The sequence below is a fragment of the Crocodylus siamensis genome, chromosome 2, assembly GCF_052110815.1.
Source record: "Crocodylus siamensis isolate JL-2025a chromosome 2, ASM5211081v1, whole genome shotgun sequence".
NCBI lineage: Eukaryota > Metazoa > Chordata > Crocodylia > Crocodylidae > Crocodylus > Crocodylus siamensis.
The window spans coordinates 36,079,746-36,151,834 of NC_143396.1; the positions used below are offsets into that span (position 1 = coordinate 36,079,746).

Below are 72,089 nucleotides of genomic sequence, written 5' to 3' on the forward strand. Positions count from 1 at the left end.
CCGTTAAACACAGAAGGATATACATAACTGAGTTATTAAATCACTGGGACTTAAGCATATTCTAAAGTTCTACACATGCATACAGGCTTTGAAAAACAGAAGTGAACCTAAGCAAAAACTCTTCTTTTTTTTTTTGATAAATCAGCCCTTTATGCACTGCAGAGCCAATAAAATCTATAAGGAGGAGAAATAAGCACGATGACATTTTTGGCATTATGCATATTGAATTTAAGCATAGAATCTGTTTTTATTCATTAACATTCATTTAACTTTGTGCCAACAGTCTGACTCTGGGAAATAAGGCTTCCCTATTAAATGGCTGCTAAGGGAACAAAGAATATTACAACATATTAGCATAGTTATAAAAAGAAAGTGAAGTTCAAAGAAAAATTACAGTGCTCTAGCTCATATAGTGTACATCAGTAAAACCAATTAATATATGATGGATCAGAGGGATATCAAATGCTCTTTGTTAACGCGAATGCTACAGCAAAATGAGCGCCTGTATAAGGACCTAGATAGATAAATACATACAACTGCTAACTACAGTCCAGTTGATCCACAAAGCCACATAAAAGTAACATTAACCAACAGCTGCAGCAGTCCACTCCCATGTGTGCTGCAAATGCTTCTGTGATTTCTCATGAGCTTTTCCTGCCACCCAGTTCCAAGTCAGAAAAACAACTGCCTCTGATGAATCTCAACTCTCTCTGGAATCTGCTACCTCTTCCTTTCTATAGTTTCTTTATAAATAATTCTTCCTGCCTTCAAAATAAACAATGCTACACCAAACAGATATTTTAAACCATTCCCCCTTGCCCTTTTACCAGGTGTTTACCTCAACCACTGTCTTCAAGCTAGACAATTGAATATTTCTATATCACATCGTTTACAATGGAGATGGCAGAAACAAAGCCCAAACAGCAAACCGCTTGCTAATCATCATGCAGTTATATTTTATTTATATATAGAAACAGTGACTCTTTGCACCTCCCTGCCCCACCCCCCCTGCAAAAGTAAATCTGTTCACTGAACAGAACTTTTCCACAACGGCCTTAGACTTGTACGGTGATATTTAAAATCATAAAAGACATAACAGGATGTCACCTGAATCTTGAAAACAAATATAAACAATACACGTTATTCTAACAGAATCTTCAGTACTTTATTTAACTGCTACTTTACTGCCCCTTTTTTAATGACACTTTTTCCCCAGAAAAAGAATCAAAAGAATCTGTGCAATGACTGTATTTTATTTTAAATTGCCATTGTATTACAAAGCCATTTAAGAACTGGGAAATTAGAGACCAGGGCCTGAACTTAGTACCTGGAAAAATGCTGGAGCAGGTCCTCAAAGAATCTATTGTAAAGCACCTAGAGAAGAACAAGGAGATCAGGAACCACCAGCATAGATTCACGCCTGATCAACCTGATTTCATCCTATGATAAGGTGATAGGCTCCGTGGATTGGAGGCGGGGGAGGGGGAGAAGAGCAATGTATGTGATACTGTTATAAAAACATATAATGGCAGTGAATTCAGTGTGATCATTACATTTTGCCTGGAAGTCTTACCTAAATTTATAATCCTAAAACACATTTACAAAATCTTAACATACAGAAATCTATACTTAAAAATATCATCCATCCTCTAATCTATCATAACCTCTTGTTATCTTCTACATACAACAGCATGCTGACAGAATTATCACTAGTTAAAATTTGATGATTATGAATCACATTGTGCTGGGTAAATCTGACAAATGTTTTGCGTTCATAGTGAAACAGCCATTGTCTCATTTGTCTTGGGTGGGGTTATACAACTGTAGGCACTAACCAGAAATATTGCAAGTTTCTGAACAAACAAAAGGAACAAATCCCTCTGTTGCTCTTGACAGCAAAATTCTTCACTTTAAAAGGTTTCTTTAAAAAAAAAATTGAAAAATCCCTGAATTTACTTCCAATGTTTTTTATAAGGTCTCTAGTGAACATTCCCTTTAGGAGTCCATTGAGTCCCAACATCTATAAATGCTTTCAAAAAAGTTTTATTTTTTTTATTTTCAAGCACTTTCCTGCTCTTTCCAGAATCTCTGAAATCGTTCAGCTCTACTGCCAATTGAAAGAGCCATTAAGCTTGCAGATTTCTTTAGGAAGAAGCTCAATACTTGAAATGCCACTTTCCCTTAGCAATACCTACAGATTTTTAAGCCAGTCTGAGTAGGTTGTTAACATTAAAAACAGCAGTAAAATTTCTTTAAAAATCAAATTAGTCATTAAGGGCAATTAGGCACCCATCTCCTACTGACAGTCACTTGTACCCTGGCTTCATCTAAGCAGCAGCAGTGTGCCCAACCTAGTTAACAGTCCACTGCTGCAAGATCTAAATGGGGAAAATGCCTGTAAACCCTGGAGGAGGGGGAGTTCCATGATTGTAATTTAGAAAATGTGTACCTAACATTAATAAAAGTTAGTACTGAACTGATGTGAGGAATTCAGGTGAACATTTTACACGTCCTTGGAAAGAAAGGTCTCTGCCTCAAAAAACTCATTCGATAGTTAAGCAAAAGGATGTTCCAAACATTAGGGCACTTACCTGAGATTCAGAAAACTCAGGTTCAGTGCTCAGCTGATCAGGGATTTCCTATTTGACCATGGACAAGCCATTATGTCTCTCTATGCCTCAGCTGTCCATCTGTAAAATGAGAACAGTAGCACTTCTCTCCTTCACAGATGTGTTGTGATGCCAGACACATTGAAAACTTTGAGGTACTCACCACTACACTAATGAAACAATATAATTCCCTAAGGAAATATTCAGAGACCAAAGGTGGTAAAAGGGGTGGGGTCAGATGGCAAAGTGAGTTTTCTTTGCATTTTTCAATTTTTAAATATTTTTCTTATCTTAGCTTTTACTTCAATACCTTAGCCGTTACAACTTTGTGGGCAGATGAAGTATGTGTTAATATGAAATATACTTTAAATGAGGAAAACAACAAAAATGAAGGTCATCTTTCATACTAATACTCTATAACTCAAACAAAGTATTCTTGAAGCACATGTGTAGAGAGCACTTGTTATAAACCAATCTGTGGTCTTCAACCTGGAACAGTTAGAAAGCAATTATAAAATAATCCCAAACAAAAATGTAATTCTGGGTAAAGTGGTACTTTTCCGAAACACTTTAGAATGTAACAGTTTCCATTATTCTGTAGTAGGCTCACCTTTCAGAGCTGGGGTTGAGTCCCAAGCTTGAGAGCCTGCTGTTTTGATTGGTGGAGCCCATCCACCAATCAGGAGACAGCAGGAAAAATAAAGTCACACTCCTGAGTGGAGGGGGAAAAGAGCTCCTCCAGACCTGACTGAAGACTGTAAACTGTCAGGTCCGGAAGACTTCAGGGGCGGAGCCCTGGGGAGCATAAAAGGAGCTGCGTGCCCAGCACAAGGGGCAGATGCAGTGAGGGACTCAAGAATAGTGGAGCCAAGAAAAGCTGAGGAGCTCTCCCCCAGCAGGCAATAGGCCCAAGGCTCCTGAAACTGCCACTGGAGGAGCAGCCTTAGGAGCAAATACAAGACTGCTTGGGCTATTGATGGCACACAAGGATGGTGCACGGAGACAGGGCCCTGGGAGTGGTGTGAGACTGCTCGGGCCCATCATGGTGCACAGTTCGGTGCACAGACCCTAGGCTTTGGCAGCCACAAGTGGTGGCTTAAGCCTGCAACCCTGGCAGGACTTTGGGGGGCCACAGTGAGGCAGCTCAGTCCCCATCTCCCAGCAAGCGGCCAGGTCCCACAGTGTGCAGGGCAGTGCACGGGCCCGAGCTTTGGGAGCCAGGGAGTAGTGGAGGCTGCTTTGGTTCAGCGTGAGGACAGCTGGCCAGAGCCGGAAGGGCCCGGCCTGTGCTAAGAGAGCCCTCAGTGCCGAGCCAGGGCACGGGGAAATAGTGGTTCTGCAGCAAGAGGCTCAACACCCAGGAACCAGCAGCAGTGGTACAGCAGCTGAGAGGAGCTGAGCCTCAGTGCCCAGAGTGGGGCACAGTGTGGTGAGGAGCCCAGCAGCACAGGAGAGGCCTGGAGAGGCACTCCAGCAGAGGAGAACCCATCAAAGTGCACCCTGACCACCACCACCTGAGACAGCATGAGTCATTGGGCCATTGAGTCCCACAGGGGAAAGACATTTGGGGTAGGCAAACCCAGAGAAGGGGCTGGGTGAGCAGCCCCCAACCTTGTCAAGGCCTTAATGGGAGAGGCCCCTGGTGCTTCCTGGACACCCCCCAAGAGACCCCATTGGAAGGAGGACTATCTCTTGCCATGGGTCAAGGACTACATTAAGGGAATGATGTTATTAAGACTGTTCATGTTTGTGCCTTATATTTTGTGACTGAAATGTTGTATTGCGATGTTGTAAATAGTGTTATTTAGGGGTGACCTTAGTTATGGGTTAATGTTCACTGTGTAAATATATGTATATGATATTTACCAATTGCTGTCATTTAGGTCCCAAAATTAAGTTATAAAAAGGCTTTTGTTTGGAAAAGAAATATTTGGTTTTCCCCTATTCAATTGATTTGTATTTATTTAGCAAAAACTTTGAAACTGTATAAAAGAAAAAAATCTCTCCCACAGTAGCCAAGGATAAAGTTGAAAAACAATTATTTAATGTTATTATAAAAGACATAGGTCATACAAATATAGACCTGATGTTACAACCACACGGACCAAATTTTTGGCTATACAGAATTCTCTTAAAATCAATAGGATTTTTGGTGTACTCCTGTATGGATCCAGGAGTACACCAAAATTGACCAGATAGCAGACTGAAAGCTCTAAAAGCATTAAGGGACAATCTAGTAGATTGTTCATAACTACTACCTGTTGCCATGAGCAGCCAAAACTATGAAGGTTTGGCCATGGATACAGGCATCCTAACACCAAATAACACTTCAGTCTAATCCAAATGACACTTCATCCAAAAAAATTCAGCCAAGCAAACTCTTTGGCACTATAATGCAAGAAGCATGGGGAACAAGCAGGAGGAGCTTGCTCTCCTGCTTGCAAGTAGTAAAATTGACCTGACTGGCCTAGTGTAGATGTGGTGGGATGAAACATTTGACTGGGCAGTAGACATAGAGGGCTATAGGTTGTTTAGAAGAGATAGGAAGGGCAAAAAGGTGGGGGAGGGGTTGCGCTCTATGTTAGGGAACAGTATACCAGTTCCACCTTCTAAATGGGACCAGAGGAAGGCTTAACTGAGACCCTGTGGGTCAAGCTCCAAGGAGGGCAGGGGGAGAGGGATCTGGTGGTAGGGGTTTACTACAGTCCACCACATCAGGAGGAAGAGCTGGTTCTGGAATTTTGCAGGCAGCTTGGGGAGGCCATGCATGCAAAGGATGTTGTGGTCATGGGTGATATGAACTACCCTGACATCCACTAGGAGGAGCAGTCAGCCAGGCTTAGCCACTCACAAAGGTTCCTGATGTGCGTACAGGACCTACACCTCGTGCAGGAGGTACTCGTCCCCACTAGGGAAAACACCATACTGGATCTGGTGTTAGCCTCTGGGGATGACCTGGTGGGGGATGTGCTAGTACAAGGGAGGCTAGGGGACAGTGATCATGAAATGATCCAGTTTGCTATTCAGAGAAAGGTGGGGAGGGTAACTAGCACAGTGCAAATGCTTGACTTTAGGAAAGCCAACTTCGATGTGCTCAGGACAGTAGTCAGGGAGGCACTCAGAGCCCAGGGGATAGCTAGTATGGGGGTCCAGGAAAGGTGGTCCTTCCTCAAGGAGGCTATCCTTTGGGCACAGCAGGACGCAATTCCTCTGCACAGGAAAGCAGGAAAAAGGTCCAAGAAACCTTCATGGCTCTGCGCGGATATCCAGGCTGGCCTGAGGGCAAAGAAAAAAAAGTGCACTAGCAGTGGAAGCAGGGGGCAGGGACAAAGGAGGAGTATACCTCCCTGACCCGAGCTTGTAGGGATTTAGTGAGGAAGGCGAAAGCAGCACTGGAGCTTAGATTAGCTTCTGGGATTAAGGATAACAAAAAGTCCTTCTTCAAGTATATAGGTAGCAAGAAGAAGTCTCAGGGTAACATTAGACCCCTAACAAGGCAGGGCAGGGCAGTTGGTGACGGACACGCGAGAGAAGTCAGAACTCTTCAACAAGCTCTTTGCCTGTCTGCAGACAATGGGATGCTCTCGGGTGATAGCATAGAGAGGCCCAAGAAGGATGCGAGTCCCCCGACTGTTAGTTCAGACCTAGTTAAGGATTACCTGGAGGGCTTAGATGTATCCAAATCAGCGGGCCTGGATGATCTTCATCCACGGGTGCTGAGGGAATTGGCTAGTGTCATCATGGAGCCATTGGCACAGCTGTTCGAGGACTCCCGGTGCTCAGGCCAAGTCCCTGAGGACTTGAAAAGGGCCAATGTGGTCCCTATTTTCAAGAAAGGGAGGAAGGAAAAGCCTGGCAACTACAGGCCAATCAACCTCACTTCTATCCTGGGGAAGGTCTTTGAAAAAATTATCAAGGGCCACATTTGTGAGAGCCCTGCAGGGGAAGTGATGTTGAGGGGTAACCAGCATAGGTTCGTGCAAGGCCAATCCTGCCTGACTAACCTGGTCTCTTTCTATGACCAGGTAACAAAGAGCTTAGATAGGAAGGAGGAAGTCGATGTCATCTTCTTGGACTTCCAGAAGGCCTTCAACACAGTGTCCCACCCAGTTCTGGTGGGCAAGCTGAGGGACTGCGACATTGACGAATGCAGAGTCACATGGGTGGCAAACTGGCTTCGGGGCGCACCCAGAGGGTGGTGGTGGATGGGTTGAAGTCAGCCTGGGAGGGTGTGGGCAGCAGAGTCCCCCAGGGCTTGGTCCTTGGGCCGGTGCTGTTCAAAATCTTCATTAGCGGCCTGGATGAGGGTGTGGCGAGCACCCTGTTCAAGTTCTCTGATGACACCAAGCTGTGGGGTAAAGTGAATACACCGGCAGGCAGGGACCACATCCAGGCAGACCTGGATAGGTTGGAGAAGTGGGCGGATCTGAACAGGATGCGGTTCAACAAGGACAAGTGCAGGGTGCTGCACCTGGGGAGAGGGAACCAGCATTATGGTTATAGGTTAGGGGCTGACCCTCTCAGCAGCACAGAGGCAGAGAGCAATCTTGGAGTCAGGATTGACTCCAGGATGAATGTGAGTCGCCAATGCGATGAAGCAATAGGCAGAGCCAACCGCACCCTGTCATACATCAACAGGGGCATCACTAACAGGTCCAGACAGGTCTTGCTCCCCCTCTATGCGGTGCTGGTCAGGCCGCAGCTGAAGTACTGTGTCCAGTTCTGGGCATCGCACTTCAAGAGGGACGTGGAGAACCTGGAGAGGGTCCAGAGGAGGCCACTCGCATGGTTGAGGGCCTCCATGGCTAGCCCTATGAGGAGAGGCTGAGGGACCTGAATCCTGAGGGGGGATCTTACTGGCTGCCTACAACCTTATCAGGGGCCACCAGCAGCAAGTCAGGGAAAGTCTGTTCCCCAGGGCTCCCCTTGGAGCCACCAGGAACAATGGCGAGAAGCTGAGGGAAGATAGGTTTAAGGTAGATATTAGGAAGAACTACTTCACTGTAAGGGTGGCCAGAGCCTGGAATAGGCTTCCCAGAGAGGTGGTGCTCTCGCCTTCAAAAGGAGACTGGATAGGCACTGACTGTCTTTGTCGTATACATACGGACCTCTGGCTGCTTTACTATTCTATCCAGAAAGATCACAGACCAACTGCAGATGTTTCCTCAGCCTGATGAAGGATATCTGTACCCAAAAGCTTGCAAAGAAGAATTTTTCCAACTATTTAAGTTGGTCTAATAAAAGATATTAGATTTACCCAAAGAACCTTATCTGCCTATGTCCATAGACCAACATGACTACAACCTACGCTCTGGTGAGTATACATGCATGCACATAATAATAGAGCACTTATGAGTAGACTTTACTTTAAAACAATGATCAATAACCCCTATCCTTCAGAATATGTAGATAGATAAATAGTTTCAATCTTCCTTGGAGTTTGTCCCTAAGCACAGACTTCGATGTATAGAGAGGTCATTATTATATTATAGATGAAATTAATAATTGTGGAAATTATATATTATAGAACATTTTAACTTCTTAGATATATCAATTAGGTAACAAATTCTGACAATAAGTTCAGATATTCTTACCTAAGGGAGCTGATAGATTTCTTTATAAAATGGCTCCTATACCAACAAAAGGCAATGCTATTTTATATTAAGTTTGTGTAATTAGTGAGGAACTTATAAAAGATCAGTAAAAGATTAATAAAACATATACAAAATTATGGAAAATAATCTTGGATCCAGTGACCATGAGCTGATTTCAATTTGGTCAGCAGAATACACAAGAATAAGAATATTAACAAGGATACTGAACTCACAAGGAAAAACTGAGAGACTAATGAAATTAGAGATTTGCTGGACTCAGGAGCTCAAAAACATAAATGCAAATGAGGCCTGGAATTACTTTAAGTCAAAGTGCAAATACAATATAAATCCCCAAGCAAGAAAATTGGGAGAGAAGGGATACAGAACTATTTTGATGAACAAATACTTAAAAGTGGATAGTAAGAGTAAGCAGAGACTCTAAGGAATGGGAAAAGAGATTGATTAGTAAGGGAATTATCTTCTAGAGGTCACAAAGCATAATAATAAAGTAAGAATGGCCAGAAGCTTAGCTGAACTGTCCCTTACAAAGAGAATCAAAATTAAGAAGGGAAAAAGGGGTTCTTCAGTCACAGAAATAAATAAAAATAAATTAAAAAAACAACTCTGAAGGACAAATCGGGACCAATATACCCTTAATCAAAGCACTGGCCAAATATTAAACAAATACTTTGCCTCAGTCTTCAATAAGGACAAAGGCATATGAGGATAATATTAATCCTATCATTATAATCAGAATAAGTATATGGTAATGACCACAACTGAGGTGGAAACCAAATTTAAATTGTTCACCATGATGAAATCAGGGGTCCTAGGTAATCTTCATCAGGGAATATTTAAAGAACCAGTACATAAAACAGAAGTCTTATCATGCAAATATTCAATGAATCTGTCAGTTTGGGGATAATATGCTATGAATTGTAAAGGAACAAGTACAGTGCTCGTATTCAAAGGGAAAAAAGGTAACCTAAGAAATTACAGGCCATTTAATCTAAGTTCAATACTATGTAAAGTTTTAGAACAGATACCGAAGGAAAGAATAATCAGGTATATGGAGCCAAAAGGAAAATGGTGCAAAATGTAACAAACAAAGATAACCTCAGACCAAGTTAATATCCTTCTATGGCAGGCTGATCAATATCTCAAATAAAAATAATGCAATGGACCTAATTATGTATATGTAAAGAAAACAGCTGAAGTATCAGGCAATATCATTAAGTACAATGGAGAAGATCAAGAGCAATACTATAAGGAGCTGGGTAAAGGGCAATTACAATGGGGAGTTATCGGATGGAGAGGGGTTATTAGTGGTTTTCCTTAGCATTCCATCTTGTTCAATTTTTTCATTAGTGACCTTGTATAAAAACTAGACGCCTACTCTTAAATTTGTGGATGGCACAAAGTTCAGAGGTATCACCAATATAGAATCCTACAAAAAGAGTTATCCTGTAAAAAAATTATTATCCTATACAAATTATATGAAATTAAATATGGTATTTACTTGAATACATTTAACCAAGAAAAAAGCCCCTTGTCTTGGATTTGAGCATAAGGCAACAGGAGGCAGGCAACTGAGGTGTCTGTGAGTTCAGCTCTGGCCCCAAACCTGGAGCCAGGGCTAGAGCTGCAGCTGCTGCTTGACCCCTCTGCCACTCTGCCCCTTGATCATCCCCTCTGCCTTCTCCTCAGCCCTGAAGTCCCTCCCCTCTCCCTCACCTACCCCCAAGGCTGGTGCTGCTGCCATCACTGCCACAGCCATGCTGAGCTACAATTGAAGCAAATATGTGCGTCTTGCTGCAGGCTGGAGTGGGGCCAGGGTCATACCAAAACCAGAGGGGGGCAGGCAAGCAAGGAGGCAGGGGCAGCAGGGTGAGAGATAGTGAAGGGCAGCTTGAAGGGTGGGGGAAAGATGGTACGGGATAGGAATAGGGTATAAGCAGGAGGGCTGGGTGGGCCAAGTGGCAGGGAGCAAAGTGTGGGGGGCAAAGTAGAGAGGTCAGGCAGCTTGATACCCCCACTGCCTCCCTTCTACATTTCCCCCTACTGCATTCCCCTACTGGCAATTCTCCTACCAATGCAGTTCAGTATGCCATTAGCCTTCTTCACAACAATGTATCCTATTCCCCCTACTGCATTTTGCACCACCTGCCTCGCCACTGTCTACTCCACCACCTCTCCCCCTACTCCTACCTCCCCTACCACCTACCCACTTTACAGCCTCCCCAACCACCAGTCCCCCAACAGCCTTTCCCCAGCAACAGCAGGGGGAGGAAATTTAAGATGACCCTCCAATATTTGAATTCTATACATGGAAAATAATAACAAATTCATATTTTTTCCATGTAGAGAATATAATTATTGGGGGTTCATCTTAAATTCAGAGTAATCTTGGATTTAGATAAACACAGCCATGAAAGGCAAATTCATACACTTAGGACCACTGGCAACATGTAGAGGGTGCATGCGGGTGCATATGCACCCCCTGAGTGTGGCAGTGCACCCTGTACAAAAAGGTGCCACTGATACTGCCGGCAGCATGTGTGGGTGGTCGCCACTCCCCACCCCTCTCTCCCCCCCGTTGCTGACACTGCCAGCAGCATCTGCAGGCAGTCTGTGATCACCAGTGGCCACTGCTGACACTGCCGGCAGCATCTGTGGATGGTCGCCAACCACTGGTCAGTGCTCACCACCTCCCCACCCCCTCTACCGCCAACAGTGCCGCGGCTGCCTGCAGCAACACCACATTCCTACCGCCAACCATGCCACCACTGCCTGCCAGAGCTCGCCATGCCTCCCCACCCACCAGGGCCACACAGCATTCATGCTTAGGACTTAATACTTTTGCTGTAACATGGAGGGGGTTCATAGTCTGAAGGTGATGGAAGGAGAGCGATCTGGGTATATTTACAGATTCTAGGAATATCATGAACCATCAGGTAACTCAGTTCTGAAAAGCCAATGCGGATCGAAGGTGTAATAAGCAGAATTTTTTCAGCAGAGACATGACTGTATCAGTAGTATTCTATAGGCCACTATTAATACTCCATTTGGACTACTGTGTAACATTCTGGTCACCTATGTTAAAAAACAAAGATTAATTTAAACTGGAACATGTATAACAAAGGACTATTAGGATGATTAGAGAAATTGCTACCTATTTTATGAGACATTTTACAAGAGCTTTGCTCATTTAGCTTACCAGAACAAATGTTGAGAGGGATATAATTGCTCTTTATAAATATCTTTAGTATGTGAATATTATCAGGGAAGGAGAAGATATATGTAAGCTGAAAGGCAAGATTGGTACAGGATTTGGTAGGTACAAACTTGTTCTGATCAAGTTTAAGCTCCACATTTTTCGAATCACCAGAGGGCTGCATCTCTGACCTGCCTGGGGGCAAGAAAAATCAGTTCTTTCATAATGGAATATGATCAGTTCAGAGAAAGGACAACATGGTAGGGCATGTTAGAAGAAGTATCCAGACTCTGGCTCCTTATGTCTGATATCTTCCTGAGGACGTTGAGAGGAAACTTGACTGCTGTGCAGATTGTTTGCAGCTAAGGTATGTATCCTATCCTTCAGGCTTTTCCTGGTTTTCTGCTAGGGCCACAAAGAAATGTATTTCCCCTATGAATACTATATATTTTTAGCTTTTGTTCTTTCCCCACCTTCCTCTAAAGCAAAGAACACTGACTGCAGCAAAGTATAAGACTCACTTCTGTTTTGGTGCTCCTATATCATAGAATAATAGAAAAGTAGGGTTGGAGGACAATATGACCTTAGGAGGTCATACAGTACAATCACCTGTTCAAAGCAAAACCAACCATCCCCAACTAGATCATCCCAGCCAGGGCTTTGTCTTAAAAAACTCCAAGGATGGAAAGTCCACAACCTCTCTGGATAACCTGTTCCAGCATTTTGGCACCATCCTAATGAGAAAGTTTTTCCTAATTTGTAACCTAAATTTCCCTTGCTGCAACTTGAGAACATTGCTCTTTGTGTTGTCATCTGCAACCAGGGACAACAGTCTAGCTCCATCCTTTTTTGGAAGCACCCTTCAAGTAGTTAAAGGCTGCTATTAAATCCCCCCTCAGTCTTCTCTTCTCCAAACTAAATAAGCCCAGTTCCCTCAACCTCTCCTCATAAGTCATGTGCCCCAGCCCCCTCACCATTTCTGTTGCCCTCTGCAGGACTCACTCCAATTTGTCTACATACTTTCTGTATTGGGGGGGCCAAAAACTGGACACAGTATTCCAGATGTGGCCCCACCAATGCCAAATAAAGAGGAAGAATCTAGGGGTATGTGAAGCAGGCCATATTTGATTTGGATTCAGCCTGAATCAGGGACAGTGTTTCGATCTGTTGATTAGGATCACTGTCCCAAATTCAATTTGGCCAAATCTGAATCTGAAGATTTGATGCTTATTCGGAGAATGAGAGATTTGGCCATAGACACAGCTTTAAATGCTTTTTCTACATACCTTAAAGTACTTGACATGGCTCGTGAACACTGTGATGCTGAGGTGGATGAAGCATCCCACAGAATCACCACCACCCCATGCTTGGCGGTGAACCCCGAAGTGGACTGAACGTACTTTGGGTCCACTTCCAGGTCTGCTGCTGAGTGTGCTGAGGGGCCCTCCTGTAGCTCAGTGATCAGCTGTGGGGAGACCCAGGTGTCCCCCAGACCCAGGAGCCACCAGTTGCAGAGCCAGGGAGGGGCACAGGTGAGTCCCCCTGCATGCTCCCCAGAAGACCCAGAAGTGGACTGAAAGTGCTTCCGGTATACTTCCTGGTTTGTTGCCAAGAGCACTGGGACACTCTCCCCCCCAACCATGCTCCCATGGGATGCTCCATCTGCCCCAGCATCTTAGCATTCACAAGCTGCCTGGTACCTTGAGGTATGTGGAAAAAACATTTAAACCTGTGTCTATATCTGAATCACCAAATCTTTCTAAATCTCTCCAAATCAATTCAGAGGGTTCTGATTCAATTTGAAGACATTAAAGGGTCTCCTGATTTGATTCAGCAATTCAGGCACCAAACTGGGCTGAATCTCCACTGAATCAAATCAGGGACCAAAGCTTTGCACAGCCCTAGAAGAATCATTTACTCAATCTACTGGCAGTTCTCCTAAAAGCAGTTCAATATGCCATTAGCCTTCTTCACAACAAGGGCACACTGTTGGCTCATATTCTGTGGACTGTTCACTGTAACTAACAGGTCCTTTTCTGTAGAGCTGCTTAGCCAATTGGTCCCCAGCCTGTACCGGTGCATGGGATTGTTCCATCCCATGTGCAGGACTTTGCACTTGTCCTTGTTGACCCTCATGAGATTTCTTTGGTCCAATACTACAATTGTCAAGTTCTCTGAATTCTAGCCTTACCCTCCAGTGTACCTACTACTCCTCTCAGCTTGGTGTCATCTGCAAACTTGCTGGGTGCACTCCATCCCATCTTCCATGTCACTGATTAAAATATTAAACAAAACCAGGACCAGAACTGACCCCTGGGGTACTCCACTTGATACTGGCTGCCAACTACACATTGAGCCATTAACTTCTACACTCTGAGCCTGTTCCAGCCAGTTATCTATCCACCTTACAATCCATTCATCCAACTTCTTTAGCCTGATTGTGAGAATGTTATGGGAATGTTGTGGGACACAGTTCCAAAACCTTTGCTAAAGTCAAGGAATATCATATCCACTGGTCTCCTTGCATTCACAGAGACAGTTATCTCACTGTAGGAGGCAACCAGGTTGGTCAGGCATGCCTTGCCTTTGGTGAATTCATGCTGACTCTTCCTAATCACCTTCTTCTGAAAAACATCTCAGATGTCTGGTTTTTGGGCCTTGCAGTCAGTGTCAAACCAGATTTGTCATCAGACAAGAATTTCCCCACAGGTCAGATTGCAAAGGCTTCATGGGTTTCTCTTCATTCTTCCTCTGTAGGGCTTTACCCACTAACTCAGATATGGCTCACTAAATCAGCTCACCTAAGCATATTTTCCTTAACAAATTCCATATTGGTGGTGCCTTTGTCCTGCCTTCCTTCTTTCATTGGTCTGCTATCAGTTATATTTTACCAGGTGTTTTGTAGCTATGATATGGAGGGGCCAGAATGGATGTTCTTTTGCACTTTTGAAAAATATGGTTCCCTACAAATGTACCAGTCTTGATGGTTTAGGAGGATACTTCCAATCCAATGCTCCTATAAAAGTATTAATCACTACATTTTTTCCTTAAAGTATTAGGTAATTTACAGTAATTTGGCATAATAATAACACTGATAACCAATAATGAAATATGTAACTTATTTTTAAAATGAATGAAGATCTACTAGGTCATCAGTGATACATAAGTGATAGGAAGCTATGTAAATGTTTCTCCTTTAAGAGATATAAATCCATGCTGTACCATTATCTATGCATCAACAGTTTTATTCATTATCGTAACTTTAAAAAACCTCTCTCTTTCACATTAGGTCTTGTATAGAACCACTTTACAGTACCTTCCATTTAACAATCAAACATTCCTGCATTGACTAAAAGTTATTGCCATATGACAGCTGATGGGTAGTCATGAGCTAAAGATATGCACACAGTAAAGAGAAATAATTCATGACATTTGGCTCCAAAACTGTAGACCTCTACCAAGTGAGCTATAAGGCAACTGGAAGGAGAGGGATGAGATCATTTTAAACAATTTTGACATATCATCAAACATTTCACAAAGGTATCTTACAGCGAGACCTAAATGTGAAAAAAGTTCTGTTCTCCTCGAAGTACATATGGAAAGTATGGATAATGCTGTTCTTTAAATCAAATTTTCAATTCAGCACGTAAATAACAAATAAACAAATTGCGGAGGGGGGACTTCATTTATACCTCAATATATTTTGTTTCACCTGAGTTATTTTACATCTTTAAAATAGTTTAATAAAAATAAAATCAAATAGGAAAAAATATTTTTATTCTAAATTTCAAAGATATTGAAACATAACATATGTTTGGACTGTTTCAGAATTATTTCATTTTTATACCCAAACAAAACAACTTTCCAAAACTTACATGAATTTGAAAAATATTTAATTTAACTTGAAACTGTGTTACTAACTGTGTTAGTAAATCTTGCCCATTTCTAGTTCTGGGACCTATAATTATGGCCCTGATACCTCAATACTGATGCAAAAATGCTGCAAAAATGTTTTTTTTTTCAATTATTATAAAGGCAAGCTATTACAAACTTGCATTTATCTTTTCTTATTTTACCTGGAATGCTTGGAGATTATAGGTATTCATGGATAATGATTAAGATTAGAGAAACAAGAAATGGCACCTCTAGGCTGCATATTTTAGTAGTGTGAGAAAATAATTTTGATACTCACTACCTCTATGATTCATAATCCATTACTGTCAGGATCTCTGGGGCTCAAACCTGTGTCTTTTAGCCTCATGGGAAGAGGCCTAAGCTGTACCCCCAAGAAGTAGTTTGCAGGGTGCTGGACCCAGCCCATTCGAGGGCCTCCTACAGGTTCCCAACGGGGGATCAGTTGACCTAGGGGAACCAATGGGAGTCACAAGGCCCTAGTGTGAAGGCTATAAACTCTCCCACTTCATGCAGGGCCTTGTCTCTGAAATGACTTCCAGTGCCTCTATACCTAATTCAAGTATCCCAGCTCCTGCCTCTGCCTCAAACCCTTCAGCACTGGACCCCCATATCTCACTCATCCTGCATGTAGATTTCTCAGCTCCTGACCTCTGGCCTGGCCTTGACAATGAATCAAGCTTGATCTCCTGGCACAAATCCCTGGACTCAGAGCAACACTTTGTACTTTGATCTCAGCTTGGATTTTGGACCTACGGTATTATAAACCTCCAATTTCTGAGCCTTGACCACAGTCCCCGGACTACACTGAGATTCTGAATTCATATGATCTCTGTGGAACAGTCTGACCATAGCTGAATGCACAGTTTAATATAAATCATAAGATACTCCTCCTGCACAAAGTTGTATCTTTGCTACAATACTACTTGATATGTTTTTCTACATGAATGGGAACACACTTATGTTTTAAATGCAACTAGTGTATCCTAAGGGTAATGTGTGACATGGTCCATAGTGAACGTGCAATAATTGTAATTTAGTGCAGATTTTGCTTGGTTGCATAGTTACACCCTGGAACAAATTCTAAATATCACTATTACAGGGGTATAGGTTGTTGTTTTATTGGTCTAAGGATATAGGCAGACAAGGTTATGAAACCAATTCAAATACTTGGGAAAAAAATTCTTAGCAAGCTTTTGAGTTTAAAAACCCTTTGTCAGGCTGAGGAAGCATCTATCAGAGAGAAAGGCCATAGAATCTCTAAGATCCAACCACCAAATAATAAAACCAGCAGATAAAGAAGCAGCCATAGTCATCCTTAACCACAAAGACTACATAAAAGAAGCCAATAGACAACTCTCTACCATCACCTACTACAAAGAACTACAGAAGATGCTACTCCCCTTTTCACCCTGAAACTCAAAAATACCATCAAATCATTTCCATCGGAACTACAGGAAAAACTAGACCTTGATCCCCCACTGCCTAACCCTGGGACTTTTTACATGTTCCCTAAAATCCACAAAAAAAGGGAACCCTGGCAGACCTATTTATCCAACCAAAGAACCCTAACTGAGGAAATATCAGGTTTCATTGAATTAATCCTAAAACCGCTTGTCACCCAAAGAGTGAGTTTTGTCCAAGACACTACAGACTTTTTATGAAAACTTAAAAACATAAATCACCCTCCCAGCAACACTCTCCTAGCCACCATGGATATTACCAACTTATATACCAACACCACACACTGGGATGGCATCCAAACCTGCCTTACATACCTACAAGAGCAAGATGACAATAGACCCAAAGATGTTACAGACCTTATACACTTCATCCTCACATACAACAATTTCACCTTTATTAACCAATACTTCCTCCAGACCATGGGCACAGCTATGGGCACCAAAATGGCCCTACAGTATGTCAACCTTTTTATGAGACACCTGGAAGAAGAATTCCTCAAAGACTGAACCATCAAAACCTCACTATACTTAAGATATATCAATGACCTCTTTATCATTTGGACTGAAAATTTACATTCTTCAATTAAGTTCCATCAGAAATTCAACAATCATCACCCCTCCATCCAACTATCTCTTGAATACTCCAGCATCAACATTTCCCTTTTAGTCATGATGATCAGTATCCAGAATGGTAAAATACAAACCACGTTATACAAGAAACCCATGGACCAACATACATATCTGCACAGAACCAGCAATCACCCAAAACAGACCAAGAAAGCTGTAATATATACAGCCAAGCCCTCAGATACCACTGAATTTGCACTGAAGAGAACACCTGGGATTGCCACCTCACAAACCTTAAAAGGCTTTCACTCAACAAGGACACTCCTCTAGAGCGACAGACTGCATGTTTGAATGATCCACCCAGATACCACATGAGGAATTGCTGCAGTATAGAAGGAAACAGAAAGAAACTGCGCCACAAATCACACACCACTGTTTATGATATATCACCCCTCCCTCGAACATTTACAGAAAATCCTCAAACAGTTGCAACACATACTAGAAGGAGACCCAATTCTTAAAGAGCTCTTCCCAGAACCACCCATCCTAGCCTTCAAACAAGCACCGAACCTCACTAACCTCATCACCAGAAGCAAACTTCCTATGACCCAAAACATACTGAAAGGATCCAGATCATGCCATGATAAGAAATGCAAAACCTGTCAACACATCTCCACCACCCCCATAATTCCTACATCCCACAACAGATCCATCACCATTCCTGGATCTTACAGCTATACCTCCAGAAATTTAATACATCTCATCGAGTGCATCAAATGCCCTGATGGAAAATACATAAGAGAGACCAAACAACAACTGCACACCAGAATGAATGCACACTGGGAATCTATTAAAGACAAGAATACCCAGTGGGTGCACATTTCTCACAAGATAACCACTGTCACTCCAATCTCTCTAATTCTCAAAAGGAATTTACAAAGCACTTTTCACAGACAAGCCTGTGAACTTCACTTCATCAATCTCCTGGATACAAAAAATCATTGACTCAATATAGACACTGGATTTATGATACACTATAATCTACCTGACATCTGACTTCCCAGGTACCTCTCCACTATTTACCTGCTACTTTCACCCCCCTCCCAGCTCGCCCCCCCAGCCTGTCTCTCACCCACTGACTCATCAATATACATCTTCACTGACTGACTTCCTTGCATGCATACCAGCCTCTGGCTTCTTTACTATTCATTCCATCCAGCAAGAGCACACACCAACTGCAGATGCTTCCTCAGTCTGACTAAAGGTTTTTAAACTCAAAAGCTTACTAAGAAATTTTTTCCCCACTCTTTGAGTTGGTCTAATAAAAGATAACAGATTTACCCAAAGAAACTTGTCTGCCAAACATCATTATTGTAATTAAACAAGAAATCCTTGTCTATTTAAAAGTAGATGCTACAAATATGCATGATTATGTCTTATTTTACATTGTCCAGTAAGGTCAGTCCTGCTTTGCGCATGGCCACTATAGAACAGCATTTCTTCTCAACGTGTATGGAATGAAGAATGGGGGTGGAGCATTTGTCCTAAGTGTTCTAGCATGGTTGCATTTCTCGCTAACTTGTTTTTGATAAACAATCTTAAATATATGAGACGGAAAAGTCATCTCTGGTTGGAAACAACAAAATATCAGGACACTCCATGGGTCTTTTTAGTGATTTTCTTGCAATTCATTTCACTAGAAGAGACAGGATTTCAACTCTGTAAAACAGACTAAAAGCATCAAGCTCACCAATTTCCTGTGGACATTGGATAATCCCATGGACCTCAGAATAGTGTCTGAGTGTCTGAATTGTTATTTCTGAATGATTTATCTGCTTTATCATCTCAGTTGCTTTATCTCTTCTCAAGTTATGTTTCTAGACTGGAGAAAATGTCCCATCGTTTTACTTAGAAAAGCAAGAATCCTGGAGGAAAGAGAACAACAGTTAACCAAAAAAGGTAGGTGGTTCTAGTTTACCTAATTTTAAACTATTATCCAGTCTCTGTAACTTGTTTATTAGCTTACTAATGTAACCTAATTACTAAAAGAGGCTCTATGAATAGAAACAGAGCTCGGATTAGAGTGCACAAATTATTTATATTCCAATTAATATGTCCTGTATAGAAAAAGCAATATTAAATTAAAGTGCATATTACATACTGTATGGTATAAACTCTTAATTAGACAGTAAAATGAAATTCAAAGGGAGAAGAAGTATAAAGGCAAAGCTATAAAAAACCCTGTAAAACACAAGTTTTGATGCAATTAACATTCTCATAAAGCAATTGTCAATAAAAGCTGAATACCTAGATGTTTAAGTTTATTTGTGTAGTTGCCAAGGAAGGAACGGGGAGAAAGAAAATTTCTATACAGGTATGAATAGAGAATAAAATGGATATTTAAAAGTATGTCATTTATTTCTATCTCTACATATTTACTTAATCTCCTTAGAGTAAAACCTAAAAGAAAAAATCTTCAAACAAGAGCATAGTGACATTTTTTCATTCAGTACAAATCAAAGTAGGATGAACCAAGCAGTGATTGGATGCAAATTAGAATTTTGTATCTAGCTGAGATTATTATTCCTATAGGTTTGCCATTGAGAATAGATTAAATTCCACCTGAAGACAATGCGACTTGATGTTTAGCAACAGGCCATACATTCTGGGAAAGCTAGATTTCAATAAACCAATCTGCAATTAAATTAGGTGGCTCTGCAAATATGGAGACAGAAGTTAGTAAAAACCAAGTTACATCTAAATCACATCCATGCAGCTCAGCCTCTTCCTTACTTGAATGAGATGGTCATCCAACCTTTCACTGAAATTCTATATCAGAATAAATAAAATAGAAGGACTGACAGTGAAAATAATAGCCAGATTTACAATGCACAGATGGCAATGTGCAGAGAAGACTACCCACTGTCATTTGTACTTCCCTAATAATAGTACTGCCCAAAACAGATAATTTCTGCAATTTTAGTGCCTCACATTTTGCCCTCCTCCCCCTGCCTTTTTTTTAGCTTGTAAGAACCACAAGAGGCAAATATGAAGCAGTTAATGGGACACAGCAGACTTCAGTTTTCCTTAGTGTAACTATTTTTCCCCAATAAGCTAACATAAGCAAGGGTGGATAGTGCTGGTGTCCTTAAATCTGCTTTCTAACAGGAGTGCTCAACCTCTGGCCTGTAGGCTAAATCCAGCCGATGTCATTGTGTCATCTGGCCCACTGGGTTCCCCATGGATCCAGAAATTGGCATCAGGAGAGTGGTGGCACTGCTCCCTTGCTGCCAAATCTCTAGACCGGAGGGAGCCCTCGGGCCCTGTGCACTGGATCCAGCACACAGAGTTGAGTAGGGGTGGGTTCCAGGGCCCAATCCCAGAATACAGAGGTTGGGAGAGGGTAGCGCTGGACCCCCAGGACCCAATCCCAGTGTGAGGGAGGCAGAAGGAATCCAGTCCCTGAAAAGTGCCCAGACTTGGAGAGTGGGGCAGCACTACAAATCAAGAAGATGAATCTTACCTAATTGGTTTAACCAGTTAATACATGCAGAGGGCCTCCTGCAGATAACATGCTTCTAAAAACAAAGAACAACTTTTCTGAAGCATCAGACTATAAAATAAGTTGGAAATAGGAGGGGAAAAAATCAGTAAATCCATTTTTCTTTATAGTATTTAGAAGATCTTCTGGCTGCAATTTTTGTAAGGAATAATGAAACATATAGGTTATATATATACCAACAAAAACTTAAATAAACACTCTAACAGAAGTTAAAGTATGTGGCATTTGTTCTTGATAAAAAGCCTTCTGGAGATATAATCTTTGAACAAGAAAGAGATCCCTATTTTGTAGTGTTTTGGCAAAAAACGATGTAAAAAAACAGGCTTTTAAAGTAGATGACAGAAAAGCATTTTCTACAAAAGAATAATTTAAATGAAAACTAGTGTTTAGAACTGCAACTTGCCTCAGCATTGCTGCTGATATTTATTTTTCATGTTCTGCTCCAAAATGTATTTAAAGAGTTTTATTTTTATTTTCTGAAGAAAAAGCATCAACTGAAATACTTTACACTACAGTAACGTCCCTTAGTGTAGTCCTAGTGCATCAGACCTCGATTCTAGACTCCAGCCCCTGTCTCACCCCTCTTGGGCTTTGGCACCATGGCCCTGGCTTCTGCCCCTCTCAGGCTATCACCTTAGCCCTCTTTGCTCCAGCAGTCTCTACCACTTCTTAGTCCAGGCTTCAGCCATCTCAACCAGTGCCTGCTTGTGTCTTGAGCCCAAGCCCCTGGCAAGATGCAAAACATCATGTGCTCCTTGGGCATCACTGTGGCTTGCACCCCTGCCCTGGGAGACTCAAGCCCTATGGGACCTTTGGCACCCTTGGTCCTGAGTATGACCTAAAACTGCACCCTGCGGGGGATGGGTGGCCTGGTGGGGCTGTTTGTGGTGGAGTAGCACCCCCCAGAAATGCCAGGCCAGTTACCACCCTGGTGAAAGGCAAGTAGGGGCACCTAAACCCCAGCCCACATCTTCAGGTGGGTCATTTAATATCAGAGGTAGTTGTGGGGCTAGGCACGGCTGCGGCCATCTGAGCCAATGTGGGATACAAGACCCCAAGGAGCAAGAGTGGGACCAGGCACAGTTGTGACCACTTGAGCCTGCGTGGGGTTCAAAACCCCAAGGAGTGAGAGTGGTGGGCCAGACACACTGGTGAGGGCCACTTGAGGGTGTGTGTTGACAGAGTATGGGCCTCGGTGGAGGTGGAGGTGTAGAGTAGCGTGCAGTGGGGCACCAGACAGCCTACACTGGTGTGACAGTTGGGAGACCTGGAGAGCCTAGCCCAGAGCCTAGGAGCCCAACTGTACATGTATGTAGGGCAAGGAGCCTAGTGAGAATGAGGGACTCAGAGCCCAAGGAGAGGGGTGAATTATGAGGCCCTGTGAGGAAAGGGCATGAAGTGTGCCCTGGTGAGCAACGGGGTTTGAGGGTAGGCCCTGCTAGCATGGGAGCCAGGTTAGGTCCAGGTAAGCTTTTGGGCGCCTGAGACCACAAGAGGGCAAGAGGCCTATTGGGTGAGGCAGCTGAAGAAGTGCTAAGGGGAAACAATGGGGGTGAGTCAGGAGCCCTAATTTAGAGCAGCTGGGTGAGCAACCCAGTGAGGGACTAGGGGCATAGTCAATTCAGTGTTCTGCTAACCGCCCAGCATTCACTTGGATGAGGGTGACAGGAGAGGCCCAAGAGGCCACACACTTTCTGGCCACAGAGTGCAGGGAAACAAGCCCCAGGACACTTTGGGCAAGGACAGAGTGAGTGTGGCCCTGAGAGAAGAAGGGGTGGTATGAGAGTGGCCCCGCAAAGGGGCAGTATGAGAGAAACCGTGTGAGACGCAGTAGAGTGGGAGACACCTTAGTGAGAAGGAGGTGGTATGAGTGTGGCCCACAGCCAGGTAGAAGTAAGAGCCCTAACACTGAGATGAGTTGAGCCCAGCCTCAGGCCAGAGCAGAGCTCAGCTTTTGGGAACATCTGCAAGGCTTGGGATGAGGTATAGGTGTGGTTGGAGCTGCATACATAGGCCCAGGAGAACAGGGCACTCAATGGGCAGCCTCCCACCTAATTAACACCTCGATTATGTTTCATCAAGGCATGGCTGGTGAGACAGGTGAGCGGCCTGCCCAGAGGCAGGTGAGGAAACTAGCACTGTGGCTAGTCAGGGAGTTCCTCACTTTGCCACAGCTGTACACAGACTTGTACTATTTTTACTTGCACAGAACAGCCTTATGCAACGCAAGTACAGTCAATGAAATTGCTGGGACCAAGAATACATCCACACTCAAACTGCAACATAGCATATGGATGCCCAAGCTGGCTTTAAACAAATAAGCTTGAGAACCAGATATCATGGCAGCTCAGAGCTCCTGATAGGCTAATTTATCCTACCAGCTCAGACAAAGTTAACGCCAATTCTCCATTACAGTCAGCAGCATAGACATACCTGAAATCATGGTGTAAGATACTCCATGGGAGTAAAAATCTAATCTAGTTCTAAGTTTGAATACTACACAGGAGAGAAAAAAAAGCATTACTAAATAAGAATATCATAGCAATTTAAAATTACCATGTACTATATCACTTTTACCTGAAAAGCATCTCAATGTAGGTTGCAGATACAATACATTTGGGCCTGGACTATGCATCACTGCTCTGCCCTGAGTAGGCAGGTATTAGTAAGTAGCTCTGTGAGTCTGTCTCCCTCTGCTTAGAGGAGTAAATAACCTTGGCTCTGTATTCAGTTCACTATTTATTTTTTGCCCTTTGGTTGGGGGGCGACTCTTAGACTGAGTTCCAACATTTTTAAACCGGTCTACGTGTGCTGAACTTCTGTTCATTATGGGTATAGATTGGTTTTGTGGGCCAAACTTCTGGATATAGACCAGTTTCTGATAGCTTATACCTGTAAAAGTGTAGTGTCTGTACCTGGCCTAGGTGGCTAAAGATTCCTCCTCCACAATCCAAGTGAAAACCAAGAAGTACAAGCAGCAAGCCCCAGCTAGAGTGATGCTGGAGATTTCAATCATTTCCAACTACGGGGAGCAGACTGCAACAGTCCCACACAATTAATATCAAATACCATAAAAGGTCAGCTACTCAGGGTTTCTTTACCACCTAAAGAAGCCTAGAATCTGTCCTCCTCAGATCTCTTTGTTTAGGAAGGCACTGGCCTACAAACATCTATTAAGGCCCTGTGTGTCATGTATAAGGTGAAGCAGGCCCACAGCTCCAAGTTATGGAACTAGTTTCTTCTAGAACATGTTCTCTCTTGGACAATATTTGATTTGACCAAACTGGCTAGTTGATTTAACTAGACAACCTAGTAAAAGACTAAAGAATGAGATACTCCATAATTCAACTATATATGGAATCAGTGACACTTGGATTCTCCATAACTCAATTATGCCAATAAATCATAAGGAACTATATCACACATTTGTGCTTTCAATTACCGTTTGTCTGAGCCAGTCATAAATTTAGTAGACTACAGAACTCAGAGGGCAGAAATCAGGGACAACACTTAAAGGCTGTTGTATGGATAGAATTAATTATAGTCTCTTTTTCAAAATATTATGAAGTGTATTGAGTACTATTCAGTTACAGGCAGGTAGATGCTGCAAGCAAACAGCATTGCAGAGAAAACAGTTACATTTATCTTTTCTACTGTCAGTATTACAACATTTGATACTTTCTATGGTATATCTCAGAACACAGTGAAACAGCATCAAAAAGCCTATAAATCAACAGTAAAAGGTAAAAACAAGAAAAAAGAAAAAAAAATAAATGAATCATTATAGACATAGGGTATTATTCACTCACGCTAAGCACTAAATTTTTTACTCGCTCCTTACTCTGTCAAATTCTGCTAACGTCAATGGGAATTTTGCCTACATAAAAAAAATATTGAAGACACCAGGATATGGCCTGGTAAATTTTAAGGTTTCCTAAACTCTCAAAAGCCAAAAGTTGTATTGATCTGATGCTGAAACCAGTACTCAATAAAAGGAAATGCCAATTCAATTATTCAGTATACCAGTTTATAGCTCTTACTCATATAACTGTAAAAGGGAATTCTTTTATGCTGCTTTTGGTTGGCATTTGCCTTAAAGAGATATTTTTAAATTGTTAAATTGTCCTTAAATAAATGGAACTAAACCATTTCAGTACTTTGAGTGGGTTAGTACGTGACATTTACACTAGTATAGTCTTACTCTGATATAAATGAAGACTAGATATATATACTAGGGGTGTGCGAAGCAGGTCCTATTCGATTTGGATTCGGCCCAAATCGGGGACAGTGATTCAATTTGTTGATTTGGATCACTGTCCCCAGTTCAATTCAGCCAAGTCTGAATCTGAAGAGTCGATGCTGATTCGGAGAATCAGAGATTCAGACGTAGACACAACTTTAAAAGTTTTTTCTATGTACCTTGTGGTACCAGCGTGGCTTCTGAATGCTGCAAGGCTGGGACAGATGGAACATCCCACAGGAGTGAGGGGGACCCTCCATGTGCTTGGTGGCAAACCTGGAAGTGGACCAGAAGTACTTCCAGTCCACTTCTGGGTCTGCCAGGGAGTGTACTGGGGGGGCCCCCCACATCCCCCTGGCTTAGTGATTAGCCATGGGGGGACCCTGGGTGTCCCCCTAGACCCAAAAAGTACCAGTCGCAAAGCTGGGGAGGCAGGGGGGCCCCCCCAGTATGCTCCCCGGTGGACCCAGAAGTGGACTGGGAGTGCTTCTGTTCCACTTCCCAATCTGCTGCCCTGCACGCTGGGGAGCCTCCCATGCTTCTGTGGGACACTCTATGTGCCTCAACATCACAGCATTCATGGACCACCTGCTACCTAGAGGTATGTAGAAAAAACATTTAAAGCTGTGTCTATGTCTGAATCACAAAATCTTTCCGAATCTCTCCAAATCAACTTGGAGGGTTCTAATTCAAATCAGAGGACCTTTTAATCTCTCTGAATTGATTTAGATTCAGAGATTCAGCCACTGAATCGGGCTGAATCTCCACTGAATCAAATCAGGAACCGAAGCTTCGCACATTCCTAATATAGACTATATACAAATGTTCAGTTTCTACCAAGAGAATCAGCATTCTCCTGGCAGAAAACAAAAGTGTGCAGACATCAAGGCTAAGGACACAAATTACACATAAACCAATATAAGGGATCAGAAACTGGTTTAAATCTGTAACACTACATATGTTTGATACACATAAACTGCTTTGAAAATAACTGGAACAAATTTAAGATAAATATGGATGGAAATAGTATCAGACTTCACTGATTTAGGTTAAATAGGTTTACTGAACTTCTGTTCCAGATCCCCTCCTGATTCAAGTTAACTCAAAATCCCCTCAGCATCCCAGGATGCTTTGCACCTCCCCCACAACCCTCTCTTGCAGGGTGGACAAGCTAGCCTTGACTCAAACTGTCTGCTCCAGCCAAGCAGAGAGGTGTGCTCTAGTGCCTCCTGGCTTTTGGCCTGGGCTACTGCAGGCATGAGGCTGCATTTCCAGAATCAAAAGTAAACGTTCACTTGCTTATCAGTTCAATTTGTGTAGCTGAGACTAACCTGCAAAGATTGAATCAATTCAGCCTCAGGTTTTTTGCCCACTGTACTTAGCCTTAAGATTTTTCTCCTGAAGCAAGAATAGCCACTCGGGGGGGGGAAATAACCTAGGAAGAACCAGGGTTAAACACATTCCAGGAGAATTTCTCCCAGGATACTGAACATCTGAATGCTTTCTCCTAGCCTAACTGGGAAGCAGGGAAAAGGTTCCCAGGTCTTCCTGAGACCAGTGTCACAAGTCTGGAGGAGGCACAGGGGACAACTGCTCCTGCTTGCCAGCAAACAAAGAGGGGGAGAAGAGGCATAGCAACCAGCTACTCTCACCTGCTTTTCATGCCCAAGTTCCTGCTGTGGGAAACAGGCAGGGACTTAGCTATATTGCTCCCTCTGCTTGGCTCCCAGTACCTGGAAGCTAAATGCAGGGAGCACTGCCCCCTGCTTGCTTCCCCATACCCCCTATGCACCTCCCCAGCTCCTGGGCATGCTGGTTTTTTAACCATCAGCCACCCAGCTGATCCAGAGCAGAGTGGGTCAAAATGAACACCTGTACACAGCCTTTAAGTACAGCCATAGACCTCTGTAAATAACTTTACATCAGGGCGAAGTTACTCCTGGGGAGAGTCAAAAGTAAGGAGGTGTGGTCATTTTTATACATGCAAGCACCATTGTATTTTACATATATTTTGCACATGCAGTTGTATAAGCAATGAAATGCACATCAGCATCTGAGAAAATGGCAGTGGCATGCTTTTGAACTAAAACACATACAAGGTGTTTTAGTTCAAAAGCGCATCACCGCCATTTTCTGTGTGCTGATGCACATTTTGCCACTTATACAATTGCACATGGTACAGCAGTTTGCATCAGCTCACATGTGGAGCATACTTTATTAATTGAGTCTGTTCCGAGGCAACAGGTCTCCAGCATGTTGTGGGACAAAAAGTTACATGTATAAATGCAAGTTATACCAGTGAATGTGGCTGTAGCGCTAATCAGTTTCATCTCTGAGTAGCAATTTGCTGAATGCAAAACAAGCTATTTACTTATCTCCTACTACTCAGAGGCAAAGCCTTGTAACAGCTCCAGCTGCTGGCAGCTGCCTCAGGAATTTGGTCACCTCTCTGCTCCAAGCTCTGGTATAACTGGGTACAAATTGATGTACAAACTATACTAGTGTAAATGTCACACAGAAGGCAGGGAAGGGTGGAACCTTAAGAAAGGCATAAGCTCTTGTAGGCTATCACCTACTTTGTCAGATGGAACACAATATCTGACAAAGCAGGCTGCAGTTTACAAAAGCATATACCTTTCTGAATAAAAGACTCTTTACGGTACTATCTGGCCCTGTCTTCTGCCTGACATCAGAATAATACAGCTATCTCCCAATGTAAATATGTTATGTATCCACACTATCAGTCTCTCCTGGAAGCCTCTTTTAAAAATGTAAGCTGTGATGTGTGTAATAAACATATCCCTATAGACATAAACAAGTATCTGAAATTGTAGAAATATCAAATGGAATAACTCACACAAAAAGCGTAAGGATTTTAAACAGTACTAGCTATATTTTGAAGATGTCATTACTTTATATTGTTAAGGTATGAGAAAGATCCAGTTCTCAATATTCCACTGAAATAGGCACCATGCACATGATTTTTGCAGCCCAACAGATCCAGGAAAAATGCCAAGAACACCACCAGGAACTATATATGGCCTTTACTGATCTAACCAAAGATTTTGACTCTGTTAATGATGAAGCACTATGGAACAAGTTATTGAAGTTTGGCTGCCCAGGGAAATTTATCACCATCCTAAGACTCCTTCATCACCAGATGACTGCCTCTATCCTATGCAGTGGCTCTGCTATGGAACTCTTTGCCATTTGAACTGGCATTAAGAATGGCTGTGTGATCACTCCAGTTTTGTTTTTCATCTTTCTTGAGGTCATCAAGATGCTCATCCGTGACCATCTCCCACACAGAATCAGCACTGAGTACAGGATGGATGGGATTTCAATCTTTCCTGCCTCTGTGCCAAAACCAAAGTTACTTTGGCCTCAATTGTGGAACTTCAGTATGCCAATGATTGTGCTGCCACTGCACATATTGAGGAGGCCCTACAAATGGCCCTTAACTACTTCTCTCAAGTATACCAGTGCCTGGGACTGACCCTTAACATTGGAAAAACTAATGTGCTTCACCAGCCTGCTCCAGGCTAATCAACTCCCCCAGCAATGATCTTCACTGATGGACAGGAGCTGGAGAATATTGAATACTTTTGCATACTTCAGCAGCCATCTCTCAAAGGCCGCCACCATTCACAAAGAGATCCAATGTAGGGTCTCATGTAGCAGCTCTGCCTTCAGAAGACTGAATCATCATGTGTTCAGGACTCAAACAAAACTCCTACTATATAAGGCTGTGGTAATCCCAACTTTTCTCTATGGCTGTGAGGCTTGGGTGACCTACAGGGTCCACCTGAAAAGCCTGAAACACCATCACCAGCACTACCTCTGGAAGATCCTTGGCATAAAGTGGGAGAGTCAATGCACAAATGCCAGTATCCTCATTGACACTAACTCCACAAGTATAGAAGCATTGATTATTCAACATCAGCTGCAGTGGGCAGGGAACTGTGTGCACATGCCTCATACGCAGTTACCAAAACAACTTCTATACTCCCAACTCAGCCAAGAACATGTGGGTCCCAGAGAAAATGCTTCAAGGACACCCTCGAGGCAAACATTAAGAAGTTTGACACTGACACCACAAATTGGGAAAAACTAGCTCAGAACAGGGTTAACATGGCAACACCTTGTAAGAGAAGGTACATCTTTGTGGAAAACCATCTCATCCTGGAGGCAGAAAAATAACAGAGTCGGAAGGAAAGGAAACAAGACAAAGAAATCCATAGTCCAACCCTCCCTTTAACCACTACCTGTGGCATCTGCCAGAGAGTCTGTAGCTGTAGGATTGGCTTTCTTAGCCATCAACACACTCATTTACAACCTTTTACTTGACCTATGTGAGTGATCATCCTCAACCATGAGGGAGCACCATGACAATATATATTTATAGATACAGTAAACTCTTTGGTAACCAGCACCTTACAAGCTGGCATGCTCTGTTAACCAGCATGCCAGCTTGTAAGGAAAAGTGAAACCAAAAGTGCCCACTTCTGGTTTCTCTGAGCCCCCACAGCCTGGGGCAAATCAGCCTGCGCTGCCAAGCCCCCACAGCCCGGGGGCATAACAGGCTGCATGGGGCTGTGTGGAGCCTACCTCTCTGTCCCACGAGGCCTGCAGGACCTGCAGGAGGGGCAGCAATGCCACAGGAGGGGCGGAGAGACACCCCAGACGTGGCGGGAGAAGTGGCAGCCAGGGCCGCTCAATTAACCTACATATTTGGTATCCAGCATCCCCCATTCCTGGGGGATGTGGGATAACAGATCTTTTACTGCATATATATTTCCAAACTAGATTACAATTGCTATTAGATAAGGTGCGCTTTAAGTTTCTCTGATTCTGCAGTTTTTCTTGTACTCCCTAACTCATTCTGGTATCATTAAGTCACTATATAATAAAACTTATGGTAAATTCAGCCCAGTAACAGTCATTTCATCCCATTTATGCTGTGTGAAGTCCTGTGTTGTCTTACAAATATGCATTAAATATTTCATAATATTTAAACCTGTATAGTACTTTTTCATATCTAGATGCTTCATCTGAAAAAAGTAAAACATTTTTATTTTGTAGTTTTTGTCTTCCTTTGATCCTGCAGTATGCTGAACAACTCAAGCTGAAATTTTATACAAAAAACACAGATACCTGAAACTTCATAAAATACCTAATTAAAGAATAAAATGTAATAATGCTTTTAAAGTTATGTCTTCATATCAAAAGTCTCATGTAACTGATTTTTAGTGATAAAAAACAAAGGAACAGAAGATTTAGTACAGAGATAACACTCGCATTATCATCATCATCATTTTAATTATCATTTGGCAGAAGCCAGTATCATTATACCTTCTATGTATACATATAGCCATCTTTGTCTTACTCAGCTCATGGCTCCAGTGACTCTGTGTTCTTAGCTAATTCTACTCCCTTCCTTTCCATTTTGCAAAACTGCTAAAAAAAATTCTAAAAAACATTCTGGAATGATTTGACATAGATAACACCTGAGCAAAACAAAAGCCGTAGAAACCTCCTGCAAGTCCATATATGGAATATGCCTTTATGTAAACAAGCCCTCACCAGGCAGAATATACTTCTTACCTTTGCTCCAAAGTAGAAGTTCACTAGGGGAATGGCCAGTGTGTGTTATGGGACAAAAATACCCAACTGTCAAATAGTTCTTAGAAAGAAATATCTACCTGGGATGGATTAGAGAAGCCTTCCAGCTACTATATCGTGCCCCTGGAGCTGGGATTGAGGAGACAATCTTTAGCACCCACAGAGTCCATCCTCTCAACTGCATGAAGCATGAGATGCTTGTTTAGATGTTTCTATTTTGCATGGGAATATATGACTCCATAAGATATAAGGCAGTGAAGAATCAGAACCATCAAGTTTTAATGTCACCAACTGCATTTTCAGAGAGTCCCTAGGTATCTTTTTTTACAGTTCACTAACACATACCACACAGCCATGCTCATCTGGATACACCCTATGGGATCATAATTATGGAACAGATTTCTTCAAAAATAAAATAAAATAAAGATGAACTGCAAATGAAATGTATGAATCTGTAGTTATAGCTATAGATATTCCTATTGGCCCCAATTCCACAAATACTTACAAGTGTAAATTAGGATTAGGGTACAGACACATAACAAATAAACTGTTCTTCTCAATGAAGAAGGAAATAGTAGGAAATCAGGGAGACAAAGAGCAGAAAAGTAAGGGAAGGAAGGAAAGAAAAGGTGAGGGAAAAGAAGACTGTAAGAGGTCAGGTCAGGCACGTACCTGGTGAATCAGATGTCAGGCAGGTTGTAAATGTGTCATAAAATCAATGTCTATATTGAGTCCATAATTTTTTGTATCCAGTAGATTTATACAGTGAAGTTTGTAGGCTCGTCTACAGAAGATGTTTTGTAAGTTCCATTTCCTGCCTTTTGTCTCCCTGATTTCCTACTATTTCCTTCTTCACTGAGAGCCCCTTTCATATCTATTATTTCCTCTGTAATACTGCCATTTGGCCTTTCTTTTCCCTTGCTTTCTTCCCCTTCTTTCCCCTGTTTCACCTTCTGTTTCTACATCCTCTTCACTTTGAACTTCTCTCAGTCCTATTTTCCTGATCAACTATTTTCCTTTTCACTGACAGCCTCTTCTACCTTGTATTCCATCACTGTAATGCCTCCCTTCAGCCTTTTCTCTTCTTTTCCTCTTGCTCTCTTCCCCTTTGCCCTCCCCTGTCTGTTTTACCTCTCTGCTTTACCTTTTGTCTTTCTAATTTCCACCTATTTACATTTTCACTGACATCCTACCATACTTTTAGCTTCTCTCATTTCTTGGAGTCTAAGAACAGCAGACTTACTATGCCTGAAGAAGGGTGATTGCACCGGAAAGCTTGTCAAGAACTTTTTCACAACTACTTAGTTGGTCTAATAAAAGATATCACATCTACTCAAAGAACCTTACCTCTCTAATTGAATATATATATATTTGTCAGCTTAACTAGTGCTGAATCCCACTGCCCTCAACTCTAGTTGGATGTTCATCTCATCACACGATTATGCCCCTCAGAGCAAGGTCCCTCACTCCTTTTGTTCTGCAGAGCACTCACCACCCCAGTGTTCAAGCAGTACATAAATACATACAGGGCACATCTACACAAGACATTTACTGCCCAGTAGACTAATTAGCTGCACAGTAAACATTGTATATGAGTGCCCCTATTAGGCTGAAGTAAACTAATTAACTCCACAGCAGCACACATGTAGATTCTGCCCTGACTGGCTGGGGCACCAGGGTGCTTCAGTTCAGGGGCTTCCTGCTGGCTAGTAGGGCTGTGAGAAGCTTCAGTCCGCGATTCGATTCGGAAAAGACTCAGCCTGATTCTGAGGCCAAATCTCTGAATCTGAATCGAACCAGGAGAAGCTTAAAACTTTCCAAATCGATTTGGAGGCTCTGAATCAATTTGGAAAAGATTCAGAGATTCAGAAGTGGTCTTTCAGGGGAACAAAAACTGAGAAGAGAGAGAGGGAGAGGGAGAGAAAGAGAGGGAGCAGGGGGGACAGACTGACATCTCCAGCTGGCCAGTCACTGTGATCTCTCCCCGAGTCCCCTTCAAATTATGATGTCCGGGGGAGGGACACAAAAACAGCATATAAGCCTCTGTTTGCAGGCTTTCTGTGCTTTTTGTGACCTGTTTCTGCCTGAGCAACAGCATCTGAAAGGTACTGTACTGGCTTGGCTTCCTAGTTAGTCTCCTACTACTTTTTGCTCTTGGAAAGGACTGGATATAGCTTAGGTTACAAACCAGAATCCCTCTACTTATCCATCTCTTTCAATTGACATTTCTTCTTGGGTTTTTTCCCCCCAAAGCTTTTTAAAATGAAAGCTGTGTTTTCCCTGGCAGGGTGATCCATCACTGTGCAGAGAAGCACACACTACACAAACTCACACACATACACCATACAGGACATGCTTGGTAATCTGGTGGTAGCACCAGATGACAAAGATAATCTCTTTAACAGAGTCTTTCCTTCCATTTTTCTGAGGAGGGACAGGGACATCCCCCCCACTGGGATTTTGGACAAACCCAGGGGAGGTGCAGCCAGGCCCAGGGTTGGCGAGGACCTAGTCAGGAAACTTCTGGAGGGACTAGGTAAGTTCAAATCAGCAGGTCCTGATGATCTCCACCCCAGAGTGCTTAGGGAATTGGCAGGGGTCATTGCAGGACCCCTGGCACAACTTTACAAGCACTTGTGGTACTCTATCAAGGTGCCAGAGGACTGGAAAAAGGCCAACGTGGTCCCCATTTTCAAAAAAGGGAGGAAAGAGGACCCAGGAAACTATAGGCTTGTTAGTCTTACCTCAGTCCTGGGGAAGCTCTTTGAGAAAATTATACACATCTACAAGGGACCAGCAGGAGAGATTATACTTAGGGGCAATTAACATGGGTTCATTAGAGGCAGGTCCTGTCAGACCAACCTGGTTGCCTTCTATGACCAGGTCACAAAAGCCTCAGACACAGGTGTCACAGTGGATGTAGTCTTTTGGACTTTAGGAAGACCTTCAACACTGTCTCTCATCCCATTCTCATTAAAAAATTAGGCCACTGTGGTGTCGACACCTACACAGTCAGATGGATCACAAATTGGCTGGAGGGCCACACCCAGAGAATGGTGCTGGACATTTTCAAGATGGAGGGACATGAGCAGTGGGGTTCCTGAGGGCTGGGTCCTCGGGCCGCACTGTTCAATATCTTCATCGGCAACTTGGACAAGAGAGTGAAAAGCACCTTAAGTTCACGGATGACACTAAGATGTAGGGAGAAGTGAGCACACTGAAGAGAGGGACAGGCTATAACTAGATCTAGACAGTTTACAGAGGTGGGCAGATGAGAATAGGATGGGTTTCAACACAGACAAATGCAAGGTGTTGCACCTGGGGAGGAAGAATCAGAAGCATACCTACAGGCTGGGGACAAGAACTCCCTTCCTGTCAGCACAGAGGCAGAAAAGGATCTTAGAGTCATTATTGATTCCAAGATGAACACGGGCCGCCAATGTAGGGACGCAGTCAGGAAGGCTAACCTCACCTTGTCATGCATCCATGTCCATCATGAGCAGGACCAAAGAGGTGATCCTCCCCCTCTACGCGACATTGGTCATGCCGCAGTTGGAATACTGTGTCCAGTTCTGGGTGCTGCACTTCAGAAGGGATGTGGACAACATGGAGAGGGTCCAGAGGAGGGCCACTCGCATGATCGGGGGCAGCAGGGTAGGCCCTACAAGGAGAGGCTACAGGATCTAAACCTGTTCAGCCTCCACAAGAGAAGGCTGAGAAGGGATCTGGTGGCCACCTATAAGCTTGCCAAGGGGGACCAGCAGACAATGGGAGAGTCCCTGTTCCCCCAAGCACTACTGGGAGTAACAAGGAACAACAGCTGACTGAAAATAGATTCAAGGCTAGACATCAGGAGGCACTACTTCACAGTCAGGGTGGCTAGGAGCTGGAACAAACTTTCAAGGGAAGTGGTGTTCACCCCTGCCCTGGAGGTCTTCAAAAGGAGGCTAGACAACCACCTAGCCAGGGTTGTTTGACCCCAGCATCCTTTCCTGCCCATGGCAGGGAGCCAGACTTGATGATCTGCTTAGTTCCCTTCCAACCCTACCAACTATGAAACTATCATAGAAGTAGAAGTCAGATATTATTACAACACAAAATAAGTCACACATTCATAATAGAAGATGACATTATATATAGTTATTAATATTAATAATTATAGGTATTAGTTACATACAGACTAAAAACAACACAAAAGAAGTCGGATTAACACAAAACAGAAGTCAGACACTCAGTCATAGAAGAAGTAGAAGAAGAAGGGAATAGATATTTTAGGTACGCTACACAACAACAGAGAACAGTAAACAAAACACAGCACAGAAGTCAGACACAGACAGTCATATATCAGAGAAGAAGACGACGACATATATTCTATTATTAGTTACACACACATACACATTTTCCAGCAGAAGAAAGATGAATATGAAGTGGGCTGAAAAGGCAGGTGCCAGGTCTTCTGGCAGGGGAGGGAGAGGGGCTAGAGGGGGTAGGGAGAGAGCTAGAGCTGCAAGTCCATCCCCTCTCCCATCGCTCCCCAAACATAGACACGTCCTATTTCCTGGCAGGCATGAGTCTCATGCTGCCAGTGGAAACAAGGAGGTTGGAGTAGTACCTGTCCCTGAACCTGCACCACTAACTCCAGAAATAGGCACCAGCAGCATAATAACTGTCTCCTCCACCCCAATTTCATCTTCCAGTGTGAACCTCCCACTGCCAGAGGAGCTGGATCTGGAACCAGGGGGCTTGAGTGCCCTAGGTAAAGAAATTCTGGAGACCGAGGGGGAATCTCAGTTTGTGCTCAATACCCCTCAGAGTTCCCCTAGACCCAGGTCTCCTTCTCTGGAAAGCACCTCAGAGGCTGAGGTTGAGATTGTAGAGGTTCAGACAAGTGGCTTAGCTAAGGCATCTCCTCCTGCAGCTGTGCCTCAGCCAGTTGAGGAGGTGGGGAGTAGTGTAGTGTGGGATCATTTTTTGAGCTAGCAAACCTGGGATGATCTGCTATCTGCCAGCACTGTTGAAGGTAGATCAGCCAGGGCAAGGAGATGAAAAACTTTACCACACCATGGCGATGCTGCTGCATCTCAGGAGGCAGCACTCCCTTGCTCTTCTTGCTCTTCTTGCTCCTCAGCCTGGCACCAGTGTGAGTGTGCCCAAAGGGAAGTCCTGTGCTCACTCTAAAGCTCCCATCCCCCAAAAGCATGGACAGGCCACCCTGGAACAGTGGGGGAAAGCTGCAGATAGAGGGGGGCATGTCACAAAGGCAATCAAGATCAACCAGAGCATTGCTAAGATGCTTGCTCTGGATAGCCAGCCCTTCTCCTTAGTTGAGTGGCCAGGGTTCATGCAGCTCATGGTGCTCATGGCCCCATTTTACCAAGTGCCCACAGGCACTACCTTTAGCAGGACAGTGATGCCCTCCCCGTATGAGGCATGCAGGGAATACTTGAGGGAGGAGCTATGCAAGGTAGGGCTGCAGGTAGCCTTGCACTTCACCTCCATTTGGAGCAACCAGGGTAGTGATCACGCCAACCTGTCCTTTACAGGGCACTGGTTCAACCAGTTAGGCCATCAGTGGGCTCTCCTTCAAGCCAAGGTGCTGGATGAGTCCCACACAGCAAGGGAGATAATGGTGGCCATGAAATGCATGGTACAGGGGTGGCTCGTTGGGCAGGGTGAGCTCACCCATGGGTCACCAACAATGGGGCCAATATGGTCAAGGCCATCCATGATGCCAACTTCCGTGGCATCTGCTACATGGCACACAGGCTGCACCTCACGGTCAGGGATGCCTTGGAGGGGGACCAGACTGCCAGTGATGGCACCATCACTACCACCCAGCTCATTTCAAAATGCCGGAAGGTAGCAGGCTACTTCCACCACAGCATCAACGTGGGCAAGATGCTGTTGGAGAACCAAGCAGACCTGAGCATCCCGCAGCACAAAATCATGCAGGATGTTGAGACTCGGTGGAATTCCACATACCTGATCCTGGAAAGGCTGGTGGAGCAACAGAAGGCTATCCATGAGAAGGCCTTGCTTGGGAAGACTGGGATCTGCAGTCCCCTTAACAGAGCTGAGTGAGATACCATTTACCAGAAGTCAATCATCGTGGTGTGCAGTGACCAGCGGGGTCCCCCAAGGTTCCATCCTTGGGCCTATACTTTTCAACATCTTCATTAATGATGTGGACAATGGTGTCAGAAGTGGACTGGCCAGGTTCGCTGATGACACCAAACTTTGGGGCAAAACATCCACACCCAAGGACAGGATGGTGATCCAGGCTGACCTGGACAGGCTCAGAAAATGAGCGGACAAAAACCTAATGGCCTTTAACACTGAAAAATACAAGGTACTCCACCTTGGGAAGAAAAACCCGCAGCATGCTTACAGGTTCAGCAGTGCTACGCTCACTAGTACCATGGCCAAAAGGGACTTGGGGGTCATGACTGACCACAAGATGAATATGAGCCACCAATGTAATGTTGCAGCAGGTAAAGTGAGCAAAACTTTGGCTTGCATCCATAGATGCTTCTCTAGCAAATCCCAGGATGTCATCCTCCAACTGTACTCAGCCTTAGTGAGGCCGCAGCTGGAGCACTACATCCAATTCTGGGCTCCACAATTTAAAAAGGATGTGGAGAAGCTTGAGAAAGTCCAGAGGACAGCCACATGCATGATCAGAGGGCAGGAAAATAGACCTTATGATGAGAGGCTAAGAGCTATGGGACTCTTCAGCCTGGAAAAATGCAGGCTCTGGGGGGACCTGGTGGTATATAAGGGGTGTACATCAGGATCTGGGGGAATGCCTGTTCACCAGAGCGCCACATGGGATGACAAGGTTGAATAGTCACAAGCTCCTCCAAGACTGTTTCAGGCTGGACATAAGGAAGAACTTTTTTACTGTCCAAGCCCCCAAGACCTGGAACAGACTGCCACCAGAGGTGATGCAAGCACCTACTCTGGACTCCTTTAAGAGTCAGTTGGACATTTCTCTTGCTGGGATCCTGTGATCCCACCTGACTTCCTGCCCCTGGGATAGGGGGCTGGACTCAATGATCTTCTGAGGTCCCTTGAAGGTGAATCTCCCACTGCTGGGATTCCCCAAGCTCTACCTGCAGATGGATTGAGTGCCCCCCTCCTCACTCCATCTGCACCTATTTCCATTTGATTTTTTTTAAACCAGTTACTGCCCTGCTCTCAAAGCTGGAGGGGCACTCACTGCATCACCAGCCAGCAGGGGAAGAACATGTCCCTTCTGAGCTCCCACGCCAGAATGAACTTTGAGGTATGGGCTGGGGCTATGGAGAAGGAGGGGACCCCAGGTCCCGGCCATGACCACTAAAACTGCACTCTGCCAGGGTCAGGGAGGCCTGGTGGGACCGCTGGAGGCATGGCAGCCCCATTAATGCCAGGACTAAGGATCCCCCTGGTGAAAGGCAGGTAGGAGGTGCCATAACCTCCAGCTATGACACGCATGCACACAGTCCTGGCTAGGAAAGCCCAGTCCTGGGAAAGCCCAGACCTGTCATGTCTTTGACAAACCTAAGGCTTACTGGTAGCAGTGGAGTTGTAAGGCTCCAGGTAAGTTCAGTTTTGCTGCCAGGGATGCCAGCTTTCAGATTGAAAAACCCTTTTACCGGCTGAGGCAGCACCTGCAGTTGGTGTGTGTGTGTGTGTGTTCTGTTCCTGGATGGAAGGAATAATAAAGAAGCCAGAGGCAGGCATGCAATGCAGGCAAGAAAGCCAATCAGTGAAAATGGAAATGGAGACATCAGAGGGTGAGGGACAGGCTGGGGTAGGGGGGAAAGGGGGATGTAGCCATACAGGTAAAAGTGCAGATGTCCAGCAGGTTGTGGTGTGTCAGAGTTCCACTGTCTATATTGAGTCCATGAGTTTCTGTACCTAGGAGGCTGATGAAGTGAAGTTCATAGGCCCAGCTGTGAAAAGTGGTTTGTAAATTGTTCCCTCTTAGGATCAGGTCTGAGAGACTGAAGACAAGAGTGTGTTTTCGTGAGGAATGTGCCCCCACAGGTAGTTGGGTATTCTTGTCATTGATAGATTCAGCTGTGCAGTATGTGCGGCTACTGGAGATTGTTGGCAGGTTTTGTGTTTTGAGCTGTAGGAAGTTGGCTTCAGTTCTGGTGATGAAGTTAGGTGCTTGTTTGGATTTACAAACCACTTTTCAGAGTCAGGCCTATAAACTGCACTTCATCAGCCTCCTAGGTAGTAGGTACAGAGACTCATGGACTCAGTATAGACAGTGGGATTCTGACACACTACAACCTGCTGGACATCTGACTCCCCAGGTATCTCTGCACTTTTACCTGTACCACTACATCCCCCTTTCCCCCCCCTACCCCAGCCTGTCCCTCACCCCCTGACACCTCCATTTCCATTTTCATTTACTGGCTTTCTTGCCTCAATTGCATGCCAGGCCAGCCTCTGGCTTCTTTATTATTCCTTCCATCCAGGACCAGCACACACAGAGACCAAATACAGGTGCTGCCTCAGCCTGACAAAGGGTTTTTCAACCCAAAAGCTTGCTAAGATATATTTCCCTAATTATTCAGTTGATCTACTAAAAGACACCAGATTGACCCAAAGGACCTTGTCTGCCACTGCTATGTCCTTAAACCAACACCCCTAGCACCTGTTCCGAGTCAGCTGACTGGAAAGACGCAGGGCCCTGGGCACATCTAAGTCCCAGGGCTGGGGCTAGCAGGGATACTTCTCTGGCAGCTGCTGGAGAAGAAGCTCTTCCAGAAAAGGAAAAAAAGACTCTGTGACAGTTTGGCTGCCTGAGATGCTGTTGGTGCTACTATGCTGCAGTATACTTCAGTGCTTATCTGTTGCTATTTAAATTGGTGGACCTGACTGAGGCTGTAGGGGAGGAAAAGGCCTCATTGGGGCACACTATTTTGTTGTATAGAGGCCCCAGCGCCAGTGAGGGCACACCTTAATACACACACACACACACGGTCGCATAGTGAGGGTGGGCCTTAATACACACACAGAGAGTCGCACAGTGAGGGCATACCTTAACACACACAAGACGCTCCTGCAGGAGAGGAAAGAAGGGCTCTGTCACAGTTTGGCTGCCTGAGATGCTGCTGGTGCTCCTGTGCTAGTGCTCACTAAGTTATTTTATACCTGTTGTCGTTGAAAGTGGTGAACTGGGATGAGGCTGTAGGGGAGAAGGCCTCATTGGGGCACACTACTGTGTCATGTAAATGCCTCATCGCCAGTGAGGGCATGTCTTAACACACACACAGTGTCACCCACCCATGTCACGAGTTTTGCCTGTCAGCAGCCTGAGGTGCAGGGTCCCAGAACCCCCTACACCTATCTCCTTAAAAGCTGGCAGGCTTCGTGGCCACAGCAGGGCATAGCAGGCCTGCAGTTTTCACCCCCTATGCCTTAACACAGACACAGTCACACAATCACCCATTCCATCCGTTTTGCTTGTCAGCAGTTTGAGGTGCAGTTTCCCAGAAACCCCTGCATTTATCTCCTTGAAACTTGGTAGGCTTTATGCCCTCAGAAAGGGGCTACCATCCCTGCAAGTTTCAGTCAAATCAGCCAAAAATGACAAAGTTATAGGTATTTCAGTGATTCCCCATTATACTCTATGACCGAATCTCCAAATCTTTCCAAACTGGTGCCAAATCTTCCGAAGCCAACTCGGCCAAATTGATTCAAAACAGTAGTCTGAATCTCTGAAGCAAATCGCTGGCCTCCAAATCAGCCACATCCGAATCCAAATGAAATACTTCCCTATTCGCCCAGGCCTACTGGCTAGTCTCTCACTAAAGCAGGCTGAAGTGCTCTGGGTTAAGATTCAAGGGGACCGTGGGGAGAACGATTTGACAGTGGGGGTCTACTACAGACCCCCCCAACCAAGGGGAGGAGCTGGACCAGGAATTTTCGGGCCAACTTGCAGAGGCACTTAAGGCACGGGATGTAGTTGTCCGGGTAATTAAAATCACCCATGACATCTGCTGGGAGGAACAGTCAGCCAGGACGGACCATTCCAGGAGGTTCCTAGCTGAGATACAGGACCTCCACTTAATCCAGGAGGTGCACGGTCCTACCAGAGAAAACGCCCTGTTGGACCTGGTCCTGGCCACAGGCGATGACCTCGTAAGGGGCCTCCAGGTTCTTGACCACCTGGGCAATAGCGATCATCACTTGCTGGAATTCACCATCCAGCGCAGGGTGTCAAGGGCCTGCAGCAAGACGGTAGCCCTAGACTTTAGGAGGGCCGACTTCAACAAGCTGAGGAGACTAGTGGGGGAGGTGCTGGAGTCCTTGAGGGCAGGGGAACTCAGTGTCCAGGACAAGTGGTCATTCCTTAAGGAAACAATACTCAGGGCCCAAGGGGAGTCCATCCCAACAAGATGCAAGGGGGGGCAAGAGTGCCCGAAAGCCCCCCTGTCTCACCAAGGACGTCCGGGAATGCCTGCTTGCCAAAAAGACTGCATACACCCGGTGGAAGTGGGGTGCTATCTCCAAAGAGGAGTATACCTCCTCTGTTCCGGCCTGTAGGGGGGCTGTCAGGAAAGCTAAGGCGGACATAGCGCTAGGAATACATCCAAGATCAAGGATAATAAAAAGTCCTTTTTCAAATGCATAGCGAAGATGAAGAAGGCACCGGGTAATGTGGGGCCCCTGCAAAGTACGCTAGGCAATCCGGTGGTTGCGCCAGAGGAGAAAGCGGAATTCTTTAACCAATTCTTCATGTCCGTTTTCTTGTGCAGGGACCGGGACTTCCCCACTGTGATGCCGGACAGACTTGAGGGGAACGCCTCCAGACCTCAGGTTGGGGAGGACTGGGTTAGAGAGATTCTGGAGGGGCTGGACGTGTTCAAGTCAGTGGGTCCAGATGCTCTCCACCCGAGGGTGTTGAGGGAGCTAGCTGGGGTTATTGCAGGGGCTTTGGCATGGCTTTACGAGCGCTCATGCTGCTCCGGCCAGGTGCCGGATGACTGGAAGATAGCTAACGTGTTCCCCATCTTCAAAAAAGGGAAGAGAGAGGACCCGGGCAACTATAGGCCCGTCAGTCTTACCTATATCCTTAGGAATCTACTTGAGAAGATCCTCAAGGAGCACATCTGTGATGGGCCGGCTTCAGGGATGATGCTTATGGGCAACCAGCACGGTTTCATTAGGGGCAGGTCATGTCAGACCAACATGATTGCCTTTTATGATCAGGTCACAAAGGCAATGGATGCAGGTGTTGCCGTGGACGTAGTCTTTCTAGACTTCAGCAAGTCCTTTGACACTGTCTCCCACCCCATCCTCATTAAAAAACTAGGCGACTGTGGCATTGATGCCTACACAGTCAGATGGATTGCAGATTGGCTCAAGGGTCATACTCGGAGGGTGGTGGTGGACGGGTCATATTCAACCTGGGGGGAAGTGGGCAGCGGAGTCCCCCAGGGCTCGGTCTTAGGGCCTGCGCTGTTCAATTTCTTCATCAGCAATTTCGACGACAGGGTGAATTGCAACCTGTTTAAATTTGCTGATGGTATCAAAATTTGGGGTGAGGTGAGCATACTAGTAGGGAGGGAAAGACTGCAACAAGACCTGGATAGGTTACAGGAGTGGGCTGACATAAACAGGATGCGTTTCAATACTGGCAAGTGCAGGGTGCTGCACTTAGGCAGTAGAAACCAGCAGCACACTTATAGAATGGGAAGCTCCCTTCTTGAGAGCACGGAGGTAGAAAGGGATCTTGGAGTCATTATTGACTCCAAGATAAACATGGGCCGACAATGCGAGGTCACAGTTGGCAGGGATAACCGGACCTTGTCGTGCAACCACATGTGCATCTCAAGTAGAGCCAGGGAGGTGATCCTCCCCCTCTCTGCGACGATGGTCAGGCCACAGCTGGAGTACTGCGTCCAGTTCTGTGCGCTGCACTTCAGGAGGCATGTGGACAACTTTGAAAGGGTCCAGAGGAAGGCCACCCACAGTTAGGGCGGCTAGGAGATGGAACCAATTTCCTAGGGAAGTGGTGCTGGCTCCTACCCTGGGGATCTTTAAGAAGAGACTTGATGACTACCTGGCTGGACTCATTTGAGTCCAGTCTTTCCTCCCGCCCAAGCAGGGAGTCGGACCTGAAGATCTACAAGGTCCCTTCCGACCCTACTTCTATGATTCTATGAAAGCACCCTCATGCCCCTGCAGTACATTTTGCCAGAGGGAGCAGCCCAGGTCTGGCACTCCTACCCCTCTGTCCACCTGCTAGCTGCGCCTGCTCTGACCTGGCTTAATGTGGTGCAGTCCCAGGAGCAATAAACTCCGAAGCAATAAGCTTTGGAGTTTATTCATGTTCATTAATTGCACGCGTAGATGCACCCACATAAAATGAAAAGTTACATGGGGTCAGGTAGGCAAAGAAATATTTCTCTGCTTTGGTTGTAGGGAAGCAATTTAATTTAAATAGAACAGTAGGAGTTCTTTGAATTGCTTGAGTTATAAGAATATTTTTCCCAAACTTCAGCATCTGCCAGCCCTTTATTTATGGCTACCAACGAGGAGCTGATATACTCCCTTCTGACTTTATCCAGCTATTAAAGTGGTGATTAAAAACACCCACTTCATTGTTTTATAAATTATTACTGCTGTCCCCTTCATCAGTTTTTGGATCTCTGTGAATGGGAGGAGGTAGAAACAAGTCAGTGCTCCTTTGAACACAGTGTTAAGGTATTTTTTGACAACTTGAAATAAAGCACAGGATAAATGCTGATGTAGGGCTTTTGTTCTGTGTAGTCTGTTTTGGTTTATTCTATTTGTAGGTGTACTTTGCATCAAGGTGACTTGGACACATATTTTAATCACACAGGGCCAGACAGGTAGGAGCAAACTGAGCAGCCACCCAGGGGCCAGACAGAATGGGGCCAAAGAGCGGTAATTTAAAAATTATTATTATCATTATCTCCGGAGAAGGGGGCCCCAATACTAAAAGTTCACCCAGGGCAACCAGGAGTCTAGGTATGGTGCTGTATTCACCTCTAACCTCACCAGATCCTATAATACCTTGAATTTTTATGTATTAATCTTGGGACCATGACCCCAGGGAGATAGGAGTTCAAGAAGAGTGGTTGCTTCTCAAGGAAGCGATCCTCAGTGCACAAGCTAAATCTATTCCAACACGGAGGAAAGGCAGCAAGAAGGCACAGCAGCCCCCCTGGCTCTCCAGAGACCTAGCGGACCTACTGTGGCTAAAAAGGAAAGCCTACAAAGGATGGAGGACGGGATTCACCTCCAAGGAGGATTACTCCGCGCTGGTCCAGTCCTGCAGGGACCAAACCAGGAAAGCCAAGGCTGCAACTGAACTCCAACTAGCTTCAGGCATCAAGGACAACAAAAAGTCCTTTTTCAGATATGTGGGGAGCCGGAGGAAAAGCAAGGGCAATGTTGGACCCCTGCTAAACCAGATGGGGCAACTCACAACTGACGCCCAGGAAAAAGCCAACCTATTAAATAGGTACTTTGCGTCAGTCTTTCATCAGTCACATGGGATGCCTATGCCTGCTATGGGACAGGGAAATCTGGGTGAGGGGGATCCCCTACCCTCCATCAATGCTGACCTCCTGAAGGAACACCTTGAGAAGCTGGATACCTTCAAGTCAGCTGGCCCTGACAATCTGCACCCCAGGGTAGTCAAGGAGCTGGCGAGCGTCATAGCCCAGCCCCTGGCACAGATCTTTGAAAACTCCTCGCGCTCTGGTGTAGTGCCCGAAGACTGGAAGAAGGCCAATGTGGTGCCGATCTTCAAGAAAGGGAGGAGAGTGGATCCAGCTAACTACAGGCCCATTAGCCTGACTTCTATCCTGGGGAAGATCCTAGAAAAGTTTATTAAGGAGGCCATCCTTGAGGGACTGGCCCAGGCTAACATCCTAAGGGATAGCCAGCACGGGTTTGTTGCGGGTAGGTCTTGTTTGACCAATCTCATTTCCTTCTATGACCAGGTGACCTATCACCTGGACAAGGGAGAAGAGATTGATGTCATATATCTTGACTTCAAAAAAGCTTTTGATCTGGTATCCCATGATCACCTCTTGGCCAAACTGCCCAGTTGTGGCCTTGGCTCCACCACGATCTGCTGGCTGGGAAATTGGCTTCATGGTCGGACCCAGAGGGTTGTGATTGATGGCAGTCACTCTTCATGGTGCCCTGTGACCAGTGGGGTCCCTCAAGGCTCTGTCCTGGGACCCATACTGTTCAACATCTTCATTAACGATGTGGACATTGGAGTCAGGAGTGGACTGCCCAAGTTCGCCAATGACACCAAACTTTGGGGCAAAGCATCCACGCCAGAAGATAGGCAGGTGATCCAGGCTGACCTGGACAAGCTCAGCAAATGGGCAGACGAGAACCTCATGGTGTTTAACACCGATAAATGCAAGGTTCTCCACCTTGGGAGGAAAAACCTGCAGCACCCTTATAGTGTGCTACGTTGGTTAGCACTACAGAAGAAAGAGACTTGGGGGTCATCATTGACAAGATGAACACGAGCCTGCAATGCGATGCTGCGGCTAGTAAAGTGACCAAAATGCTGGCGTGCATCCATAGATGCTTCTCGAGCAAATCCCGGGACGTCATTCTCCCCTTGTACTCGGCCTTGGTGAGGCCGCAGCTGGAGTACTGCGTCCAGTTTTGGGCTCCACAATTCAAAAAGGATGTGGAGAAGCTTGAGAGAGTCCAGAGGAGAGCCACACGCATGATCAGAGGTCAGGAAAACAGATCTTACGATGACAGGTTGAGAGCCACAGGACTCTTTAGCCTGGAAAAGTGCAGGCTCAGGGGTGATCTGATGGCCACCTATAAGTTTATCAGGGGTGAACACCAGGATCTGGGGGAACGTCTGTTCACCAGAGCGCCCCAAGGGATGACGAGGTCGAACGGTCACAAACTCCTGCAAGACCGTTTCAGGCTGGACATAAGGAAGAATTTCTTTACTGTCCGAGCCCCCAAGGTCTGGAACAGTCTGCCAGCGGAGGTGGTTCAAGCACCTACATTGAACACCTTCAAGAGTAAATTGGATGCTTATCTTGCTGGGATCCTATGACCCCAGCTGACTTCCTGCCCTTTGGGCAGGGGGCTGGACTCGATGATCTCCCAAGGTCCCTTCCAGCCCTAATGTCTATGAAATTTATGAAATCTGGACCCAAATCATCCCCATGGTCTCTGTGCATGAAGAGGACAAAACCACAGTTGATTCCTTTGGGCGGGCATGAGTAAAATGTGTCACAAATTAGTCATTCTCCTTCCAAAGACCTGAGGCTATGGAAGGAATCTGATAATCTAAGCACCAAAAAAATTATTAAGGAAAGGTAACACTAGAAAACTAAAGTGCTAAAACATCTCTATAGCATGTCTCTGGACAAGAGTATGTTGCACATGATGGTTCCTACTCTTACAACTTATGTCTGTCCTATTCAGTAAGAAGTATGAGTTAAATACAGACCTAGCCAACAAAATGATAGCAAGCAGAGATCCTGCTAGTTACAGTAGGATTCAGCAGGGACAGGCAGAATGAAATGTCATGTGTCATCATTCTTTCTACTTGTTGATAGAATACTACAATGAAGCCAGCTAAGCTGTAAGTCAAACTGTAGTGATTTGGTGTCAAAACTGGGTTAATAGCCAGGCCCATTTCCTGCTGTACTACTACAAGCTGAGTCAGATCCTATCCTACTGTGTGTCGGAAAAGGAAGAGATGTCTTACATATGCTCTCCTTGTCTTCCCAGAATGAGCCTTATGTCTCATTCGAATGTGTGATAATAAATAAATTATCACAGGAGAGAGTCCTGTGTGGTCCACAATGTATACTGACTACAGCTACTGAAAAAAGATCTGGCTTCAGGACCAGCTTAAAACTTTCTGCTAGTTTTTCCCTAATCTCCAGTAACAGTAATGGCTTTTACTAATGAAAACTATTAAATGAATACTGTTCACATGGAGAGTAAGAGTTTTATACAATCTATTTTGATATCCAGAATGCAATCAAGAAAGAAAAGACAAGTAGACTGGGGGACACAGCATAGCAAAATAGAAATACAACAACGCAACAAGTCGAAGTGGTATTTTAGTGACATCTTTTTTTTTCATGCACCAAAGACCCAGCATAATGGCAAACAGAATGGCTGAAGTTGGATAAATTACAGCTAAATGTTGTACATAGCCAGTATTCAGCTCTGACCAAAAAAGTGAGTCTTAAGTATACATTTCACAGATATTAGGGCTGGGAGGAACCTCAAAAGATCATTAAGTCCAGCCCCCCTGCCCCAGCTAGGGTCAAAGGATCCCAGCAAGATAAGTGTCCAAATGTTTCTTAAAAGAGTCCAGACTAGGTGCTTGTACCACCTCAGGAGGGAGTCTATTCCAGGCCTGGGGGGCTCGGACAGTAAAGAGGTTTTTCCTTATGTCCAGCCTGAAACAGTCTTGGAGGAATTTATAACCATTAGACCTTGTCATCCCTTGGGGTGCTCTGGTGAACAGACTTCCTGCAGATCCTGATGAATACCCCTTATATACCTATAGGGTGCCACCAGGTCCCCCCTGAGCCTGCACTTTTCCAGGATGAAGAGTCCCATGCCTCTCAGCCTCTCTTCATAATACCTGTTCTCTTGCCCTCTGATCATGCGCGTGGCTCTTCTCTGGACTCTCTCAAGCTTCTCTACATCCTTCTTGAATTGTGGAGCCCAGAACTGGATGCAGTACTCCAGCTGCGGCCTCACCAAGGTCATGTACAGCGGGAGTATGACATCCTGAGATTTGCTTGAGAAGCATCTATGGATACAAGCCAGAGTTTTGTTCACTTTATGAGCTGAAACATTGCATTGGTGACTCATGTTCATCTCGTGGTCAGTCATGACCCCTAAGCCCTTTTCGGCCATGGTGCTAGCGAGTGTAGCACTGCCAGACCTATAAGTGTGATGGGGGGGGGGTTCCCCGAGGTGGAATACGTTGTATTTTTCCATATTGAATGTCATCAAGTTTTTATCCACCCACTTTCTAAGCCTATCACGGTCAGCCTGGATCCCCAGCCTATCCTTGGGTATGAATGGTCTACTCCAAAGTTTGGTGTCATTGGCAAACTTGGCCAGTCTGCTTCAGACACCAGTGTCCACATTGTTAATAGTGACATTAAAGAGTACAGGTCCAAGGACAAAGCTTTGAGGGACACTACTGGTCAAAGAGCACCTTGATGTTTCACTTTTGCCAACTACCACTCTCTGGGTCCGACCTCAGAGCCAATTCCCCAGCCATCGGACTTTGATGTAGCCGAGGCCACTGCATGTGACGGACCGGTGTAAAAGCTTCTATGTCATATGCTATCTTGTCTTTGTATAGCTGCATTAACTCATAGACACTGTATCTCCCTCAATATATTTTATAAAGTCTAAATAAATCCTGGAAAAATAGCTGGACCATCAGTCCCAATGTAATTGGAGTTTCTCCAGATGCTTATTCAACATAACCCCCTTAACTTGTGCAGCAACTGCTCAACAATGCCTAAAAAGTAAGAAAATTGACTAGTTAAAAAAATATAAAACCTGAAATACTGCTCTTTAGAGGGGAGCTGAGGCATTTTTATTATAAAATGTGAAGGCAGCACTCTCTACCAGAATTCTGCATATTATTAATTAATCCAAGGAGATATGCATACTTAAATTGAGTTGAGATTATGACACATGCTGACAAAGGGATACTTAAAATCAAGACTAAACATTTTCTCTTTGGTTCACTCTGTTGTGGAAAATGTTACTGAAACATCCTTGAAGCCTACTTTCGCATTGAAGTTAATAAGAGGTTTGGGTGCTTATTAAATATAGGATTAGGTGCAACACTCCAGTTTCCAGCCACATGCCTACACCTAAATGCAAAAGGAGATTAATGTCGCTATACAACTTCACTTTATTACAATTCTCTCTTTAAAAGGTAATGAAAGAGGCAAGAATTTCTTAAGGTGCTGTCCTTTACAGGACCAACTGTGTAGTTTAGATAGAGTTAGCCAAGCTTCCAAATGCAAGACACTCTTCATCAGGTCTGACCAGAACAAGCCAGGTACAGCATAATAAAGAACAGTTGTGGGGTAGGGCCTTAAATTGCCAGCAAAGCCCCCAAAAAGTAGGAAGACAGCTAGAAAGAGACACCACCTGCAGCCTGGATGAGACTAATTTATTAACTCCCCAGCTCACAAGAGCCATCAACACATAAAAGCTATCACCCTGTTTGGAATCCCACTGGAAGGGACTGATAATATGTCTTCCTGCACTCCACAGAACCAGGTACCTTGGATACAAGAGGACTGGACTGTCATTAGTAGGTACAATCTCCAGCTCTCCAGTTTCCTGAATTAGGCTGATTTTTCAGCAAAGGCATGATTTTATTTGGGGTAGTTTATAACGGTCGTCTTTACCTTCCTTCTCCTAGTCTTTTTCTTTGTGACTATTACCCAATCTGTCTTTCCTCACTCTTTACTTTATTTCCTTTCCCCCACTTTCTATGAAGCCTTTCCTCCGCCCTATCTTTTCTCTGCCTGTCTCTTGTTTTTTTTAATTCATTTGAGAGATGTCTCTAGCTACTGAAGTCAAATAACAAATTTTAAAGACACGTTAATACATTACCATAGCATCATTTGTGGAATCTACTGTATATTAATGCATGGATTATTCCTGCTTTGCTGCATAAGAATCCCCCACAAGGCTGAAGTGGAAAGATGATAATCTAGGATCATTGTGATCTTTAACAAAGTTTAAAGATGCAGTGCTATATCTCCATAATATTGCTTGTGGAATCCACTGTATATTAATATTCACAGGTAATTGCTGCTGTCTTGAATAATATAAACACAGAAAATTTTACTTGAGAAAGTGCCAGAATGCTACTACTATAATTGGTATCACCTATTCATTGACAGCCTGTCCAACACAGACAGGGCAAAGGAAGCTTGCATATGCTGCCCTACCAGCATGTCTCATTCTTAATCTAGATCACTCTCCAGGAGTGAGAGCGTTTCCCTGTTGAATCAGTGCCCAGTGCAGCTCCCTCTGAAATTAATTTGTTGTAGAAGACAGACTGTAAGACCCACTTTAGCAAATTTCAGCCAAACAGCCAGTGAAAGGGTCACTGCCAAGTTGAAAGACATAAATGTCCTTCCATTCATTGTCAATATCATCACTGAAATGCTAATAGTCTAAAATTTAATATTTTTGCCATAAAGCTGTTTGTTTGTTGCTTGCATTTTCTTTCACTTGGAAAGTGAAATGAAGGAAGAGCTGTACATGTGTTGACATTCATTTTCTGATTCTTATGCACTACTAGCAAAAGCCTGCAATGTTTTGTGTTGCAAACATTTACCATTTTAAAACACTTACATTTTAAAACTTTCCTTTATCAAGACTTGAAAACAGAACACAGAAATAAATCAAGTGAACACACATTTAGTAACAGACTGAATTTATCCCATGAAGCCTAAATTAACTAAAAATTGTCCCTTTCAATGATCATGTATAAGACCCTTAGAAACAGGTGTCTACACTTGAAAGGTCCAATTCATTTAAAATAAGTTGTTCTACCATTTCCTTCTAAACATCATTACGAAAACATACACTGTTTCTGTACATACAATACTGTGTCCACTTTGCATTATCCTGGGAAGACAGGACTTTTTTTTTGGTTTTAAGAAGTCACAGTCCTACAAGACTCGCAAGCAACTTATTTTACTCATACAAGGAGTTTCACTGAAGTCCAGCTGAATGAAACTGACATACACAGATCGGCAGATCAAGAGCAAAATTCAGGTGAGTTGTATCGTATAATACTGTTCCAGGGTGTGATAGTCTCATGTAAGACAGAGCTGTTTACTTTGAGACATGTAGCAATTAAAATAAAAGCGTAGTTGGTCAACAAATGTTTTACTTGAACTTTATTTTCTGACAAAATAACTACTAAGAGCATTACATTTCTATAGCAATTCAAGATTTATTTTGGTTTTTTTATTTAAACGGGTAAAAATGGAAATTAATAAACCCAGCCGTACCAACCATGTATTTTAAACAGGTTCCCAGTAATTTCTAGTTACAACCATGATTTCCGTAGAGAATCAAAAATACAATTTACATGTATTAAATGTGTAGTTCAGCTAAAAAGGTATTTCTGTGAAAACAACACCTTGTCATTTTATGTTTAAGGCCCAGTGATTCAAATCCTACTTCCTCAATTCACCTGCAAACACTTTTTCCTTATCATTAATGCAAACACTAGTGATGCAAAAAATGTAAAGAAGTTGCATTCTGTCCTTATGCTTCATCACTTCTGGTAATAATCCATAAGCCAAATTACACCTCAGTAATAACTGTGCAACCCAATTGTCTTCAAATTATTACCTGAGCTTTCTCTGATTAACTCTGTGAGCACTGAGTGGTAATTCCACAGATGTACCATGAAAGACGTGGCATGTTTTTACCGATGATATGCGAAAAAATAAGAAAAGCTGGCTTTCATATCTTATAACAAGTTTGTAATGCTGAGAGAAGAAAACAAGTGCATCTTTTTCATTTATAGGCTGATGAATTTTAATTTATAAACTGGTGAGGTAAACGAAATATGGAGCATCACAATGACATGCCCATGCGTGATCATATTAGAGTTGACTGATCTCTTAACCTCTTCACTATCCAGTTGCTTCTTCTGTAGTGCAACAGACAGAGAAAGACAGCTCCAACACATAGCCTAAAACTAAGTACAAGTATAAACCCCACTACTTAAAAAGTTCAAGTGCTCCAGTCTTGGGAGTGCAAGACTGCAAGCCCTGGTTTTTAACAGAGCCTGAGAGACACTGATTAAAACAGGGATGTGTTGGTCTGGGACAAAAAGAAATGCAAAACTCTAGAACTCTTGGTTAGTAAAGACCAACTAAGAAATTACAAATCAATTATCTTTCGCCGCAAGCTTTTGGCACACATGCCCTTCCTTGGGCTCAGGAAAAATGAAAGAAGGTAAAAAGACCCCCTAGCTAGAAAAGAAATGTCATTTTTGCACGGAAGGAATCTGCACCTCACAGAGCAACTCACAAAGACACTCTCATGGACCCAGAGGAAGAGACATCCACCCTCAGCTTCCTCTGTGCAAAAATGACATTTATTTTTTTACCCAGGGGGACTTTTACCATCTTCCATTTTCTCGGAGCCTGAGGAAGGGCGAGGCGCCTGAAAGCTGGCAGAAAAGGTTTTTCTTTTTTTTTTCTTTTTTCCCCATTTCTTAGTTGGTCAAATAAAAGGTATCATCTCTGAACCAAGAGCTCTGCATTTCTTCTGGACTGAAAGAGGGCAGGGGTTGGGCTAGCAGGGCAGGGGAGCCCGCGGCCGACGGGAACAAGCCCGCGGAGCCCACGTGGCGGCGGACGCGGCTCGGAGGAGGCGACTGCCCCCCCGGCCCCGCGCTGCGGCCGGCGCGGAGCGGAGCGGAGCGGAGGAGCAGCGGGAAACACGAAGGCATGTCCGCATCTTCCCTTGGCCGCTTCCTCCGACAGGCTACATGTGGCTGAGTGGCCCATGCCTCCCCCGCACCTGGCAGCCTACTCTGGACTCGGGCACCATTCAGGCGGCACTTAAGAGAGAAAAAGCAGATGCCCTCCGCTCGGCGGGGAGCCCGCCGCGGCACCTGGCTCTCACGCTCGTTTCAGGAAAGGCAAAAGTAGGTGAGGACGGGCCGGACTGCCCCGCGCAGCCGGCGCGCCCGCCCGGGGCCGCGGGTCCTACCGCCCGTGGAGCCGGCCTCCTCCAGCTGCGCCGAGATGCTCTCCACGCGCCGCACGGTCATGCCGGGAGTCGCCGCCGAGTCCCGCCGCCCGCACCGAGCCAGCTGCAGCAGCGTGAGGGCGCAGGAGCCGCGAGCTCACCTGACGGGGAGGCGGGCAACTCCGCACCCCAGCGCCGCCCGCGCCGCCCCCTGGCACCCTGCGCGCGGAGCGGGGCGGGGCTGCAGGCGAGCGGACCCTCTCCGGCGCGGGCGGGGGGCGGGGCGTGTAACCCGCCTGCGCCCGGGCACTGCAGCCAGGGAGCAGTCCAGCGCGGGCACCCACAAAGAAGGGGAACACGACCCAGTCAGACCTGCTGGGTGCCAGGGGCTGCAGGGGCTAGCGGCACCCAGGGGATGCGAGCCCTACTTCCCCTCATCCACAACCTGTTTCTCTCTTGGTTAGGGGAAGCACCAGGTATCTGGGTCCATGAAGGCAGTTTTCGTTAAGCACCCTGGGGAGAACGGCTCTTCTGGTGTGGTTTAGTACCCGCAGAGGTGTTGGGGCTTTATGGAAATGGAAGGCTCCTCCCCAGCCTGCTCCTGCGGCCATATGGCTGGGGCCAAACGAACTTGGGACCATCTGACACAGACAACGCATGGGGGGGGTGCAGGGGGACACATGCTCCCCCCTGAGATTGGCTGCCACCAAAGTCGCTGCTGGCTTCTGTGGGCAATGGCCATGTCCCCCCACCTCGCCGCCAATACCGCCAGCTGCAGGTGATCCCTGCTCGCTACCGCCAACAGCGCAGACAGTGACTGTGGGTGGTCCCCACTCACTGCCTGCCACTCACCACCCCATCCTCGCTGCTGACATCATTGTGGCTGCCTGTGGGTGGCCCCTGCTCAGCCCATCCTCACTACCGATGTCATCACAGCTGCCTGTGGGCAGTCCCTGCTCCTGCCACCATGCCCCTGCCACCAACACCACCACTGCTACCTGCGGGTGGTCACCGTGCTCCCCAGCCTGAGGAGGCACACATCATTCATGGCATCTAGCCCCCAGCCTCTGGGCTTGGGCCTATTCATAGGATGCCTGCCAAAAGATGTTGGAAATATCTGAACCCCCTGGTGGGGGTAGAGGTTGTTTGCCAGTTGTAGGACCACTTACCGTTCTGGACTGAGTCATGGATTTCAACTTGATTTGGCTTGGAACACAAAAAATGTCATTAAAAAAATGTTTCTCCCTTGGTTGGGACAAGAACTGTCTCTTCTCTTGTGTTCAAATGGTTTCTGGCCCAATCCAGGCTTCATCCTGGGGTCTCCTCAGGACTGCTGCCACCCAAATTATAATTATGAGTTTGAAGACCCAAGTCCATGTGGAAGTCTGGCCCGTGGAAAGCACAAGAGCACATGTCACAGCTGTACAGGGTGGTAAGGCACCAACGCAGTTAGGGGGCCTGGAAGAGCCTTGTTGCTCGTGAATCCTGTTCCCCATTTAAAGATCCCTGTCTGAACAAATTGCACTGTGGGATCTTGGCAGCAATATGACAACAGCACACACCACAAATCTCAGAAAAGACGTCTCAGACACTTTCAAAGGCCTTGCAGTGCAAGAGTATAATTTTGCTCACAGCAGAGTGAAGTTGCATCCGGTGGCACAAGGACTGAAATAGGCTTTTGCATTTAAAAACTAAAAGGTTCTGTCATAACTCTGCCATGTAAAAGATGCCTACAGCAATGCATCACTGAAAGAAGTTTCCAGTGTGGCAACTCTCCCAGCTTGATTTTTGGCTGATTACTTTTCACCCTCCTTTTATGTATTTAAGTGAGTAACTTGTTTTTCAGGGAGCAGTGATTTTTCTCCCTATGCATCCCTTTGCTAAACCCTTATCTCAAACTGTGTGTATATGCAGGGACATAAAAGGCAGATGCAGTCACCTAAAATCATTATGAAAGCTAAAGAAATACCTTCTACCTTCTTAGTTGTTGAGAAGGGTCCTACATTAAGGAACATTCTTCTTTCCTCTATGGTTATGTGGCAAAATATTCTATCTATTGTACCCCTAGAACAGGGGTTGGCAATTATTCAGGCTAGAGGGCCACTTAGGGAGTGTTGGGGAGCTGTTGTGGGCTGGGTCAGCATCCCTGCTCCTCCCTTCCCTCCCCCACTTGCAACAGCTCCCAAAACTCCCTAAGTGGCTCTGCCCCAGGGCCAGAGCCCAGCCCCATGCTGTCACTGCCTGACAATCCCAGCCCCCGGGTCTCCATAGGCTCTTTGAGGGCCCATGCAGGCTGGGCATGCTTAGCTGGGCAGATGGGATGGGGCTGCAAGTGAGCAAGGACCAACATCTGGGAGCAGGACAGGAGGAGCCAGGGCCAGGATCTTGGGGCAGTGACAGTGCAGGCCCAGGGCCAGGGCAGAGCCACTCTCCACTCCTAGCACACTCCTGCCCATTGAACCAGCACTCATCATAAGGATATGTGGGGAGCAGATTGTGGCTCTGCCCCAGCCCCATGCTACCACCATCCCAAGTTCCCAGCCTCAGCCCTGCTCTCAGATACCACTCCCCACCTGCACGCAACCACATCCCATCTGCCTGGCCAAGGACACCCTGCCCACACAGGTCTCCCTATACGGCAGACTTGAGTAGGGTGGTATAAGGTGGTGTGCCAGATCTATGCTGCACAGAGACTCCTTGTATAAAGAGAATCCTTGGGTAATGAGCTCTTCATCACCAACCTAGTGCAAAGGAAGAGTCAGAATCTTAATTCTATTATCAGGATTTGAATTCAAACCCTAATGACCATAACCAGGATCCTTGCCGCACCCACAACTGTTATAAAAGTACTATATTTTCTTGCATACATAACATCCCCAAATAAAACATATACCTTCTTTTTCAAAGGCAAAATGGAGGAAAAAAATAGATTTTTCCAGAGTCACATCCCACTGCATGACCAAAGGAAATCCTCCCAGAAAGAGAGTGTCCAGGAAACATGGTGCCAGGAAGTTTGTGGTGCAAGCTACCTCACTCATATTGTCTCCTGAGATGCAGAACTTTGTGGAGACTTTATGTTCCCAGGATGACTTCTTTATGTCTTGGGATCTACCTAAATCATGCCAGAAGGGCTCTGTGTAGTGGCTCCTTTAATCTTGCTCTTTTTCTCACACGGCCCCTTACCCCCCACCACTGACTGGCAGAGGGTCCCCGGTGGCCCTGCCACTCACCTGATGCTTCAGGCACAACATACAGTGCTCAGTGAATAGCTATGGCCGTGAGAGAGTTAATACAGGACTCCGCCATCTTGGCAGCCACATGGCATGCACAAGATCTCTAGGTGTGCTGCTTTTCCAGCTTCCTCCCTTAAAACATGCACCCTAATTTGGGGAAGGGGGGCTGAATTTTGGGGGAAAGGTGCATGTTGTATGTGAGAAAATATAGTATACAACAAAGCCAGCTGTTTTACAAAAACAGTCCAAAGCAAAGACATGCTGATGTGCAGTTGCCAGTTTCCTTGGTCACACTGCAGTGTGGTCTGTGTTGAGTAATAAAAAAATACAGTCCATACCACAACAGGCAGTCACAACAGAATAAGCTAAGGGAAAAACAGTAATCATTACTCAAAATGTTTGTAAAATAATACGCCAAATCCTCAGCAGGTACAAATGCCATTGAGCAACAGAGATATGCAGATTAGTAACTATTTAGCACCTGGTTTAATCTTACCCAGCTCCAGACTATGAAAAGATTTCCCCAAATGCCTTCAGACTAATTGACAGGGACAATGGTTAAAAATTACTACTTGTGACTTTATACGTCCAAAGGTTTCTCAAAGACCTCTCAGTGACTGAATTCTCTGTCGCTTCCTGAATTTTGCCCATTTTTCTCCTTCATCTCATTGCTTCCCCTTAGCTTCCAAATCTACATATGATTAGAACATACTCTGTTCTAAGTTCTGTTTAATGAAACTGAATCTGGAAGATCTCTTCAGCGTTATGATTTCATCTTTTCTATATAATTACATTTTTACCAATACACGCTTGCTGCTGTTTCTTCCAGTTTCCAGAATATCTAATTGAGGTTTAGCTCTTCCAAGTATTAAATCTACTTTACAATTTAAGCACCTCTTTTGGACCTATACACTAATTATGTTGTTCAGTTATTTCAATTGTGGTATTTTAAAAAGATACATGTATTGTTGGTTTTCTTCTAGTCATGTGTATTAGCTTCCTATAGGTGTGCAAATGCTTATGTGTGTAAAATACCGGTAAACTAATAAAGCTAGACGTTATCAGTTAAACCAGAAAAGGTTAACTGATAAAGCTAGACTTATGGTTGAGGAGACATTTTCAACTCAAGCACAAAATGCAAGACTAAATAATCCTTACCAAGTAAAAATGTTGGGAAGACATAAAGTCTGAGTTCATGGAACATTAGGAAAGCATCCTAACAAAATGGGACTGTTTTTCCTCTACCTATTCATGAAATCAGCAGCAAAGTAGCCTTTAGAGATCCACAAGAAAACGCCAGTTGATCTTGGAAACTCTCATGCAAAGGGCAGAGGCAAAAGTATAGAGATCCAATCTATGTCTAATACTAAAGAACTGTAATAATTTGAAATTAAACAGGATGATTAGAAATACTTGAAGCACAAATGGTGTGTTTATATCACCTGTACTGAGCCATTTCAGAAAACACTGCATTTTTGCCTTATTTCCACAGTCTTTTGTTTGAAGACATTTCAGTAACATATACTGCATAAAAACAGCTTTTCACTCATGGCTAAATAAAAATAAAATAAATTAAAAATAGCAAAAATGAATTTTTGAATGGGAAAAAAATTGTTGTCCTGACAAGTAATAAGCTCATATGTATTTCCCTAGAAAGTTAGAAGCTACTGAAAATAGGCACTCAATGAGAATAACTTCTGAGCATTATGAAATACCTTCTCCTGAGAGAATCCTCTGGTAAAGCAGTACTGCATGGTTTCTATGGAAGTCTGGAAGAGTAATAAGGAGGCACTTGGCCTCTCATTGTCTATTCTGAAAACTGTTAAAACTCTACAGCAATTGTAAAATTAAGTGTGCAAGCTAACATGCTCTGTCCTGCTTACAAAGATCCCCAAGAGACACTTCAAGTCAACTTGTTTACAGCAATAATAAGTAGCATTTCACTTAAAAGACTGGTTGCCAGAATCCACTGTTTATAGGAGATGTACCAGGAACAGTGGAATAGCTAACTACCCAGATGGTCTAATGATTAAAAGCCTTAGAACAGTGACTTTCATCCGGGATGCCATGGCACCCTGGGGCACCTTGAGATCTTTACAAGGGTACCACAGGCTGCCACAGAATGTTAGTAATGTTAGGTGTGCATGATTCACAAGATAAACCCAGAGACTTCAAATAGGATGTTAGGGTGTTAAAAACATTCTGACCTGTAGTGGTCTTCTGCTGCAAAGAATTCAGAAAAATTGCTCTATTTTTTTCTTTAGTCAAAAAAGTGAAAACTAAGAGATGGCATTTTTCTAGTGGTGCACTGAGAGTAAAAAAAAGGTTGAGACACACTGCCTTAGCAAAACACACTGTGGAAATGGGGCAGAAATTCTGTGATTCTTAAATTCAGAGCACCTGATACAGATACACTCAGACATTTGTGCTTAAACTGGTTTGCGTCAATTCCTTCTTTTCAGTGGGATTTAGATTCAGTGTCTTCCCCATGATAACACAAGAAGTTGGTGGCAGAACAGAAAACTGAACTGTTCTGTTAAGGTGGAGCTAGATCATTTTATTAAAAGGATTATGTGACATGGTGCCTGCAAAGGCTAGGGGTTGGATTTCATGATTCACAACTCCTTCCACGTTCAATGTTCTAAACATACAAGTGTCTGGAGATCAGAAATTGAAAAAAAATCATACAAAGTTACACTTATGTTGACTTCAATAAACATACTTCACTCATATTATTGAAAATATAATTTATGTGCACTTACATAAGGAAAATTGCTAACCATAATTTGGCCAAATTTGCACGTATCTTGCAATCTAGTCAAAATGTGTGAATGCCTACTGACTTCAAAAGAACTTGCTATAGGCATGGTTGAGTTGGCCAAGCAGATAAGATTGGAGGGCTGAGACCTAAAACAGAAAAGCTATTATCTACAGCAGTGGTTCTCAACCTGTTTAGACTTAAGGCACACCTCATTAGATTCAAGGCACCCAGTGGAAATTGTCAGACCTTAGTTTTCACTCACTTTTTTACTACAAAAAATAATACAGAAATTTTTCTGTTGCAAAGAACGCACAGGCCCCTGGCATATGTTCATTTAAAGGCATATCCCTGATTCCAACAGATGCACCTGTGTCATGCAACACATGCATGGCAGGACATATTAATCCTGAATCAGGGATCAGATCTCAGTCACACCTTTACTACTTGCCATTGCAGGGGGAACCCAGGGTCATAATCCCAGCCTTCCTCTGCAGTGGCAAGTTGAAAGCTGGTCCCAACCATGAGACCACACTGGAGCCAGTTTGAGACACTTTTATGATTCTGATTCTGGGACCAACAATCAGATTATTTTCAGTTCCCACCCCAGAACTGCACTCCCTACACCAGGATATCAGGAAACCTTACGTACAGGCTGACTGCACACACAGTTTTTAAAGGTCTCAGAGCACAATGATGCTGGGGTTAGGGAACCTCTCCCAATTCTAGGGTCCCCATGGCTGGGATGTGCCAAGTTCCTTGCTCTGCAGCTCCCCAGGTGCTGTGGAGCAAGACAGTCAACCTGGTGGGTCACAGTGAGCCCTGTAGCCTTGTTCCTCCACTCCTGCATGCCTTGCTTCTTAGCCCCCACAGAAGCTGTGGGCAGGGTTTGAATTACACTTTTTTGCGGACACTTGGGGGTCCGCAAAAAAAATTGAGTTGCCTATCACAATGCCCTAATAAAATCAGAGGCCTACCCAGGTTATGACTTTAAAATCTTAGGGGGGGCCTCTCATCTATTATGGGGCAGTTCAGCCCCCCTCTTCTCCCCCCCAACAAGCTCCCCCATAATTTGAACCCTGGCTGTGGGGCAAGGCAAGCAATGTGCTGGGTCACAGAAAGCCCTGCATCTCCCTGTGACCTGGCACCCTTGCCCAGCTGATAAGCTCCCTTTGGAAATAGCAGGGTGTAGCCTCATACAGGAATGCACAACCATGGCCAGTAATGTAACTAGGGTGAGATGACTGGGGCAGCTGCCTAAGGCAACAGCTTGAAGAGGGGCAGGAAAAAAATGGCTACTGCCCTGTTCATACAGCATGGAAGTAAGCAGAAGCTGCCCTGTGTGTGGCCTTTGCCATGGGTGCCCAAGCAAATAATTACACATCTGCTGATGGAAGTCAGCCTGCCAACATGGGGGAGCTGTCCACCAAGCCCCACCATGCAGTCAGCATGAGGTTATATGGTGGGGCTACTCTGCTACATATTCAAATTTAAGAGGCAATGGAAACCAGCGACACATATAGTCCACAAAATATGTGTAACATTTGGCTGGTCTCCCATTTTGTTGCGCCATAATTGCCTGAACATGTGGCTAGGTTACTATTTATGGTGTGATTAACTGATTAATTGCATCTCAAATGTAATACCTGCCAAGAGCTGGAAAGACCACAACAGGTCAGAATGTTTTTAAGACCATGGAATCATATTTGAAATCCCTCGATTTATCCTGTGAATCATGTTTGCACACCTAACAGTGCCAACATTGTGTGGGACATGATTGCACGCTTGAAAGAACTGCCAGGCACCCCAGGGTGCTGTATACCCTATTTGAGAACCACTGATGAAAAATAACAGAAGAGATAACATGCCATTCTTGAATTAACATACCTTCCCTGTTTAGGACAATATATGAGCATGTTATGTGTGTTAAGTATTTCAGTACTTTTAGAAAAAAAATTTTTGGATGTTTTGCTATCTGTGGTAAGAAGGACCAATTCCTGAGCTGATGTAAACTGGCCCTACATTGTTTAATATCATTGTACTTGGTTGCTTTTATGTTGGGAGTAGGGTGAGGAAGTTGGGTTGTTCATATAAGAGTCTTGTTACGGTGTGACTCAATACATGTGTTAAATTAATATTTTGTAATAAATTCTCTAGGGCTCAGAAGAGACCCACTTAACATGACAAAATTCAAGCAAGACAAAATTCAAGATGGTCACCAGCAAATAATTTTTAAAGCTAACTTCATAATCACGTATCTGACACTCCTCCAGCTAACTGAAAAAATGAGGATTATTCTATTATGCTTTTAGAATAGGATTTTTTATAGAACCCTAAGGAAGACAGACACCCAATCCTACTGAATTTCCAAGTGCTTAATTTTAGACTCTGAACAATCCAGCTGTTCTGTTTTTCAGAAGTCCATGTTTGCTAGCTTTCCTTCAGGGATTTGTTCATTGGGTAACTGGAGCTGACATACAGGGATAATTTGATGCTGTTTTGCTGTTACCAGGATGGTAGTGTTGCTTTGTAAATGTGTTTGTTGATTTTATTGTTGTCTTTTTGTTTTTTTTTATTATCTTTATTTGTTCAGTGTTATAAAGTATAAATATGAAAGATTCAGATATTTATTTTAAAACTATCATAGTAAATCATGCAAGGTTATATTCTAAAAGTAGAGAAGAAGGTACAGCGGGGTGGCACATTATAGGTTAACTGGTTTGGAGAGGCATGAACCTTTGTAACCAGCAGCCTACTTCATCAGATGCTACGACTTCAGACTAACATGGCTAATCACCTTTCGTTCAAAAGCGAGTGTACAGTTTACTACCTGTCTGGGGTGCTGTCCAAAGGCATTTGGGATAATCTGTATCATTTAATATAAATGATTATTGAATCATGATTAAGCTGTCATAGAAGTTATTTAATTGATACACTTGAGTCAATGAAAACCTTCCTATTTGCAGATACTTTATGTGAAATAATAGCTTTGTATTTTTAAGCATCTCATTCTCATCTTGACAGATCAAATAATACAAAAAATGCAAACTGGAAATAGCTTCACCTGCTACTAAAATGCAGCCAACTTTGGAGGACAGACAACTGCAGCAGAGCAGTTCAACAGTTGTGGAAGGGAAATTTTGGCTAATGATCCTGTTGTAAGCCCATAACCTTGAGAAAAAAAACCTTGAGAAAAGATCTTTGTAATGTTGCTACACTGAAGACAGGACATTGGCTTTTACAGTTCTGTCTGAAAACCCCTGCATCATGGTTAGCATAGAACTCCATTTAGAAACCTCTGAATGAAAAATGGTCTGAGATGACCTGGCTGGCAGTATTAAAATTAAGTCAGTCAACAGCAGCATGGTGTCTCAGCACTTTGTTTGGCAATATGCCATTCATTCATATATTGGCTCCCTACTGCTCTCTGTTCTCCTCTCATCAGGAAGGAGAAATCCAGCACCCTGGTCTAGTACACCCATAACTTAACTTGCATACAGATCACCCTGACCCTCCTTCCCCAACCATTAATGTTCTAGGAGAAAAAACAGACAGAAAGGAAAGCATGCAAGAAAGGAAGAGGGATAAAAATCCAGCAGGGAATTATATAATAGTGGTGCTGAATACAAACAACAATTTATATATAACAACTAGACAGCAATATTTTGCATTTTCCATTACTAACGCTGAAGGGTTGGAATACTATAGAATTAAACTTTGAAGAGCAAAAATTGTGGAATTTCTATGCTAACTTTTAAACTAATAAAAGGTAGCCTGCTTTCAGGCAAAAATTGGTATGGTGCTCTGTATTAGATATAACCTGCATACATACACAGCAGATTTGTGTCTCTGGGTGTATGTGCATGTGGGTGCACATGTGTAGAGAAATAATTTAAACACATCTGTTGTGCAGCTGTGTTCATAGTACATGCTTCATAACACACTACCAACTTCACAACACACTACTTCAGAATATTAGTAAGGCATTTTAAGATCCTTTGGATAAAGATATATTTATGGTAAGTATTGCATTAATGATTTGGTTATTATGGAAATATTAAAGACAGCAGTCACATATTTTGTTAGGACAATATCTTCTTTTCATGACAACAATGTGCTTTCCTAGAAGTAAAAAGAATGGTGCTTGTGTAAGTAAAAAGAGAATTTGGGTTATGATGCTAAATTTTCCCACTTTTTCTATGGCGCCAATGCTCCCAGCTTTGCTGGATTTTATTCTGTGAATCAGAGCTGTATTTCCTGATTTTTTAAAGATGCTTTGTTTCGCTCAATTTGAATAACTAAGTACTCTGTTGTCATGGAAATCTTCTCCATAACATCCTTTAAGACAAGCTCACTAGCTTCCTCTGTATTTCCAAATCCTCAGTTCACTAATTTCTTTGGGTTTCTTATGCAACTTCTACACACATTTAAATGACATAGTGTTACCATCCCTTCCTTCAAAACCCCACCCTGCTTAATCTTTAAAATATCCTGATAAATAATATTTCCAAGAACCTCAGTCTCATCATACATACTGGTAAGTTTTGCCTTGAGACATGAACATCCATATGATCTTTTCTGCATTTACAACTTTTCTGTAAAAAGAATCTTGGTATGTACAGTTTGGCTCCTTTGGAAGTTTTATAGTATATAATCATCTGTAAGTTGTTAAACAGAGGCAAACAATATTTGGACAGCAAATAAAGGAGTTACTATCTGTAGAGGGGGAGAGCTGTTACTACTATGAATCCTTCAGTTTATCTTCCTTCTAAGTGATCTTGCAGTGGCATCCAGCAATATAAGCATTATTTAAAATGTGCATCTTGATAGCATCAAAAAGCCAACCAGAGTGGAGCCATGTAAAAACATACTGTTCTTTCTTGAATGGCCTACAATTTCAAAGGCAAGACATAGGAGATGGATGAGACAAACATATGTTTTGGTGTGGGAAACAGAAGAGTCTGAATAACAAAAGATACAACATATGTGTAATATCCTTCAGAAACAGGGACAGCCTGCCACCTGCCAGAGCATGATATTGCAGTTTGGCAACTATTTTAATAAATTATTTAATTGACGTTCATTTTCATTACCATTAATGTAGAAAAATATGTATAAATAAAGCATAAATTAATAAATCACACAGACACAATGGCTGTAAATATATGCAGAAGTCCAGAGAAGTAAGCCTAACAGAATATTGTTTGTTTATTCAGCTTTTACTACCTTCATTAAAGAGTGCCTGTCCAGCAACCTTGACAACTGTTTGAAAATGCACTACACAAACAAGACCTAATAATTATTCTAAGTCCAAGTAGCCTGGCAACAGCACAGATGCATCAAAATGCAAACAGAATCCCCACAAGAATCTCACAGGTTTGCTATCTAGCAATTGCTACTTCCCTATTATCACCTGTTTCTTACATGAGAATGAAAGGTGATAGGATGGACTTTGCAGCATGCCTTAAGAACTATTAAGTTTGATTACAAATCAAGGGGAAAATGGTGTGCTCTAAACAAGGCAGCTACTAATAGAGTATGTCCTGCCATCCTTCTGCTTCTCCCTTACACCAATGCCCAGGTATCTCCACTAACCATCATATGGCTGTGTTACAGGTAAAAATAGAAAGGTCATGGTACCTAACCGCTGGCACATAAGATTAAAAAGGTGGTAGAGCAGCTTTTAAACTAATAGCTGGTAGAAAGCCAACAGGTGTGGAACAGCACATGGTTTGGATTGATACAGACTATATGGATAAAGCAATAAATCATGGGGATAAGAAACAGGGTGGGACTACTCAGGTGAAACACAGAGAAGACCAACACAACCAAATGCATTTGCTGATTGAAAGGTCACACAAGTAGCCAACTAGGCAATAATAAAGTGCTTTTATACTAACTCCAGAAGTTTAAGATCCAAGATGGGGGACCTTGAATGCTTAGCCGTAGACAGTAAAATTGAAATAATCACTCTCTTACCATAAAATCTCTGTGGATAGGAATTCTGTTTTTCAATGGAAAAAAGTACATCTGAAGATATGCTATCAACTAGAGCTGTGTGAAGCTTCGGTAGCTGATTTGATTCAGAGGCTATTTGGCTCAATCTGAGGGCTGAATCTCCAAATCTGAATTAAACTGGGAGACCAAATAAAAGCTCCGAATCCATTCAAAGCATCCAAACCTATTCAGAAAAGCTTCAGAAAAGATCGGTCCCCTTTGGAGATTCGGCCATAGACTAAACATACAGTTGACACAGCTGCCTCCGGCTGGTAAGTCTGTTGTGGTTGGGGGAGGGAAGAGGGAAGGTGCATGGAGGAGGAAGAGTTTGGGGCTGGGGCTGGTACAAGCTGCCCAGCCAGGGTAGCCGGGGGGCAGGTTGCTTGAGGAGGGGGGCGAGGGAGGTGTGGGGTGTGGCCCTGCTGCTGCTTGCCCAACTGAGGAGGAGGCAGGAGAGGGATGCAGGCATGGCTCACTCCAGGCAGAAGGGGGCAAGTGGCAGCAGGGCATAGCCCCCGCAGCTCCCTCCACTGGGGCAGAGGCAGGCACAGGTGGAGGAGCCATGGGAGAAGCCCCCATGGCTGCCCTGCCTGGCCCCATCCTCCACCCAGCCCTAGCCTCCTAGCACTTAAAAAAAAAAAAGCTCTATACTCACTGGCTCTTGCAGCAGTGATTGGGGCCTCTGAAGGCTTGTGGCACAGCCCCCAAACAGCACGGTACAGTGGCAGGCAGCAGGGGTCACCCCCCATGCTTGGCACCCACACAGCAGCTGCTCTATAGCACAGGTGCAGCACAACTTGGCAGGGTACCACATGCTGTCTGGGAGCTGGGGCAGCTCCACCTGTCAGCTGGAGCCCAGCACCACTCAGCCCTAATGGCCCCAGCTCCCAAACAGTGTGCGGTGCCCTGCTGAGTGAACCGAGCTGCACCCACGTGATGCAACAACTGCTGCATGGGCACTCGGTGGGGAGGATGATCCTCACTGCCCTGCACTGTGCGGGGGGCTTTGCCATGAATGCCCAGAGGCCCCTGGGCACACTGCAGCCAGTGAGTGTGGGGGGCTTTTTTTTTTTTTTTTTTTTTAAGTGCTGGGACTAGACTGGGTCCAGGCAGGGGATTGGGCTGAGCAGGGCAGCCATGAGAGCTTCTCCCACAGCTCCCCCCACCCAGGGAGATGCAAGCACAACTGGAGGAGCAGCAGGAGAACCTGCAACCACCTGGCTGTACCTGCCTCTTCCCAGCCAATCCGAATCACCGAATGTCTCCAAGTCAGCACTGAATCTTCTGAAGTCAATTCAGCTAAAGCGATTCAGGACAGTGACCCAAATCTCTGAATTGAATGACTGTCCTCCAAATCAGCCAAATCCAAATCTGAATCAAATGCTTCCCTATTTGCACATGTCTATTATCAACCCCTTAGCCAGGATGGTAGAAGCAAGCTAGAAATGCTAACAGAGCTGAGAGACTGTAAAAGTAGAAAACATACTAATGAATGAGTGAGACCTAGCGGGAGGCCTGAAGGAGAGTGAGGTCCAGTGTAGCATGAGTGACTTTAATTTTCCACAAATAGACTGGGTTAATCCAATCTCAGGCTGGATGCAGAGACCAGATTTCTTGACATTATAAAAGGCCTCTTTCTGAAGCAATTAGTTCTGAGACCTACAAGAGGAAAGGCCATTATTGACCCATTTCTAAACAGTGCACAGGATTAGGTGCAAAGTATAAGTGTTACTGAGCTGTTCTGCAGTGTAATTGGGTTTGACATCCAAGTAGGAAGGGAGATAAGAAGAAAAACTACCGCAGGAGCTTTTAACTTTAAAAAGGTAGCTTATATCAAAATAGGAGAGCTAGTTAGAAGTTAAAAGAGGCCTCATAGGAGTTGAAGAACTTGCAAGCAAGGAACTGCTTAAAAGCACCATATTGAAGGCACAGAGCAAATGCATATCACAACCCCGCAGCAAAAAAAGGGATAAAAGATGTAAAGAAAGTCAGCATGATTTAATAGCAGTCACAGAGGCAATAAATAGAAAAAAGGCTTTTTTCAAAAGGTGGAAGTCAAATTACAACAAGGAAAATAAAAAAGAACAGAAACTCTGGCAAATCAAATGTAAAACCCTAATAAGACAAGCTAAGAGAGAATTTAAGAAAAAACTTGCTAGACACATAAAAGGTAACAATAACAATTTCTATAAGTACCTTGGAAGCCAAAGACCAGTGAGGGAATCCCTTGGACCTTTGGATGATCAGGATGTAAAAAGAGTTCTCAAGGATGACAGGGCCATTGTCAAGAAACTAAACCCATTATTTGCATCTGTCTTCACTGTGAAAGATGTTAGGGAGATTCCCTCACCAGATCCACTCTTCTCCAGGGACAAGTCAGTGGAGCTGACGCAAATTGAGGTTTCAGTAGATGACATGTGACAGGGGGCCATCCTGGGACCAGTCACAGTACTGGCTCACCCACCTCTTTTGGGCAGTCTGCCCTGATTCACCTGCCACACTTTGATGTAATAATACTTGATGTAAAATAAGGGAGGCTACCCATTTAATGCCCTGATGGCAATGGCAAAATATACAACTTCGACCTCCCCTTTACTGTGTCCCAGGCCTCGCAGATGGCATCCAGAATAACTTCCACTATCACTCTCCCAGCCTCATTGCAGTGCCATGCTCAGCTTCTGGCCCAAACTTGGCCTCAGGTGTCTGAAAACTTACTTTGGCCACATGCCCCCCTCACTGGGACCTCTACTCATGCACACACTCCAGGCTTCCTGCCTCTCACTAGGCTCCTAGCCCTTTTCTCTCTACACCTCTCTGGGGTTACTACTCTGCCCCCTCACTGGGGCTGTGGGAACTTTATGCCCCTTAGGCTTCAGGTGTCTGTTGACTTGTCTGGACCTCACTCTCCTTCAGGCCTCCCGCTAGGCCTCACTCATTCAGGAATTGGGCCTAGGGCCCTCCTGGCCCCTGTACTGTTTCCCAAGCCTCACTCTCAGGCTTTAGGTCTCAGGCCCTCCTGGCCTCCATGTTGTTGCCCTAGCCTGTTGCTTTTCTGTCAGGGTGTACTCCCTTAGACTTTCCCCTCCACAGGGTCACCCACAAGACAGTGGGGCCTGACACTTTCCAGCACCCCATACCCACCATTCATTATGCAGGCACTGGTGTAGCATTTACTGACTGCCCTGCCACCAGCAGCCCCACCACGCCATCCAACCCCAGCAGGGTGTAGTTTTAGGTTATTCCTTAGTACCAATGCAGGCCTGGCCTTTCATGCCCTGCTCTTTCTGCACCCATATGGGCTCCTGGGTGTTCTTCCTGGGCTACTCACTCTGGCATTCTATTCCAGCCTCCATCTCATAAACTGCACTCCTCCTCTGGCCCATCTCTCTGACCTCTTTATTAGATGCCTCCCATCCAGAGGCTGAACTTCAGCCTCTTTCATAGCAACCTGCATGCTGGCTGACCCTTGCCCTCTTTTGGCTGTGATGTCACCCCCCAAAGAGGGGACCTTCAGCTTCTTTAGGCTCTGGCCCTGCCTCCACACCAGCAGGGTGCCACATAGTTCTCCACAGAACTGGCCTGCCCCTCGCAGTGGGCTGAATTGCCCTTCAGCCTTTCAGGCCTGGCCCCCTTGCACTGACCAGTTGGTGGTTCAGAAAGTCAGCCTGACAGCCACTGACCTCCGGACTCCAGAGAGGTCCCAACTGGGCCCCACTATAAAGCCATCACCCAAAGCTGGGCTAGACTAGAGAGCTCGTAAGAGGCCACCCTTCACTCAGCTGGGCTCACCTGAATCTCTAGCCTCACCCCTGCCAGTTCTAACCAGGGATTTGCAAAAGGGGCTTAGAGTTGTAGGCCTACACAGGCTGTAGGCAAGGGTGGCCATGCTCTTCCCAAGGCCCAAAACCAGGGCTTGGGACCCCACTGGATCCCTGGGAACCTCCCCCATCACTACAGTTCCTACCCTAGACCTGCAGAATCTACCTGGGAGCAGCAGATCTCGAGTTGGTGATTTTATTCCGGCAGTGTCACAGCAGCAACTGCTGGCTCTGCCCCTCAGGGCCTGCTCTTATGCTGAGGCTGTGGAGCCATGCTCTAATCAGGTGGTCCCCATACCTCAAAAAGGATATAAAAGAACTGGAGAAGATACAAAAAAGGGCAACAAGAATGATTAGCTGTATGGAGAGGCTTCCATATGAGGAGAATCAAAGAGACTAGGTCCATTCAGTTTAGAAATGAGATGCTTGATGGGGGACATTATAAGGGTTTATACAAAATGCTAAATGGTGAGGAGAAAGTAAATAGGTATTTATTTTTTACTATCTCTCATAAAATGGAACTAGTAGGTAGTAAGTTTAAAATGAACAAAAGGAAATTCTTTTTCATACAGTGTGTAATTAAACATGGAGTTCATTGCAACAAGATGTTGTGGAAACTGATAGTTTAACTGTTTAAAAAGGAATTGGACAAATTATTGGGGAAAAGAGGCTTCAGTAGCTGTTGAGCATGGGGGTTAGGGATACAGCCTCTGTATCAAAATTTCCTGGATCTTGAATGCTGGAGGCTGCAAGTGGGAGAGGAACAGGGGTAAAACCTTGGTTATACCCTATTCAATCTCTCTTTCAGCTTCTGCTCTATGCCAGTGTATGACGTAAGATACTGAGCTTATGATCTGTACTAGTAAATTGCAGTTTATTCATGTTATATACATTTTGAGGCTACATAGGGTTTAACTAATGCTCTCAATCAACTTGGTAAGTAATATAGATCACAGAACAGTAGATTTAATATACTCACAGAAAGTATCATCATTTAATGAGTAGGCCATCAGATTCTGCAGCAGTTAGATTTTCTGAGTGGATTTAAGAAGCAGGTTTGTTCAGAGCACATTGTAGTAGGCTAGACAATGAAGTGTCTATATCAGGACCATCTGACCATTTACAGATAGAGGGGAAATAATAATTCTGTAACTGCCACCTATTTTTTGTAAAATAATCAAGTTAACAAACTCAATCAAAGAGATGAAAATTACCTATGCCTTGTTTTCCATTTACTTCACTCACAGGCAGCCAACATCAGCTCACAGAATTTTAGAAAAACTGAGCTGGCAGGTCATCTAGTCCAACACCCTGCTTGTGGTAGGGTCATCCCTGATCATTCCAGACAAGTTCATCCCTAACCAGTCCAGACATCTAACTTGCTCTTAAAAACTTTTAAGAATGGAGATTCCACAGTCTCCATAGGTAGCCTTTTCCAATGCTTAACCCCACACATAGTGAGAAAGTTCTTCATAATATCCAAGCAAGTTAAATTGTCCTTGCTGCAATTTAAGACCATTCCTCCTTGTTCTGTCCCTTGCAGCCACAGAAGATAACCTGTCTGATTTTCTTTATAACCATCCTTCAAGTTTTTGAAGACTTCAATCAAATCCCATTCAGTTCTTTCTTCTCCAAACTAAATTAACCTCAGACTTATCAAAACTGACTTTCAGCCATTTTGCCTTTATTCAAGCTAAAAGCTCTCCCTAAGAGAGAGAGAGAGAGAGAGAATAATGTAATTGGTTTCTTTTGTCAGGTCAATGGAGATTGAAATGCAGATGGAAACCTGTGTTCCATCTCCAGACTGAAGACCGTAACTTCTCAGTTACCTCTGAACAGCCTCTATACAAGTATCTGTCAAGTAATTACATTATTAATGCATACAATAAACCAGATTTTACATATGGTGAAAGGCGTTCTCCCAATTTACCCAGTCTTGATCCTATACACTAAACAATATACAAGAAGCGAGATGCTTAATTAATTTGTTCCTTCATGGTAAGGTTCTAAAATGCTGCAAATAAAGTCAGACTCAATGGTCTTATATATGTAATTTGTATTATAAACAATAAGAACATACATACAATAGCTACTTTACTTGAGGCCAGTGGTAACTGTGTGTCAAAGTTAAGGTGACTGCTGTGACAGGTCAATATGGTGATTAACTGACCACCTATTCTCTCTATGTAACCTTTTTTCTTACTCCTGCAGTGCAAACATCTCATAACTATCTCCACTGCTATCCATAGGTTTTTGTCAGGTTTTTAAACTTACTGTAGAAAGTGAGACTAAATGATCAAGTGGTCTTTTCAGGCCTTAAATGTCTAAGAAATTACATGAATCTTATTTATTCTTTCTTACAACTTCCAATTCTGTGCTATAAACAGTTTTATTTCCCCAAAAGAAAAAAGTAATTCCTGTCCCAGTGATCTTACAACATAATACCAAATCGTAAGTGACTAGTAATCAGTTTTTCCAATAAACAAGTGTTCAAAAATCATGAGTCAAAACACCTCTTGGTTTGTAGGCCACTGTGATCTACTGCATGCGTTTATTTACTACCATGAGACTTAGAAATGTCTTTTTCTAAAAAACAAATTTGAGATTCTCTTTTAATCACCTGACTATAGGAGCTGGGGTTTTAAGAATAACAATACAAATCAATAAAATTAAAAGAGCTGATAACATTGATAAGTGTAGGCTTTCTTGCTATTTTGGAGGACTATGAAGTACAGGGTATTTAGACACATGCTCTGGGAGTGGGGTGGGATGTGCTTTAATTAGAGTAGCTCTGAGAGCTGTTAATTAAAGCACCCGGAGTGTCATGTATATCAGCATCCCTGTGCTGTAAAATGGTGGTGGAGTTGCTCATTGAATGAGCTTCAGTTAAAGCGCTCCCACTGGCATTTTTTAGTGCAGGAATGCTGATACACAGGATGCTGGATTTTGCTGGAGCGCAGTAATTACCATGCTCCATCAGATTTGCTTAATCCAGTCTGCTCCAACTCGCTGTAATTACAGCATGTTGGAGCAGACTCGCTGCACATGTACAGGCACCCACAGTTTCCACAGCTCACATATGACAGCACAGAAGTAAGTCTGGAAGTTGAAACAGCCTGAGTAATTAGTGTTGAGGGATGGTGAGTGGGGAAAGGTTTACAACAGAAGAGAAAAACCAATTATAAGGCAATAGGCATGACTGACATATCTATATCTATATATATCTCTATATATAATATTACACACAGAGCCATCCCTAGAGGTGTGTGGGGCCCGGGGCATATCAATCCGTGCAGGGCTAGAGGGTGGTGAGTAAACATTTTGATTACTCTCCTTTGGAATCTAATTTGTTCACATTTTTCCAAGAAGTTAAGTGCCCCAAAGTGGACACTGTCCTCTATGTGCCACTCCATGGATTGGAAGAATTACTTCCTGTGACTTGCAGGTGACACTTTTGCTAATACTGCCCTGTATACTACTTGCTTGGTGGGTTTTTTTCTGCAGGTCACACACTGCTGACTCATATTCAGCTTGTGGTCTACTATGACTTCTAGGTCCTTTTCTGCAGTACTACAGTTTAGTCAGGCATTTACTAATTTGCATTTGTGCACTGGATAGTTCTGACCCAACTTTACATTTATTGAATTTTATCTAATTAATTTCAGACTTTTTTTTCCAATTTATCAAGTTCATTTTCAATCCTAATCCTGCCCTCCAAAGTGTCTGCTACCCTACCCAGTTTAT

General features: G+C 44.3%; 1 pseudogene; it reads left to right on the forward strand.

The window, feature by feature from the left end:
* Nucleotides 1-17,041: 17,041 nt before the first annotated feature.
* Nucleotides 17,042-53,047, forward strand: LOC149870151 (uncharacterized; annotated as a pseudogene).
* The last annotated feature ends 19,042 nt before the right edge of the window (nt 53,048-72,089 follow it).